The sequence below is a fragment of the Pristiophorus japonicus genome, chromosome 19, assembly GCF_044704955.1.
Source record: "Pristiophorus japonicus isolate sPriJap1 chromosome 19, sPriJap1.hap1, whole genome shotgun sequence".
Classification (NCBI taxonomy): Eukaryota; Metazoa; Chordata; class Chondrichthyes; family Pristiophoridae; genus Pristiophorus; species Pristiophorus japonicus.
Genome location: NC_091995.1, coordinates 5,703,738 through 5,775,826, shown reverse-complemented (window position 1 = coordinate 5,775,826; position 72,089 = coordinate 5,703,738). Strand labels below are relative to the sequence as shown.

Sequence of the window (72,089 nt, the reverse complement as noted above, 5' to 3'; positions counted from 1 at the left end):
GTGCCCCTCCCCTATCCCCCATTTACTGGTGCCCCTCCCATATCTCCCATTTACTGGTGCCCCTCCCCCAATCCCCCATTTACTGGTGCCCCTCCCATATCCCCCATTTACTGGTGCCCCTCCCATATCCCCCATTTACTGGTGCCCCTCCCATATCTCCCATTTACTGGTGCCCCTCCCCTATCCCCCATTTACTGGTGCCCCTCCCCCAATCCCCCATTTACTGGTGCCCCTCTCCACCCCACATTTACTGGTGCCCTTCTCCACCCCACATTTACTGGTGCTCCTCCCATATCCCCCATTTACTGGTGCCTCTCCCATATCCCCCATTTATTGGTGCCCTCCCATATCCCCCATTTACTGGTGCCCCTCCCCTATCCCCCATTTACTGGTGCCCCTCCCATATCTCCCATTTACTGGTGCCCCTCCCCCAATCCCCCATTTACTGGTGCCCCTCCCATATCCCCCATTTACTGGTGCCCCTCCCATATCCCCCATTTACTGGTGCCCCTCCCATATCCCCCATTTACTGGTGCCCCTCCCATATCTCCCATTTACTGGTGCCCCTCCCCTATCCCCCATTTACTGGTGCCCCTCCCCCAATCCCCCATTTACTGGTGCCCCTCCCCCAATTCCCCATTTACTGGTGCCCCTCCCCTATCCCCCATTTACTGGTGCCCCTCCCCCAATCCCCCATTTACTGGTGCCCCTCCCATATCTCCCATTTACTGGTGCCCCTCCCATATCTCCCATTTACTGGTGCCCCACCCCTATCTACCATTTACTGGTGCCCCTCCCATATCTCCCATTTACTGGTGCCCCTCCCCCAATCCCCCATTTACTGGTGCCCCTCCCCCAATCCCCCATTTACTGGTGCCCCTCCCATATCTCCCATTTACTGGTGCCCCTCCCACATCCCCCATTTACTGGTGCCCCTCCCATATCTCCCATTTACTGGTGCCCCTCCCCCAATCCCCCATTTACTGGTGCCCCTCCTCTATCACCCAACATTCCATTGACTCTGGATCAGTTCCTATCGACTGGAGGGTAGCCAATGTAACCCCACTTTTTAAAAAAGGAGGGAGAGAGAAAACAGGGAATTATAGACCGGTCAGCCTGACATCGGTGGTGGGTCAAATGATGGAATCAATTATTAAGGATGTCATAGCAGCACATTTGGAAAGAGGTGACATGATAGGTCCAAGTCAGCATGGATTTGTGAAAGGGAAATCATGCTTGACAAATCTTCTGGAATGTTTTGAGGATGTTTCCAGTAGAATGGACAAGGGAGAACCAGTTGATGTGGTATATTTGTACTTTCAGACTGCTTTCGACAAGGTTCCACACAAGAGATTAATGTGCAAAGTTAAAGCACATTGGATTGAGAACTGGTTGTCAGACAGGAAGCAAAGAGTAGAAGTAAATGGGTACTTTTCAGAATGGCAGGCAGTGACTAGTGGGGTACCGCAAGGTTCTGTGCTGGGGTCCCAGCTGTTTACATTCTACATTAATGATTTAGACGAGGGGATTAAATGTTGTATCTCCAAATTTGCGGATGACACTAAGTTGGGTGGCAGTGTGAGCTGCGAGGAGAATGCTATGAGGCTGGATAGGTTAGGTGAGTGGGCAAATGCATGGCAGATGAAGTATAATGTGGATAAATATGAGGTTATCCACTTTGGTGGTAAAAACAGAGAGACAGACTATTATCTGAATGGTGACAGATTAGGAAAAGGGAAGGTGCAACGAGACCTGGGTGTCATGGTACATCAGTCATTGAAGGTTGGCATGCAGGTACAGCAGGCGGTTAAGAAAGCAAATGGCATGTTGGCCTTCATAGCGAGGGGATTTGAGTACAGGGGCAGGGAGGTGTTGCTACAGTTGTACAGGGCCTTGGTGAGGCCACACCTGGAGTATTGTGTACAGTTTTGGTCTCCTAACTTGAGGGAGGACATTCTTGCTATTGAGGGAGTGCAGCGAAGGTTCACCAAACTGATTCCCAGGATGGCGGGACTGACCTATCAAGAAAGACATGGATCAACTGGGCTTGTATTCACTGGAGTTCAGAAGAATGAGAGGTGATCTCATAGAAATGTTTAAAATTCTGACGGGTTTAGACAGGTTAGATGCAGGAACATTGTTCCCAATGTTGGGGAAGTCCAGAACCAGAGGTCACAGTCTGAGGATAAGGGGTAAGCCATTTAGGACCGAGATGAGGAGAAACTTCTTCACCCAGAGAGTGGTGAACCTGTGGAATTCTCTACCACAGAAAGTTGTTGAGGCCAATTCACTAAATATATTCAAAAAGGAGTTAGATGTAGTCCTTACTACTCGGGGGATCAAGGGGTATGGTGAGAAAGCAGGAATGGGGTACTGAAGTTGCATGTTCAGCCATGAACTCATTGAATGGCGGTGCAGGCTCGAAGGGCCGAATGGTCTACTCCTGCACCTATTTTCTATGTTTCTATGTAGCATTGGAAATGCTTATTTATATTTAGAGCATGGCACACAATCATCATAAGCAGTTCCTCGGAATCGAGTAAGACTTGCTTCCACTCGTGAACTGAGTTCTTTGTTGGCTGAACAGTCGAATACAAGAGCCACAGTCCCTGTCACAGTTGGGACAGACAGTCGTTGAGGGTAAGTGTGGGTGGGACTGGTTTGCTGCATGATCTTTCTGCTGCCTGCACTTGATTTCTGCATGCTCTCGGCGATGAGACTCGAGGTGCTCGGCATCCTGCCTCTTCCTCCACTTAGGGCGGTCTTTGGCCAGGGACTCCCTGGTGTCAGTGGGGATGTTGCACTTTTTCAGGGAGGCTTTGAGGGTGCCCTTGTAACGTTTCCGCTGCCCACCTTTGGCTCGTTTGCCGTGAAGGAGCTCCGCTTCGAGCTCAGGGAGTCTCGTGTCAGGCATGCGGACAATGTGGCCTGCCCAGCGAAGCTGTTCGAGTGTGGTCAGTGCTTTGATGCTGGGGATGTTGGCCTGGATGACGACACACAATAGATAGCTGTTGAAGGGCGTGGAGACAGTAAATGTTCATAATGGCCCATGAAGTCAAACGCCCACTGGACCTTTTTATGGTCACATACCTACATCTGTTTCTGCAACCCTGCTGAGGGAGAGCTGGAGAGGCAAGGGACCTTGAATACAACTCTTCCTATGGCACCTTCAAATAACTACGGCCCGAATTTCTATACTTCAGCGGTCTTTCAAGCTGCCCCGAGGGTTTTGACAAGAGCGAACTAAGGGCATTGATGCATCATAATATTCATCATCATGGGCAGTCCCTCAGAATCGAGGAAGACTTGCTTCCACTCCTGAAGTGAGTTCTTTGATGGCTGAGCAGTCCAATACGAGAGCCACAGTCCCTGTCACAGGTGGGACAGACAGTGCTTGAGGGAAGGGGTGGGTGGGATTGGTTTGCCGCCCGCTCCTTCCGCTGCCTGCACTTGGTTTCTGCATGGTCCACGGTGTCCAGGGCCGCACCGTGGATCTTGATGACTGGGGGGCAGTGCTATGCAGCGAGGACAGGCTGGTGGAGAACCTTTGTCTAACGGATGTTTAGCGTAAGGCCCATGCTTCCGTGCACCTCAGTTTGATGAGAATGGTCAGGAGATCCAAGAGCTAATAGATCGCAAGCGCAGGGCATTTCTGAGCCTTAAACAACAACCCAACGCTGGAGCAGCAAAGCAGCATTACAGACAGCTCAAGGCTGAGGTCCAACAAAAAACCCGGGACCTAAAGACCAGGTGGTGGATGGAGAAAGCACAGGAAATACAGCAGCTGGCCGACAACCATGATGATAATATTAAATATCCGCGAAATCACATTATATCCACACGGGGACGAGTTGTAGCAACAGACATCGGGACAGAAAGCCACCTTCGATAGCGATAGCTCCCCAAGAATGTAGTGTCACATTTAGTGTCGCTTGGGGTCAGTGAGCAGCGCTCTCACCTCTGAGTTAGAAGATCATGGATTCAAGCCCCACTCCAGAGACTTAGAAACATAGAGACATAGAAAATATGTGCAGGAGTAGGCCATTCGGCCCTTCGAGCCTGCATCGCCATTCAATGAGTTCATGGGCTGAACATGCAACTTCAGTACCCCATTCTTGCTTCCAGTGCATTACTGAGGGAGTGCTCAACTATCAGAGGTGATGCCGTTCAGATCACAGATTCAACTGAGGCCTCATGTGCCCTCGCAGGTGGAGGTAAAAGTTCCAATGTCCAATGTCCTGGCAAATCTGTACCCCTTAACCAGCATCGCTGAAACAGGTTCTCTGGCCATTGCAGTTTGTGGCTGAACTGGCTGCCAAAATTCACCATATTACAAGAGTGACTACATTTCAACAGTGGTTACTTGGCTGTGAAGCATTTTGGGATGTACTGAGGTCGCGAGTGGCGCGATATGAATGCAATTTTCTTCCTTTCACGACAAGCCAAAGGTGGCACACAATGTAAGAGCGGGTGTAGTAGGTACAAGCAGTGGGATAAACCTCCTCATGCAATGCCTGCACCTCTGCAAAGAGTGCTTGACCAACTTCACTGAGCTATCCAAAAGGGAGAATGATCTGAAGTGCCACTGTTGGCACAGCTGTGGACCTAACCGCTTTGTTCAAGCTGCTGATGAGAATGATCAGACACTAAGTTCACATTTGGCAGAAAGTTGCCCACCATGTGCACTCGGTTTCTGCTGCTATACAATAAGGGTTGAATCTTTTTTTAATTCTTCATGCACTGTGGCGTCTTTCATTGTGAAGGCTTGTTTGAAACAGTTATAATACCAGCAACATGTTATGTGACGTAATGATGTTAGTCAACATAAGATCTCTTTCCAGGAATCACACTCAGTAACCCCTTTAGTTACCCCTCTTCCAACTGTCCACTCTAACTATAATTCTATACGCTGTAGTAATTATTTGCTAGTTAGCTACGAAGAAAAAGAAAGTAACTGGAGTGATCATCAGAAGAGGTGTATTATTTTATTTGCCATTTCTTTTAATTTTACGATTTTCAGAAATTCAATCTAAATTACTGCTATATACCAGGCAAAACATAGAAACGTAGAAACATAGAGAATAGGTGCAGGAGTAGGCCATTCGGCCCTTCGAGCCTGCACGCCATTCAATATGATCATGGCTGATCATGCAACTTCAGTACCCCATTCCTGCTTTCTCTCCATACCACCTGATCCCTTTAGCCACATCTCGCTCCTTTTTGAATATGTCTAACGAACTGGCCTCAACAACTTTCTGTGGTAGAGAATTCTACATGCTCACAACTCTTAGTGAAGAAATTTCTCCTCATCTCGGTCCTAAATGGCTTACCCCTTATCCTTAGACTGCGACCCCTGGTTCTGGACTTCTCCAGCATCATGAACATTCTTCCTGCATCTAACCTGTCCAATCCAGTCAGAATTTTATATGTTTCTATGAGATCCCCTCGCATTCTTCTAAATTCCATTGAATATAAGCCCAGTCGATCCAGTCTTTCTTCATATGTCAATCCTGTCATCCCGGGCATTAGTCTGGTGAACCTTCGCTGCACTCCCTCAATAGCAAGAATGTCCTTCCTCAGATTAGGAGACCAAAACTGAACACAATATTCCAGGTGAGGCCTCACCAAGGCCCTGTACAACTGCAGTAAGACCTCTCTGCTCCTATACTCAAATCCTCTCGCTATGAAGGCCAACATGCCATTTGCCTTCTTCACCGCCTGCTGTACCTGCATGCCAACCTTCAATGACTGATGTACCATGACACCCAGGTCTCGTTGCACCTCCCCTTTTCCTAATCTGTCACCATTCAGATAATAATCTTCCTTTGTGTTTTTACCACCAAAGTGGATAACCTCACATTTATCCACATTATACTGCATCTGCCATGTATTTGCCCACTCAACTAACCTGTCCAAGTCACCCTGCAGCCTCTTAGCCTCCTCCTCACAGCTCACACTGATAACAGCATAAATGTTTGCACAATACATTGTGGCACAATCATAAATGCATACAAGAAAGCGATGATAGAGAAACACATTATATGTATCGATATGCAAATCCCCAGGGAGGACAGGCGCACCAACATCAGTGTCCTCGTTCAGGCCAACATCCCCAGCATCGAAGCACTGACCACACTCGACCAGCTCCGCTGGGCGGGCCACATAGTTCGCATGCCAGACACGAGACTCCCAAAGCAAGCGCTCTATGTGGAGCTCCTTCACGGCAAACGAGCCAAAGGTGGCCAGCAGAAACGTTACAAGGACACCCTTCAAGCCTCCCTGGTAACGTGTGACATCACCACTGACACCTGGGCGTCCCTGGCCAAAGATCGCCCTAGGTGGAGAAAGTGCATCCGGGAGGGTGCTGAGCTCTCAACGGCAAGAGCGTGAAGAGATCAGGCGCGGGCAGCGGAAGGAGCGTGCGGCAACCCAGTCCCACCCACCCCTTCCCTCGACGAATGTCTGTCCCACCTGTGACAGAGTCTGTGGCTCTCATATTGAACTGTTCAGCCACCTAAGCACTTACTTCAGGAGTGGAAGCAAGTCTTCCTCGATTCCGAGGGACTGCCCATGATGATGATGATGATGATGTATCGATATATGAGGCGTACTCATGCAAATCATGTCAGTGAAGAAACAGCAGCCAGATTGATTGTGAAAATAGGCAGGGAAGAGCTTTTGCTGTATATCTAAACTGTTGAACTCTGCCTGGACCAAGGATAATAACCAACGTCCCGCGATATATTAAATTAAACGCTTAGATTAAACAGGTTTCCTGTTGTTCAATCTATAAATTATGTTCATTGAAGGATTGATTGAAGTTGCTTTATGTGCTTGCCCAGATATTGCATGAAGGTTAAATGACAAGGACAACTCATTCCTCGCATGGAACAATGAATTTTATTGCACAAAAAAGCAATTCTCAGCATAACAGTTTTAAAAAACACTCAGTTTTGCACATTTATTATCTTCACATTGACTGTACAACTTTGTTGCTGTACGCTTGAAACAAAGCATTCCACTCAGCTGTTCTGTTATCATTGAACCTTGAGGCCCAGAACATGATTCTAATTAAGAGGAAACACGTACAAGTCAACACATCCGTTTGATTCGCATCACAACATGCTGTGATCTCCGATTTGTGCTGACCATTGTATAACGTTTGGAAATTTCTTATTCAACTTCTGTCACATTTTACTTAAATCCATTGGCAACTGTGATCACCTTAGAGTTTAGCAAAGATGCTGTTATGGCTAATGAAAGGGACCTCCGACCATTTGCCGACAATCCTCCGATAATTCTGGCCTCCAACGCATCTCCAGTCTCCATCGCCCCACATGCTTTAAACCCTGGATCTCCCTCCCTAAATCTCTCCTTCTTTGTTCCTTTATGACGCTCCTTAAAACCTACCACTTTGAACAAATGTTTGGTCACCAGCCCTAACATCTTTACATAAGAACATAAGAAATAGGAGCAGGAGTAGGCCATCTGGCCCCTCGTGCCTGCTCCGCCATTTATTCCGATCATGATCCGATCACGGACTCAGGTCCACTTCCCTGCCCACTCCCCATAACCCCTTATTTTTTAAAGAAACTGTCTATTTCGATCTTAAATTTATTCAATGTCCCGGCTTCCACAGCTCTCTGAGGCAGCGAATTCCACAGATTTACAACCCTCTGAGAGAAGAAATTTCTCTTCATCTCAGTTTTAAATGGGCGACCCCTTATTCTAAGATTATGCCCCCTAGTTCTAGTCTCCCCCATCAGTGGAAACATCCTCTCTGAATCTACATTGTCAAGCCCCCTCATAATCTTATACATTTCGATAAGATCACTTCTCATTCTTCTGAATTCCAATGAGTAGATTTCCTCATAAATCAACCCCCTCATCTCCGGAATCAACCTACTGAACCTTCTCTGAACTGCCTCCAAAGCAAGTATATCCTTTCGTAAATATAGAAACCAAAACTGCACACAGTATTCCAGGTGTGGCCTCACCAATACCCTGTATAACTGTAGCAAGACTTCCCTGCTTTTATACTCCATCCCCTTTGCAATAAAGGCCAAGATTCCATTGACCTTCCTGATCACTTGCTGTGCCTGCATACTAACCTTTTGTGTTTCATGCACAAGTACCCCCAGGTCCTGCTGTACTGCGGCACTTTGCAATCTTTCTCCATTTAAATAATAACTTGCTCTTTGATTTTTTTCGGCCAAACTGCATGACCTCACACTTTCCAACATTATACTCCATCTGCCAAATTTTTGCCCACTCACTTAGCCTGTCCATGTCCTTTTGCAGATTTTTTGTGTCCTCCTCACACATTACTTTTCCTCCCATCTTTGTATCATCAGCAAACTTGGCGACGTTACACTCGGTCCCTTCCTCCAAGTCGTTAATATAGATTGTAAATAGTTGGGGTCCCAGCACTGATCCCTGCAGCACTAGTTACTGATTGCCAACTCAAGATTAAACCATTTATCCCGACTCTCTATTTTTTGTTAGTTTACGTGACTCCGTGTCAAATTTTGTTCGTTAACGCTCCAAATGAAGCGTCTTGGGTCATTTAACTGCATTAAAGGCACTATATACTTGCAACTTGTCGCTGTTACCTTTATTGGCAGGCATAGTTGTGTACTACGATGCCAAGGAGACAATTTGCATCCATGCCCGATATGTCAAGTTTCTGTCACTGCTAGACCCTGGTGTTCTGATTTGGTTTTGTCGATTACTGAGTCAACAACACTAAACACAGCCCTTTACAAACCCACATAATCCAAGGAGGGTAAATAATGAATAGAATAAAGAATAGGATTGTGCTGCCTCAACTGTATGGGTAAGGCTCAGAAACAGCGTGTGGCACAGGGTCTTCGTTTAGATTCCTTGGGTAATGACCTCTTCCTACACTTTGCATTGTCCTTTCAATCTCCGCAGGTCGCCATTTCTTAACAATAGTAATACTGAAGAAGAATATGTTCTCCGCTCTTTCTAACATCTTTACTTGCCCTTTGCTCTGGTTGAATGTTGCCTTTTGTTGAGCGTATGATGCATTTTTGAAAACTCGAGTGGAATTTGATTCCGCAGACTCTTTGACACCAAGGCAAAAAGGAGAGCATTAATAAAACATGGTTAGAAATTAATCTTAGGCGATATCGCAATGTGAGTGCTACTGGAAGCACGTCCATTACATGCCCTGCTACCTCAGTTCCATGGATAACAAACAACTGATTCGATGCTACCCATTCTGCACTATCACATGATGATTTTCTACACCACAGTGTTTAGCCACAGTTCTGAAAACATTTTTTGATATAATTCATAGAAACATAGAAAACAGGAGCAGTAGTAGGCCATTCGGTCATTCGAGCCTGCACCACCATTGAATATGACCATGGCTGATCCTCTACCTCAACACCATATTCCCGCTTTCTCCCCATACCCCTTGATGCCTTTTGTGTCCAGAAATCTATCTATCTCCCTCTTAAATATATTCAGTGACTTGGCCTCCACAGCCTTCTGTGGTAGAGAACTGAGGTTTCATGATCAGCCATGATCTTATTGAATGGTGGTGCAGGCTCGAAGGGCCGAATGGCCTACTCCTGCACCTATTTTCTATTTTTCTATGTTTCTATGTTCACCATCCTCTGAGTGAAAACATTTCTCCTCATCTCGGTCCTAAATTTCCTACCCTGTATCCTGAGACTGTGACCCCTTGTTCTAGACTTCCCAGCCCAGGATTAGCAGTTGTATCTGTATGCAAATCTATGGATGGGCCCATTGACCACTTTCCATAAACATCATCTCATCCAAAACTGTGCTGCCAGTATCTTAACTCACAGCATATCCCATTCACCCTTCACCTCTGTGCTCGATGACCTACATTGACTCCTGTTCCAAAACACTTCGTTGTTAAGATTCTCATCCTCGTGTTCAAATCCCTCCCTGGCCTCACCTGTCCCTATTGGTGAGGCCACACCTGGAATACTGCGTGCAGTTTTGGTTTCCATATTTACGAAAGGATATACTTGCTTTGGAGGGAGTTCAAAGAAGGTTCACTAGGTTGATTCCGGAGATGGAAAGGTTGAGGAGATTGGGCCTCTACTCATTGGAATTCAGGTGATCTTATCGAAACATATAAGATTATGAGGAGGCTTCACAAGGTGGGTGCAGAGAGGATGTTTCCACTGATGAGGGAGACTAGAACTATGGGGCATAATCTTAGACTAAGGGGCCGCCCATTTAAAACTGAGATGAGGAGGAATTTCTTCTCTCAGAGTGTTGTAAATCTGTGGAATTCACTGCCTCAGGGAACTGTGGAAGCCGGGACATTGAATAAATTTAAGACTGAGATAGACAGTTTCTTAACTGATAAGGGAATAAGGGGTTATGAGGAGCGGACAGGGAAGTGGACCTGAGTCCATCATCGGATCAGCCATGATCGTATTAAATGGCGGAGCAGGCTCGAGGGGCCGAATGGCCTACTCCTGCTCCTATTTCTTATGTTCTTATGCCCATATTTCTGCAACCTCCTCCAGCCCTACAACTATCATGAACTCTGCGTTCCTCTAACCCCGGCCGCTTATCCAGCCCCCACTTGATTTGCTCCACTATTAGACCTCTCCACCTCTCTATCCTTTTTGAAGATGCTCCTTAAAACCAAGATTTTAGTCACCTGTCTTCATGTCTCCTTATTTGACTCGGTGTCAAATGTTGTCTCATGACACTCCTGTGAAGCACCTCAGCACGTTTTACTGCGTAAAGGTGCTATATAAATTTAAGTTGCGGTTGTTGATTTCAGGTGGTTCTGGTATTAAAATTGATTTAAACAACAGAAAAACTATTTTCAAACAAGTAAGTTTCAATGATAAAACTTTTTAAAAAGAAACAAGGTAGAGGACATCAGATTCATATGAAAATGATTTTAACCCGCTCTCAATTAATTTTCTGATCCATGTCGTACATCCTATTCACGTCTACATGGCGCTCCCGGTGACAAAGTTTGCTGTCCTTGCCTTGTCAGATTCCCGCTTATATTAACATAGAAACATAGAAAATAGGTGCAGGAGCAGGCCATTCAGCCCTTCTAGCCTGCACCGCCATTCAATGAGTTCATGGCTTAACATGAAACTTCAGTACCCCCTTCCTGCTTTCTCGCCATAACCCTTGATCCCCCGAGTAGTAAGGACTTCATCTAACTCCCTTTTGAATATATTTAGTGAATTGGCCTCAACTACTTTCTGTGGTAGAGAATTCCACAGGTTCACCACTCTCTGGGTGAAGAAGTTTCTCCTCATCTCGGTCCTAAATGGCTTACCCCTTATCCTCAGACTGTGACCCCTAGTTCTGGACTTCCCCAACATTGGGAACATTCTTTCTGCATCTAACCTGTCTAAACCCGTCAGAATTTTAAACGTTTCTATGAGGTCCCCTCTCATTCTTCTGAATACAATCCCAATTGATCCAATCTTTCTTGATAGGTCAGTCCCGCCATCCCGGGAATCAGTCTGGTGAACCTTCGCTGCACTCCCTCAATAGCAAGAATGTCCTTCCTCAAGTTAGGAGACCAAAACTGTACACAATACTCCAGGTGTGGCCTCACCAAGGCCCTGTACAACTGTAGCAACACCTCCCTGCCCCTGTATTCAAATCCCCTCGCTATGAAGGCCAACATGCCATTTGCTTTCTTAACCGCCTGCTGTACCTGCATGCCAACCTTCAATGACTGATGTACCATGACACCCAGGTCTCGTTGCACCTTCCCTTTACCTAATCTGTCACCATTCAGATAATAGTCTGTCTCTCTGTTTTTACCACCAAAGTGGATAACCTCACATTTATCCACATTATACTTCATCTGCCATGCATTTGCCCACTCACCTAACCTATCCAAGTCACTCTGCAGCCTAATAGCATCCTCCTCGCAGCTCACACTGCCACCCAACTTAGTATCATCCGCAAATTTGGAGATACTGCATTTAATCCCCTCGTCTAAATCATTAATGTACAATGTAAACAGCTGGGGCCCCAGCACAGAACCTTGCGGCACTCCACTAGTCACTGCCTGCCATTCTGAAAAGTACCCGTTTACTCCTACTCTTTGCTTCCTGTCTGACAACCAGTTCTCAATCCACGTCAGCACACTACCCCCAATCCCATGTGCTTTAACTTTGCACATTAATCTCTTGTGTGGGACCTTGTCGAAAGCCTTCTGAAAGTCCAAATATACCACATCAACTGGTTCTCCCTTGTCCACTTTACTGGAAACATCCTAAAAAAATTCCAGAAGATTTGTCAAGCATGATTTCCCTTTCACAAATCCATGCTGACTTGGACCTATCATGTCACCATTTTCCAGATGCACTGCTATGACATCCTTAATAATTGATTCCATCACTTTACCCACTACTGAGGTCAGGCTGACCGGTCTATAATTCCCTGTTTTCTCTCTCCCTCCTTTTTTAAAAAGTGGGGTTACATTGGCTACCCTCCACTCCATAGGAACTGATCCAGAGTCAATGGAATGTTGGAAAATGACTGTCAATGCATCCGCTATTTCCAAGGCCACCTCCTTAAGTACTCTAGGATGCAGTCCATCAGGCCCTGGGGATTTATCGGCCTTCAATCCCATCAATTTCCCCAACACAATTTCCCGACTAATAAAGATTTCCCTCAGTTCCTCTTCCTTACTAGACCCTCTGACCCCTTTTATATCCGGAAGGTTGTTTGTATCCTCCTTAGTGAATACCGAACCAAAGTACTTGTTCAATTGATCCGCCATTTCTTTGTTCCCCGTTATGACTTCCCCTGATTCTGACTGCAGGGGACCTACGTTTGTCTTCACCAACCTTTTTCTCTTTACATACCTATAGAAACTTTTGCAATCCGCCTTAATGTTCCCTGCAAGCTTCTTCTCGTACTCCATTTTCCCTGTCCTAATCAAACCCTTTGTCCTCCTCTGCTGAGTTCTAAATTTCTCCCAGTCCCCAGGTTCGCTGCTATTTCTGGCCAATTTGTATGCCACTTCCTTGGCTTTAATACTATCCCTGATTTCCCTAGATAGCCACGGTTGAGCCACCTTCCCCTTTTTATTTTTACGCCAGACAGGAATGTACAATTGTTGTACTTCATCCATGCGGTCTCTAAATGTCTGCCATTGCCCATCCACAGTCAACCCCCTAAGTATCATTCGCCAATCTATCCTAGCCAATTCACGCCTCATACCTTCAAAGTTACCCTTCTTTAAGTTCTGGACCATGGTCTCTGAAATTACTGTTTCATTCTCCATCCTAATGCAGAATTCCACCATATTATGGTCACTCTTCCCCAAGGGGCCTCGCACAATGAGATTGCTAATTAATCCTCTCTCATTACACAACACCCAGTCTAAGATGGCCTCCCCCCTAGTTGGTTCCTCAACATATTGGTCTAGAAAACCATCCCTTATGCACTCCAGGAAATCCTCCTCCACCGTATTGCTTCCAGTTTGGCTCGCCCAATCTATGTGCATATTAAAGTCACCCATTATAACTGCTGCACCTTTATTGCATGCACCCCTAATTTCCTGTTTGATGCCCTCCCCAACATCCCTATTACTGTTTGGAGGTCTGTACACAACTCCTACTAACGTTTTTTGCCCTTTGGTGTTCTGCAGCTCTACCCATATAGATTCCACATCATCCAAGCTAATGTCTTTCCTAACTATTGCATTAATCTCCTCTTTAACCAGCAATGCTACCCCACCTCCTTTTCCTTTTATTCTATCCTTCCTGAATGTTGAATACCCCTGAATGTTGAGTTCCCAGCCCTGATCATCTTGGAGCCACGTCTCCGTAATCCCAATCACATCATATTTGTTAACATCTATTTGCACAATTAATTCATCCACCTTATTGCGGATACTCCTTGCATTAAGACACAAAGCCTTCAGGCTTGTTTTATTAACACCCTTTGTCCTTTTAGAATTTTGCTGTACAGTGGCCCTTTTTGTTCTTTGCCTTGGGTTTCTCTGCCCTCCACTTTTCCTCATCTCCTTTCTGTCTTTTGCTTTTGGCTCCTTTTTGTTTCCCTCTGTCTCCCTGCATTGGTTCCCATCCCCCTGCCATATTAGTTTAAATCCTCCCCAACAGCACTAGCAAACACTCCCCCTAGGACATTGGTTCCAGTCCTGCCCAGGTGCAGACCGTCCGGTTTGTACTGGTCCCACCTCCCCCAGAACCGGTCCCAATGCCCCAGGAATTTGAATCCCTCTCTGCTGCACCACTGCTCAAGCCACGTATTCATCTGCGCTATCCTGCGATTCCTACTCTGACTATCACGTGGCACTGGTAGCAATCCCGAGATTACTACTTTTGAGGTCCTACTTTTTAATTTAGCTCCTAGCTCCTTAAATTCGTTTCGTAGGACCTCATCCCTTTTTTTGCCTATGTCGTTGGTACCAATGTGCACCACGACAACTGGCTGTTCTCCCTCCCATTTCAGAATGTCCTGCACCCGCTCCGAGACATCCTTGACCCTTGCACCAGGGAGGCAACATACCATCCTGGAGTCTCGGTTGCGGCCGCAGAAACGCCTATCTATTCCCCTCACAATTGAATCCCCTATCACTATCGCTCTCCCACTCTTTTTCTTGCCCTCCTGTGCAGCAGAGCCAGCCACGGTGCCATGAACTTGGCTGCTGCTGCCCTCCCCTGATGAGTCTTTCTGGGACTTTCCCATAGGATTCTCTAGTCTTCCATTGACAACACTTTTCCCACCAGAAAATAAATTTACACTTCTGGTATGGAATAAATAGCTATAGAAAAACGTTAGCTACTGTAAGGACTTCTGAAAATCAATTTCAACAACAAAAATGACTATATTTATATAGCATCTTTAGTAAAACATCTCAGGGCCCTTCACAGGAGCATTATCAAACAACATAATGAGATATTAGGACAGACTTGATTAAAGAGGTAGGTTTTATGTAGCTTGTTAGAAAGGGAGGTAGATGGCTTGTCCTATAGGGAAAACTCTGCCAGTTAAATAGGGAGAATGAGAGGGCATCTCATAGAAACATATAAAATTCTGATGAGATTGGACAGGTTAGATGCAGGAAGAATGTTCCCAATGTTGGGGAAGTCCAGAACCAGGGGTCACAGTCTAAGGATAAGGGCTAAGCCATTTAGGACCGAGATGAGGAGAAACTTCTTCACTCAGAGAATTGTGAACCTCTGGAATTCTCTACCACAGAAAGTTGTTGAGGCCAATTCGTTAGATATATTCAAAAGGGAGTTAGATGTGGCCCTTACGGCTAAAGGGATCAAGGGGTATGGAGAGAAAGCAGGAATGGGGTACTGAAGTTGAATGATCAGCCATGATCATATTGAATGGCGGTGCAGGCTCGAAGGGCCGAATGGCCTACTCCTGCATTTCGATAAGATTACCTCTCATTCTTCTTAATTCCAATGAGTAGAGGCCCAACCTACTCAACCTTTCCTCATAAGTCAACCCCCTCATCTCTGGAATTTCTCCTGTTAAGCTTATAATATTGCCAGCATACCGAAAAATCACCTCACCCCTTACCTGTGATATAAGCGGCTAAATACTGATGGTGAAAGCTCCAATAAAAATATTTGAGGGTAAAATTGGTCTACAGCACTAGGTCAAGACGGGTGATGGCGAATTACAGCCCGTAGGGTAGAAATGTTTCTTGGACAGTAATGCAAAACAAGCAGTATTGCTTCGGCCAGTTAAACGCTCTGATCATATTGAGCTCCATTGAAGTCAATGGGCGAACAAATTAATCCCCCCGTGTTCCGCCACTGGCCAGTGCAAATTTCTACCCATGGCCTTCCTTGACATAAAATGGGAAAGAAAATGGCGAGGAGAATAAAACGGACTGCAATTCGCTCTTGCCTGTTTTCCGCTGTTGCCAAAAATCATTTTCACCGCTTAACACCTTGTACAATGTACAGGTAACTCTTGATTATCCGGATCCCTCGACGATTGGGCTATTCCGGGTAAACGATTTTGCCGCTAGGACGAGTGCACCTCTCAGGGCTGAAATTTATCGGTGATGGAACCAACCACAAAGACTTAGTTCGTGTTAACATAGCGTGAACGTAATAAAATACATGACAATGGATTCATATCGTCTCGAAATTATAAATTATTTTATTATGTTGAAAGAGTTAAAAGTGTTGAAACTGAGCTTGATGCTTAAAAATGCGATCTTAAATCTGCTTGTTTAAATAAATTAATTTTCTTCTTCATTAAAATGTTGTGGATGATATGAGTTTGCAGAACCTCGTGTGGTGAAATGAGAATTCTCCTTAGAGAAACGAGATTTTCACGTGTGTGACAGTTATTTAATGCCTGTGTCAGTTGCGAAGTAAGAAAGGAATGCACGCACGAGTCAATTTATGTGTGAGTTACACTTTGAGGTGATTGAGATATTCACGTGTGCGACAATTTTTTAAAAAGCCATTACAGCGGGTTCCCTGTTAGATCCCTGTACGGATAATCGAGAGTTGCCTGCAATTCATAACCAGCAAAAATGAAACTCGACAATCTTTTATCGGTAGGCTTTTTATTTTATACTTTTCTGTTACAAATTTCATAAATTGTACATTATTCAGTCACCAAGAAAATGCAAACATCAGTTTAAAAAGGCTGAATGTGCGACAGCGATGGGTATAATTGTACCACAGGCCATTCTCAGAAACATGCTGGCTGCAGGATCGGAAGGCTCGAAGATATACCATACAACAGTTTACTGATAGAAACTTGACTCGAGGAAGTATTCGCGACTTTCTCCGATGCCTCAGTGGATATGATGGGAAGTACTGCAGGGAATCGAATACGACCAGGGTGATCTCCTGGACTAGTATCGATCGCCTGGATGGGTGGGAGAGGAATTTTCCCAGATTTTTTTTCCTCCAATTGGCCTGGGTTTTTGCCTCTCCCAGGTGATCACATGGCTCCGGTTGGGGTGGAGTGTAGAATGGTTCGGTGCAAGGGGTGTCGCAGTTGTGTGGGGCGGACTGATTGGGCTGGGTGCTCTTTACCTTTCCGCCATTGTTCATCGGTTTATATGTAACCTTCAGGGCTGCTGACCGAGGGCCGGGAAGCTCTTTGTCGGCCGGTGTGGACACGATGGGCCGAAATGGCCTCCTTCTGCTCTGTAAATTTCTATGTTTCTACGTTATATGCACCAAATGTTGTGTTACTACACTATCCAGGCCAGCAATCACTCAATTTGTTCTGTACCCAGTAAGTTCATCTACAAATGCTCTCAATTTGGAACTAAAATTATTGCCCCGAGTTCAGGCTGATTCCTATCTAATGCCTTCCGCAAGAGTATAAGAACATAAGAAATAGGAGCAGGAGTAGGTCATTCGGCCCCTCGAGCCTGCTCCGCCATTCAATAAGATCATGGCTGATCTTGGCCTCAACTCCACTTTCCCGCCCGCTCCCCATAACCCTTCACTCCCTTATCGTTCAAAAGTCTGTCTATCTCCACCTTAAATATATTCAATGACCCAGCCTCCACAGCTCTCTGGGGCAGAGAATTCCAAAGATTCACGACCCTCTGAGAGAAGAAATTCCTCCTCATTTCCATTTTAAATGGGTGACCCCCTTATTCTAGATTCCTCGACAAGGGGAAACATCCTCACTGCATCTACCCTGTCGAGCCCCCCCAGAAACTTATACGTTTCAATAAGATCACCTCTCATTCTTCTAAACTCCAACGAGTATCGGCTCAACCTGCTCGCCCTTTCTCCATATGACAACCCCTTCATCTCAGAAATCAACCTCGAGGACCTGCTCTGAACAGCCTCCAATGCAAGTATATCACCCCCTGAAACATGGAGACCAAAACTGCACTCAGTACTCCAGGTGTGGTCTCACCAATACCCTGTAGAGGAATAAAATACATGTGTGAGGAGAGGATTGGGATTGGCTACAAAGCTTTCCAGTTCTAATAGCCTGCCAAAGACCGATAATGAATGGCCACGTGTGCGAGATACTCTGGGGGACATTTGCCCGGTTAGAGAGAAAATATAGAGATACCAGAACAGCTTTTGCTGGTCCTGCGCCTGGCCGATTTGGATCAATTGGACAGGAAAATCTGACGCACGCCCTTAAAGGAACCTGTTCGATTCCCTGTCTATTCATTTCGATAAAACGAAAATCGAACAGGTCGATTATCGGCTTGCACACCTTCCCGTCCGCTTTTCCTGCATTGTTGATGGTGCTGGATGAGTCCCAACGACACCCGGCGTAATAACAGAAAAATCTTGCCCCTCAGACTGGAATTTTATGACACCTGGTGGGGCCTCGCAAGCAGCGGGCTGTTTATCAGGAAATTCAAGCATGTTCTGTCCATTGTCATTAACAGCCGAAATTGCCACACAAGGTACCCGCGAAATTCATGTAATCTTCCCGCCGCGTTTGCGGCGCGGCCGGTGTTGGAAACTCCCGCCCGTTTTAATGTTGGGCATTGTGAAATCCACGACTGAGTTAATCCCGCATGGTCTAAGAGAGGGCTCCATTGGGCGTTCCAAGCATTCGCATCGGCCCTATTTCCAGAAAAACGATTGAGTATCATGAATGTTTGAACAATAGTTCAATCGCAGACAATGGAGATGGGGCATCAGAAGAGCTCCATGGTGCGTTGTGCAATTCCAACACCGTGTCCACATTTGGCCCATAAATAAGAAGCATCGGATACACATAAACATTCAATCAGTGGATTAGAATACGGAGCTTGGTGCAGTAACAATTCGATGATGTCTTGCTTGATGCTGTGCGGCAGTTAGGCACCGATTAGAAACCGACTTACAATTGGACATATTTGTTGCTCAGCCAAAAAAAAAACGAGTCGCAAAGATAACCTGACCCGAAAAAAGACAAATCTTGGAGAGAGAGAGAGAGAAAAAAACAGTGATTTTATTCTTCGTGACATTTGACCTGGAGGATTTGGAGTGGTTCAGAGTTTTCCCCGTCTTCGTTGATACCGGGACTGAAGTAAGGGAAGAGGCTCTCCGTGAAAGTGTCAATGAAAGTGTAGAGATGGGACATGTTCTCCGCGTTGTAAAACGACACCTGTCCGCCTTCATAGTCCAGGTACACCCCGATGGCTCTGGGTTTCAGAGTTACGTTCAGGCGGGTACGAGGCACGGTGGCGGCCTTGTATTCGTTCCCGTTTCTCAGCCACACAATCCAATATCCGGCCTCCGGCGTGGCGGTAGTGTGTCCTTTCCTGTTGATGGACTGCTTGACCATACCCAGGTCCCACTCAGTCTTGCTTCCTACTTGCACCTCCCAGTAGTGCTTGCCCGAGACCAGGGCCTCGGTGCCCAGCACGCAGACGCAGGTGTCAAACCTCTCGGGGTTGTCGGTGACATCTTGTTTGACGTCTCCGTATGTCACAACGGTCAGGTCCTCGGACAGGAGGAGTCGGGGGTGAGCTGTTTTGGCATTCAGAGTCAGAAAGGCTGGAGCTGACAAAAAAAAGACAACGATATCAGAAAGCGGTCCATGCAATGGGCTGTACTTTGATTAATTTTTAGGGCAGTGTTTTTCTCTCTCGTTGCAAGCGGCAAGTTAACTTTATAATTTGCTAACGGCTGTTGGAGGAACCTCGGCGCTCTAGAACTCCGAGGTACTGGAGTCAAAAACCCTCCAAGATATGTTCGACAAACTATATAGACCCTTGCTATCTATTCTATTACATTATATCATATCCATATTTAACTTATTACATTTTCTTTTATTTTCTTCGATGCTATATATAAAGGAGCGTTTCCTTGGCATCTCATCGCTCGCATCAGTTCGGGGAGCAGAGTTACTGGCTGGGTCGGTGCAGCCTGCATATTTATAATCTATAGAATAACGGAGCAAGAAAATAAAAATAATCATTTTGTTGCAAAGTATCATTCACGTTTCATCTTAATATAAGATTTGTGGGGTGCTGCAGGGATCAGTGCTGGGACCCCAACTATTTACAAGCTATATTAACGACTTGGAAGAAAGGACTGAGTGTAACGTAGCCAAGTTTTCTGATGATATAAAGCTGGGAGGAAAAGCAATGTGTGAGGAGGACACAAAAAATGTGCAAAAGGACATAGACAGGCTAAGTGAGTGGGCAAAAATTTAGCAGATGGGAGTATAATGTTGGAAAGTGTGAGGTCATGCACTTTGGCAGAAAAAAAAAATCACAGAGCAAATTATTATTTAAATGGAGAAAGATTGCAAAGTGCTGTAATACAGCGGGACCTGGGGGTACTTGTGCATGAAACACAAAAGGTTAGTATGCAGGTACAGCAAGTGATCAGGAAGGCCAATGGAATCTTGGCCTTTGTTGCAAAGGGGATGGAGTATAAAAGCAGGGAAGTCTTGCTACAATTATACAGGGTATTGTTGAGACCACTACATACTACATACAGTTTTTGTTTCCATATTTATGAAAGGGTATACTTGCTTTGTAGGCAGCTCAGAGAAGATTCACTAGGTTGATTCCGGAGATGAGGGGGTTGACTTATGAGGAATGGTTGAGTAGGTTGGGCCTCTACTCATTGGAATTCAGAAGAATGAGAGGTGATCTTATTGAAATGTATAAGATTATGAGGGGGTTTGACAAGGTGGATGCAGAGAGGATGTTTCCACTGATGGGGGAGACTAGAACTAGAGGGCATAAACTTAGAATAAGGGGCTGCCCATTTAAAACTGAAATGAAAAGAAATTTCTTCTCTCAGAGGCATGTAAATCTGTGGAATTCGCTGCCTCCGAGAGCTGTGGAAGCCGGGACATTGAATAAATTTAAGACAGAGATAGACAGTTTCTTAACCGATAAGAGATTAAGGGGTTATGGGGAGCGGGCAGGGAAGTGGAGCTGAGTCCATGATCGGATCAGCCATGATCGTATTAAATGGCAGAGCAGGCTCGAGGGGCCGTATGGCCTACTCCTGCTCCTACTTCTTATCTTCTTATGATTTCCTTTTTTCATGAACTGAGGTAAGCGAGTGCGCAGGTGTTTGTAAAGCGCACTAAAAGCAGTGGACCAGAGTTACACTGCCAAGTGCGCTTCCCCGAAGGAGCTGCGTGCTTTTGAACACATGCTCATAGCTCACTACCTGATGCGTGCTCATAACGCACTTCCTGGCGCAGGCTCAAAGCTCACAACCTGGCAGCTACTTTTTATTGCTAAATCATGAGCAGGAGTGCTAGTTTACTCGTGAAGTTTTTTTTTAAGATTGTAAAATTTTTATGATAGCCTGGGCTTGGAGTTATATTATATGGGGAACGTGAATGGAGAGTGGGATCAGCCTGCCTGCTGCAGGTTGTAACATCTCTCACTTTATTGTCCTGAGCCATTACATGATGGACCTGTCGAATTATACAGGTAAAGAAATGTAGATTGGAAATAAGGGTGTTGCGCATTATTTACAACCTTAGTGCAATTTCCTACGTGCGCAAGACTCCCCAGGGGTAGCACTGTTGGAAAATGACATTTCCAATGATGTCACACACGAGAAAGAAAGACTTGAATTTATATAGCCTTTGACGACCACCGGACATACCAAAGCATTTTACAGCCACTTTTTGTAGTGTAGTCACAGTCGTAATGTGGAAACCGCGGCAGCCAATTTGCGCACAGCAAGCTCCCACAAACAGCAATTTGATAATGACCAGAATATCAGTTTTAGTGATGTTGATTGAGGGATAAATATTGGCCCAGACACCGGGGAGAACTCTCCTGCTCTTCTTCGAAATAGTGACATGGATCATTTAACGTCGCATGATGGGGCCTCAGTTTAATATCTCACCCGAAAGACGGCACCTTCGACAGTGCAGCACTCCCTCAGTACTGCACTGGAGTGTCAGCCGAGAATTTCGTGCTCAAGCCTTAGGAGTGGGTCTTGAACTCACAACCTTCTGACTCAGGAGTTAGGGCGCCACAGACTGAACCATAGCTTGACACGAGGGCAAGGGGTTGGAGCAAAACTGAAGCCTTAGGCTATGTGTGTATTACTTAAAGTAGATGCATATACTTGGACAGGTTAGGTGAGTGGGCAAATACATGGCAGATGCGGTATAATGTGGATAAATGTGAGGTTATCCACTTTGGTGGTAAAAACAGAAAGGCAGATGATTATCTCAATGGTGACAGATTGGTAAAGTGGGAGGTGCAACGAGACCTGGGTGTCATGGTACATCAGTCATTGAAAGTAGGCATGCAGGTACAGCAGGCGGTGAAGAATGCAAATGGCATGTTGGCCTTCATAGCGAGAGGATTTGAGTACAAGGGCAGGGAGGTCTTACTGCAGTTGTACAGGGCCTTGGTGAGGCCACACCTGGAGTATTGTGTACAGTTTTGGTCTCCTAATCTGAGGAAGGACATTCTTGCTATTGAGGGAGTGCAGAGAAGGTTCATCAGACTGATTCCCGGGACTGACATATGAGGAGAGACTAGGCTTATGTTCAATGGAATTTAGAAGAATGAGAGGGGATCTCATAGAAACATGTGAAATTCTGATGGGATTGGACAGGTTAGATGCAGGAAGAATGTTCCCGATGTTGGGGAAGTCCAGAACCAGGGGTCACAGTCCAAGGATAAGGGGTAAGCCATTTAGGACCGAGATGAGGAGAAACTGCTTCACTCAGAGTGGTGAACCTGTGGAATTCCCTACCGCAGAAAGTTGTTGAGGCCAGTTCGTTAGATATATTCAAAAGGGAGTTAGATGTGGCCCTTACAGCTAAAGGCCAAGGGGTATGGAGAGAAAGCAGGAATGGGGTACTGAAGTGCATGATCAGCCATGATCTTATTGAATGGTGGTGCAGACTCGAAGGGCCGAATGGCCTACTCCTGCACCTATTTTCTATGTTTCTATGTTTCTAAAATTCTACAAAGGGTCGATCAATCTTACTGTGAAGAGGAGTGAGAGATATTTTAAGAGATAAACCATTGGTTCATATTCTTCATCATCATCATAGGCAGTCCCTCGAAGCAAGGATGACTTACTTCCACACCCAAAAGGGATAGGTTCACAGGTGGTTCAATGAAGGAGCTAATATTTCAGATCCTGAACTACATGTTGAAGGGTGGAAGATGCCTGTGCGTGGATTTATTTTAATGTGTGTTGGCCATTGCACACCAGCCACCACACGGGCTTGACGGAGCTAGGTCTTGGTCCAGTGGTAAGGGTTAACCAGGACTAACTGGAGACCAGCTCTGCTGCACGGACCGAGCGCGCACACACATCGCAGGGTGGGCTGGGCCCGTGCTGCCCCTGGGCCCTCGCCTCTTCTGGGCCCCAGAGTTATGCCTCTCCTGGGCCCCGGTCACTTCCCGCTATGGACTCTTGCCGCTCCTTCACCCCTCTTGCTGTACCTGCCCGCACCGCAATCAGCGACCTGGCTTCATAGCCGTCGCCCTCCTGCAGAAGCATGCATTGCTCCCTGCGGTGGTATACCACCGCATGCTGCTGCCTCCAATGGCCCCAGCCTGCTGATAGTCTTACAGGCCGGGACCATGCTGATTTCTGGGCCGAGCTGCCACACACTGCTCCCTCCAATGGCCCTGGCATGCTGATGGTCTTACAGGCCGGGACCATGCTGATTTCTGGGCCGGGCCTCCGCACTGCAGATTCAGGGTTTAATAACTTTCCAGAGGATGGGAAGGCAATGTAGAATGACACCCACCAAAGGTGCTGGAAGTCAAGTGTGTAAACATATTTTTGCACAGTTCTCATCCCTTCCTTTCAAAGGAATAGCTGATTTGACGGCTCTTCGGCCACTTGGGACTTCACCCAAGTTGCTATTCCTTACCCAGAAGCCCAAACCTAAGTGCATTCTGGTGCTCACACCACACAGGCGCGCTTCCAGTAGGGATCAGTGCAGCTGCAGGGAACCAGGCTGATTTTCCACCTCCGTAGTCCAGTGGGATCAATGATATTCGCAGCTTCCCCGAATGGGCTGACGGCGTGGATTCTGGGTGGCAGCCTGTCACTGCACGGCTTAATGTCACACAAGGACAACACAGTTGCTCACTGAGCCACCGAGAAATCTCTCGGGTGTTCAAATTGGAACCAGTTCGCTAATGCGTGCACAGATGACTAACAACAAAGGACGTAGAGCACAAGAAGGCTAGGCTCCAACACCAGCGGGGTTGGCAAACAGGTGCTTTCGGAGTGCCCAGGCCTTGACATCAACTGCAGTGGAATTGAAAATCGAGCGGGCAGCCGTTCCAATACCGCCAGCGTTCTGCGCCCGTCGGAAGTTTATCTCCAACGATCGTGAGCAGAATTTCCACCAGCACGCCAAATGGAAAGGAGTTAGAGTCACCAGCTGTCCCCACAGTGCCTTTTTGTGGTTACGTGGGGAGCAGTCCCGTGCAACAAATTTTTAAGCGGGTTCACGGGCTCCCAGGCCGCCTGCAATTTCTGCGGTCTGGAAGAGTCCGTGTTCCATGTTTTTATTGAATGCACGAGGTTGCAGCCCCTGTTTTATTATTTAAAGGGGCTGCTCCTGAAATTCTGGCTGCACTTCAGTCCCACACTCCTGATCTTTGGGCACCCTGTGCGGAGGGGAGCGGGTAGGTCCGAGGGCCTCCTCGTAGGACTGCTCCTGGGCACGGCCAAGGGGGCCATCAGCCGGTCCAGGCAGCGGGCGGTCAAGGGGGTCGTTCAGCCAGACTGCCTTCCTCTCTTCCGCGGTTACATCCGGGCCAGGGTGTCCCTGGAAATGGAGCACGCGGTGTCCACCGGTACGCTCGCGGCCTTCCGCCAGAGGTGGGCACTGGAGGGACTGGAGTGCATCATCACGCCCGGCAACCACATTTTAATTTGATTTTATATGTTTTAAAGTTTAATTTGTTTTAATTGCCGGTTTTAGTGTCCCCCTACCCTTTTATAGGGGGCACTTGTAAATTTATGGTTTTAGGACCCAAAAAAAATTTGCAGATGGCACTAAGTTGGGTGGCAGTGTGAGCTGGGAGGAGGATGACATGAGGCTGCAGAGTGACTTGGACAGGTTAGGTGAGTGGGCAAATGCATGGCAGATGAAGAATAATGTGGATAAATGTGAGGTTATCCACTTTGGTGGTAAAAACAGAGAGACAGACTATTATCTGAATGGTGACAGATTAGGAAAAGGGGAGGTGCAATGAGACCTGGGTGTCATGGTACCTCAGTCATTGAAGGTTGGCATGCAGGTACAGCAGGCGGTTAAGAAAGCAAATGGCATGTTGGCCTTCATAGCGATGGAGATTTGAGTACAGGGGCAGGAGGTGTTGCTACAGTTGTACAGGGCCTTGGTGAGGCCACACCTGGAGTATTGTGTACAATTTTGGTCTCCTAACTTGAGGAAGGACATTCTTGCTATTGAGGGAGTGCAGCGAAGGCTCACCAGACTGATTCCCGTGATGGCGGGACTGACATATCAAGAAAGACTGGATCAACTGGGCTTGTATTCACTGGAGTTCAGAAGAATGAGAGGGGATCTCATAGAAACGTTTAAAATTCTGACGGGTTTAGACAGGTTAGATGCAGTTCCCAATGTTGAGGAAGTCCAGAACCAGGGGTCACAGTCTAAGGATAAGGGGTAAGAACATAAGAACATAAGAACATAAGAATTAGGAACAGGAGTAGGCCATCTAGCCTCTCGGGCCTGCTCCGCCATTCAACAAGATCATGGCTGATCTGGCCGTGGACTCAGCTCCACTTACCCGCCCGCTCCCCGTAACCCTTAATTCCCTTATTAGTTAAAAATCTATCTATCTAGCCATTTAGGACCGAGATGAGGAGAAACTTCTTCACCCAGAGAGTGGTGAACCTGTGGAATTCTCTACCACAGAAAGTTGTTGAGGCCAATTCACTAAATAAATTCAAAAAGGAGTTAGATGTATTCCTTACTACTAGGGGGATCAAGGGGTATGGCGAGAAAGCAGGAATGGGGTACTGAAGTTGCATGTTCAGTCATGAACTCATTGAATGGTGGTGCAGGCTCGAAGGGGTGAATGGCCTACTCCTGCACCTATTTTCTATGTTTCTATGTTTCTTAGTCACTTCATACCATTCCTGCTCTACCTCGAAACCTTCAAAAAAATCACTGTCAACGATTCCTGCCTATCCCCTACATAAGGCAGTATTCTACAGTATCCTGCAATGGCAAGGCATTGCAAACACACACGGAAAAGCACTGATAACGCTCGGTGGTCAAGTCCTGTTGACTTAGAAAAACAACATTCATGCAGGAGGTAGAAACTCAACCATTCACCCTATCGACAACTACATCGTTAACAGCGGGTTGACCCCTTGTGCCACTTCAGTTGTTTGATCTCGCTCCTAGTCTACAACATCTCTGATGTGCTCCCTAAGTGAGATGAGCTTAGGTAGTGCGGGCGCCAGGATGGTTCCGTTGGAACCTTCAAAGTTTGAGGTGACTCTCTTCTCAGCGAAGGACTCGTCTCCAGGGAAGCAACTTCAGCAGACCTTTCTCTGGCAGTGTCACGGGTGCTGAATCCATGTCTGTAGCTCCTCTCGATGTAGGCTTAAAGAAAAAGCTTAATTGTCACTCTTTGGAGAGACTGGGTCTTCTGCATGTCGTGAAAAACCTTCTGCAATGCATATGGTGGACTCCTCCCACTTACCCATCATCTCATCCATACGCATGGCAACTGTCTCAACTTCTTCACTGCCTCGTATGAGATCTATGCTTCTTAATCATAGCTCTCTCGAAGACTGGTCTTTTGGGATCTGGGTCCTTAGGACTCTGGAGCCAAGGTCTATGTTTCATTTTTCCCTCTGCGGATGAAAATCAATCTGTTCCTCTTCCACATCAGTGCTTCACCAGTGAAAACCCCTCTGACTCACTAACTGCTTCCTCCCAAATTGGGGGTCCCAGTGCTGGTGCGTGCACAGTAAGATGCCATAGTGAAGTTTGTGATGAAGTGGCAGAGATGCTATATCTGGAAGTGTCACCATCATCATAGGCAGTCCCTCGGAATCGAGGAAGACCTGCTCCCACTCTGAAAATGAGTTCTTAGCTGGCTGAACAGTCCAATACGAGAGCCACAGTCTCTGTCACTAGGTGGGACAGATAGTGGTTGAGGGAAGGGGAGGGTGGGACTGGTTTGCCGCACGCTCCTTCCGCTGCCTGCGCTTGATTTCTGCATGCTCTCGGCGACGAGACTCGAGGTGCTCAGCGCCCTCCCGGATGCACTTCCTCCACTTGGGCCAGGGACTCCCAGGTGTCAGTGGGGATGTTGCACTCTATCAGGTAAAAGTAGCAAGCTGACACGAGTTTCGATGAGTCTTGTCCTGCCTTTACCTTCTGCTGCAACATCGCCTCCATTCTCAGAAAGCTCCCACAGCCTCTCTTGTCTCTCTGCCTATCATTTGCAGAACTTCCTGTTCAAGTGCAAGCCTGTTTTTTAGCATTGCCGCATCATTCTGGTTGCATTTCTCTCTTGGCCATTTCCTTTGTGGGCAAATAAGGCAATGATAAAAGAACATAACAAGCCCGGCCATTAGGTGTCAGCTTGCTACTTTTACGCAAAGTTCTGAAGTGTCCAACACTCGCCCGTCATGTTCTTCCAGATGAAATATGATAGTATGCACATCTAAACAAGCTCTTCTGCATTTCACATCACAGGGGGTGCCTTGAATGACGACCCAGTCAGTGCCAGAGCCACAGCTGCTGTTACGTCCAGATCCCCATGTTACAAATCCCCTGGGGGGACAGACGCATCAACGCTGGCGTCCTCGACCAGGCCCAACATCCCCAGCATCGAAGCACTGACCACACTCGATCAGCTCCGCTGGGCGGGCCACATTGTTCGCATGCCCGACACGAGACTCCCAAAGCAAGCGCTCTACTCGGAACTCCTTCACGGCAAACGAGCCAAAGGTGGGCAGAGGAAACGTTACAGGGACACCCTCAAAGCCTCCCTGATCAAATGCAACATCCCCACTGACACCTGACATCGCATGATGATGATCGGTGCATGTGCGTTGACGCTTTGAATGAAATGCTCCTGGTGACTGGTAGTCACCCTTCAGCGAAGGCTGCACGAGTTCAGGTAATGCTTGCATGTTTTCAGAAGTTGACTTTTGCATCAGTGAGTTTTTCTGACATCCAGGTTATGACAGTTGCAGAGTAGCAGAAGGCGGTAGGCAAGCTAAGCCTCTCTCAATGGCACAAGACCTGATTGGCATCGCAGTCTCACTTACATTGGCCATCACTTTGAGGTGGCTATTCCTCTGCCTGCACTCTATGGCACTTCTTGGACTGATGGCGGTTGCACTGAAAAGGGTAAATTTAATGTAACTGTGCCCCTCCACCCCACCCTCACCGCAAACCCCCCACCCCAAAATCGGTGGGAAATTGACGGAATCTGGTCGAATACCAGTTTTACACCCCGCCGGATTTTTCCTCTCTGTTCAAATCAATTATTAAACCGACGGTCAATCCGATATCGGCAGTTTATCGCCGGGAAGGTTGAGCTAAAATTACATCCATCAAAGTTCCCGTAACTTCCCTCCAAGCATCCACTCACAAGGCTTCCTGCCCGAGATCCCAAGCACTTCAACAGATACTTTTGACAATCTGGCACCCTTTCGAGCTGCTGACAATACTTGGCCCCTCCCCAAGGCCACCGTCCCTTCAATAGATTCTTGCAGTTGCACTTCCTGTGGGCCAGGAAGTGATCTGCCCCTTCAACTAGCGGCAGCCCTTTAAAAGGCAGCAGCAACAATCAGTGTATTTCCACCCCCTGCAGCCACGAGGGTGGAAATTGGCGTTGCTAATCATCCTGCAAGTTTAATGAGGGCCTTGGGATCAAAGTTCAGCCGGTTAGCGGTGGAGTTACGTGGCCGGTTGCTAGCCCCACCCAGCCCCTAACCTGCTACCGGGACGAGAATTCAGCCCATCGGGTCCTTCCGCGTCTGAAAAGAAAAAAGATAGGTTAATGTTTTGGTTAGAGATGGAAAGCTCGAAAGATAAGTGAACCCCTCTAAGACTGAGCAAATTTAACGGAGGAGGCAAGAACAACAGGTAATCGTCACGGATCACATTTCCTAGTTACAATGGTTAAGGGGACTCCTGGGTTTAATAGCCCGTGGCTATCAATAAGCTTCTGACAACACCTTCAAGCACTTCTGCCACGGGGTTTCCTCGCTGGGCTAGCCCAGTGGAGGGTGAAATACAACTTCGGCAAGGGTGCAAAATGGCTAGTAGTGCTTCGGCCGCTTGTTAAGCACACTGCCCAATTTCTCTGTCCATTCATTTAGTGTAGAACAGCGGGCCCGAGCTGTTATCACCCATCTTGCACCCCCACAGGAGTTGAATCTTACCCTTATGGCCTTCTTCGCTATTCCATGATCTCTGTCCCCCGGTTAATTCTGGCACTTTTTCAATGTCCAATCAGCTGTTCCCACACCATTATCGAGTAGCCAACAGCAACCTACGTTTACATCGCCCAGTCTAATATATATTCCCTTCGGTATATAGGTAATTATTGCGTATTGGAGGGGGTGGAGTATAAAAGCAGGGAAGTCTTGCTACAGTTATACAGGGTATTGGTGAGGCCACACCTGGAATACTGTGTGCAGTTTTGGTTTCCATATTTACGAAAGGATATACTTGCTTTGGAGGCAGTTCAGAGAAGGTTCACTCGGTTGATTCCAGAGATGAGAGGGTTGACTTATGAGGGAAGGTTGAGGAGGTTGGGCCTCTACACATTGGAATTCAGAAGAATGAGAGGTGATCTTATCGAAACATATAAAATTATGAGGGGGCTTGACAAGGTGGATGCAGAGAGGATGTTTCCACTGATGGGGGAGACTAGAACTAGGGGGCATAATCTTAGAATAAGGGGCCGCCCATTTAAAACTGAGATGAGGAGAAATTTCTTCTCTCAGAGGGTTGTAAATCTGTGGAATTCGCTGCCTCAGAGAGCTGTGGAAGCCGGGACATTGAATAAATTTCAGACAGAGATAGACAGTTTCTTAACCGATAAGGGAATAAGGGGTTATGGGGAGCGGGCGGGGAAGTGGAGCCGAGCCCATGATCGGATCAGCCATGATCGTATTAAATGGCGGAGCAGGCTCGAGGGGCCGAATGGCCTACTCCTGCTCCTATTTCTTATGCTCTTATAACCTCAATTTGGGTTAGCGGGAAACTGGGGCGGTGGACCGACCACCCCTGATGCATGCAAGCTCTTTTTCCTTTCAATTAAAGTCAATTGGGTCAATTTTCAACTTTCCACATGGTCGTAAACCTGGTTCCGCACAGCGCTGCCCCACACAGAAACCACTGCGTTTCCATTTCCAGTGGTTTCAAGTGAAATGAAGATCGGGCACCTTCTATAACAGGCAGTGGATTGGTAATGCCAGATTGAGGGCCCAGTGGGAAATTAAGGATGTATCTCAATGGAAAGGACATTCAGGCTGGATGAGTGACGTGCGGCGGATCAGAAAGCGTCAGGTTTACACTCCTGCTCAAACTGAAAATGGCCACTGAAGACATCCTGTGGAACCTATTAACTTTTCCTAACCAACCTCAATGCAAACTTTATGAACAGTTGTTCCCCAATGGCGCTGCACCGCTCTCTGATTCGAAACTTATCCGAACAAATTCGGAACTGAGTAGCTCCAATTTTCCTGCCTGTTTCTCCCGTGTCGGCTCCACTACATTTATCTTCCATTTTTGGAGCTGTTGTCGCGTCCTTTTCCCCTTCCCAGTGCCCCTCGCAGTCTGACTCAGACACCAAGCGTGAATTGGCCGTGGGCTATGGCGCAAGATGGGCGACAGAGACTGGAAGTCAATGGAAAAGAGAATTGGGCGGGGCGGAAAACGGCCGGCCGATTCACCATTGTCCATTTTCTGCTACCGCTGAAGGCCAATTTAACTCCTGAGTCGTGTTTTTTTTTTAAGCACTCTTTATATAACCTACTAACAGTTATGTTAGCCTCTTTGTGATAACTATTGGAAAGCTGACTATAGACTTTTACCTATTGTCCCCTCCAATGTTCATGTTGTTCAGTCCTGTGAAAGGGATGCTTATCTTCCACATTCCAGTTATGGAAAATTGTCTGCATCCAAAACACTGATCTATCATTTCGCTTTTCAAATACTGTCGTGCATTTGCAAGCATTTTTTCCATTTTAATTGCAAATTTCCAAGACTTACAACTTATTTTTGGTATATTGGTACCATTTTCCTGCTTAGTATAGTTTCCGATTGGTCTTTGCCATTTTTGCCAGTTTTCTTGGCAACTCTGCTAAAGCCAGGGATTGTCTGATCGCATTCGCTGCTTCACTGAAGAGGGCATTCTTCATGTGTCAACCAAGCCAGTGACTGTTGCCGAACTTGTCTGCCGTTTGCAACTAAGCAATCAAAGCCAGCATGGTCTATAAACTGGAGAGGTCAGTGGGTAATGGGTAGGAATAAGCAGGAATTCCGATTAATTCCCTTCTGCTCTCTCTCCCCAGACAAAGAACTAGAAATTCACCTTGGCCAGTAGTGTAAAACGAGCGGTGTTGCAATGGGGCCCGTTACACGCGTCGCCCGATATCCTGTTCCATTGACATCAGATACAGGGAAAGGGATAAAGTGGCAGTAACTACAGCTGACAGAGTTGGGAAAGTAGAGTTCAAACACAGAGCCCGAGAGAAAAAAATACATCGTGTTGAAGGGAAACTAGCAGGGTAACAGTCACAAGGGAGAGAAGGTTAACTGACCCACCCATCGGGAAACTGACGAGAACGGGTGCAGTATCTGTTGTACACCCCTCACGATTTTGCTCAACATTTGATTCAATTGAGACCAAAATCGGGCGGGGTGAAAAATCGGCATTGCACTTGGTCCTGTGGGTTTCCCGTCTGGTGTGAAACGGGCAATATCAAATTAAACGCCCATAGAAAGGGAATTTGGAGGTGGTGCCTCTTGGCACATAATTCGATAGCGCCTGATTGCTCCGTCGCCCAGATGTAAGAGTGGTCGAATGGATAAAACTGCTTAAACCTGCTGGTAATAAGTCATGTTAGGAGAGAGGATTGTTCTCACCGTTCTTTCTCTGTGTCTGTGAATAAAATGATCTGGAAGAGTGCAAGGATCCGGAACACCGAGAACACCGGCGTTATTTCGGCGTTAAAGTTGTTTCCACTTCCCTTGGTGTCTCTGGTTGAAGCAACTATTGTAACGAGGACAACCCCCTTGGAATTTCAAGGCCACAATGTCAAACTAGAAATAAGAAACTGATGGTTGGGGCTGTTATTTTTCATTATTTTTCCCCAATAATCAACTCATTACGGCAGAACAAATAGGCTGAAAAAGCCCACCACACAAATACGTTAATTAGTGCTGCATTTATGGCAGGGGGGGGGGGAAGAGGGGTGGGGAGCAGGGCCAGTGACAACCATCACATGTTGTGGCCAGTTGAGGTTTTATCTCAAGGGCCTCGTTTCCATATTCAGTGTCAGACTCCCGCCTGAGCTGGAACAGGAATCATTGCATGGACGGCAGGCAAAGGACATAGACAGGCTAAGTGAGTGGGAAAAAAATTGGCAGATGGAGTATAATGTTGGAAAGTGTGAGGTCATGAACTTTGGCAGAAAAAAAATCAAAGAGCAAGTTATTATTTAAATGGAGAAAGATTGCAAAGTGCTGCAGTACAGCGGGACCTGGAGGTACTTGTGCATGAAATACAAAAGATTAGTATGCAGCTCCAGCAAGTGATCAGGAAGGCCAATGGAATCTTGGCCTTTATTGCAAAGGGGAAGGAGTATAAAAGCAGGGGAGTCTTGCTATAGTTATACAGGGTATTGGTGAGGCCACACCTGGAATACTGCGTGCAGTTTTGGTTTCCATATTTACGAAAGGATATACTTGCTTTGGAGGCAGTTCAGAGAAGGTTCACTCGTTTGATTCCAGTGATGACGGGGTTGACTTATGAGGAAAGGTTGAGTAGGTTGGGCCTCTACTCATTGGAATTCAGAAGAATGAGAGGTGATCTTATCAAAACGTATAAGATTATGAGGGGGCTTGACAAGGTGGATGCAGAGAGGATGTTTCCACTGATGGGGGAGACTAGAACTAGGGGGCATAATCTTAGAATAAGGGGCCGCCCATTTAAAACTGAGATGAGGAGAAATTTCTTCTCTGAGGTTTGTAAATCTGTGGAATTTGCTGCCTCAGAGAGCTGTGGAAGCTGGGACATTGAATACATTTAAGACAGTTTCTTAACCGATAAGGGAATAAGGGGTTATGGGGAGCGGGCAGGGAAGTGGAGCTGAGTCCATGATCGGATCAGCCATGATCGTATGAAATGGTGGAGCAGGCTCGAGGGGCCGTATGGCCTACTCCTGCTCCTATTTCTTATGTTCTTATGTAAGAGTGGAAATTCAGGTGGCAGGGGAACAGGTGACCTGGTGCCCAGCACTCGGGCAAGTCTTGGCGAGGAGAATCTCCACCGAGGGAGGGGGAAACCCTGGGCAAAGGAGACCCAAGGCTTCCTTGTGGGCCCGGAGGATCATTCTTGCTTCACCAGGCCCTCAAGGAGACAGAATAAAATGAATATAAACTTAGCTTGCCGAGCCCTCTTCTGGCCCTCAACTTAGTTCTTGGCAGATGTTGCCTGGCAGAGAATCAATATCACCATCATAGGCAGTCGCTCGAAGCGAGGATGACTTGCTTCCACGCCGAAAAGGGAGGAGTTCACAGGTGTTTCAATGAAGGACCAAATATTCCAGATCCCAAAGGGTGGAAGATGCCTGTGCGTGGATTGTTTTAACGTGTGGTGACCGTTGAACACCAGCACCACACGGGCTTGACAGAGCTCGGTCTTGGTCCAGTGGCTAGGGTTGACTAATGGCCGGGGCCATTGGAGGGAGCAGCGTGCGACGGTATACCACGGCAGGGAGCAGCGCGTACTGCTGCAGGAGGGCGACGGCTGACTGCAGCGCGGGCAGGTACAGCAGGAGCGGCGAGGTCGGGGCGAAGGAGCGGCGAGAGATCGTAGAGCGACGTGATCGGGGGCCCAGGAGAGGCGAGGGCCCAGGGGCAGCACCGGCCCAGCCCACACTGCGATGTGTGTGTGCGCGCACTGGGTCCGTGCAGCAGAGCAGGTCTCCAGCCGTCTGGCAGAGAAAGCACCACTGCCGCTACTCTGCTCAGGCCTGAGGTTAAAATCGCAGATCGGGCCCGAGAACGTCATTGGAACCTGATCTGAATATTGGAGGAGCGCACCGCCAGTTTCGGGCAGGTGTCTTGGCATCTGCAATGCAAAATTGCAGTCGCTCCTCTTGGAGCGGAGATGACTGTGAGTAAGTCCCCCACTCTAATTTTAACTGCCCCGACATGCCCGATTTCCTCCAGGCCAGCGAGGCGGGGGAGGAGCGGAGGCTGTTAAAATTGCTACCTGTGGCACTCAAGTTTGAATTATAATTTCAGTGTGCTATCGGCCTGAGCGCCTGAGAAACCATCTCAGCAACTTCTCCACAAATCGCAGTTTACCGGCAGAACCTTTGCAGGAAATTTCAGGTGCACGGGGCTGAAATTGGAACTGACACCAAGCAAACGCCTGCATGTTATAATCCCACCTTCGCCAACTTGGCCTGGCGGAACGCCAGTGAGCATCTGTGCATTAACCATTCCAAACCTATAACATTTACCCTACAAGATAACGATTTTCACGCGCGTCTTTGTATCGAGAATCCGGGTCAAGGGTCAAGCTCAGAAGATTGTCAAGTTTGAAAAGAATAGGAGAGGGGGAACAGGTAATTCACAGAGTAGTTTTTTTTAATCCAATCTAGGAAGAAGAAGCATTTATTCTCATAGATGAGCCGACTGAACTTGTTTCGTTACAATTACTCCACCTACAGTTAGAATTACAGATGATCATAACCGCATCTGTTCTGCCAGTGTTCAACAATGTGATGAGAACGATGGGAAATCGCCCCACGATGATATTGTTAACAGAAGGCTTTCCTCCAAATGGTTTTCAAGGACAATTTCTTGCAATTTAAAAAAAATTCTGTCATGCATTATATGGTTTAAGCTGGCATTTTGAATTTTAAAAGACAGCGCTGCTTTAAGTAACTACCTCCAAGGCAATTGTCACCCTGGTCTTCACTGCAAAGTTAAGAAAATAAAGCTGCCCGGAACTGTGAAATGCACATTCAACCTTGAGGGCACGAAGCAACATCAACAGGACATTGTAGTCATTCCATTTATGTCAGTGTATCAAATGAATCTGCTTTCAATCGGCCACATTGGATGACAAATTCCCACACCCTCGATTTTATGCATTCTCTCGTCCGCCTTTCCCTTCCAGTGAGGGGTTTAAAAACTCAAGGTTGAGGCCGTCCAGCCATTACTCTTTTAATTTATCTCCACCTCTCTTACTCTTTACAATGGCTCTCTGCCCTACTGGTCGCGACCTTTCGTTTCGACGTGTGCCAGTTAAAAATAAACGGCCGAACATTCTGATCCAGCAATTCCACGGGGCTCGGTACGTGCCTCCCACCGTCGCGTCAGTGTCAGACTGGCATGAACCAGAGAGAAACGGCCGAAATTGCAGCTCTCCATGCTTTCCGCCGTTGGTCTGGGGGTTTCCGCTAGTTTCCCGCAGAAGTTAGGATGCTAGGTTGGCGGAATTGCAGAGCACGACACATATTGCTCAGATGGTTATACTGACTGGGGATAGTATGGGTATCAAAAGGCTTCCTTACCAGGGCTTATAACGTCAATTACTTGTTTCCAAATTCTGTACTGGACGGGTCCTTGGAATATTCCGACAGGCAGATTACCTTCTGTTATTGTTGGTTGATAATTGTCTTCACTAGTGACGTAAATATAAAGCAATTAGCATCATCATATGAAAAACAAGCGCTTAAATTCTGTGCAGAGTTTCTGTGAAGAAGGAGCCATACCTCTGGTCATCGAGCGGAGGGTCCTAAAAACAAAACAAAAAAATGGTAGATGGTTGTAAAGTTACATCAGACTAAAGAACACACAATCGAGTATCCAAGTCAGTAGAAAAATGGCAAATACTCTCTAACCTCAATTAAAAAGTCCAGATATTTTGAAAGATCCTAAGGTAAAAGACTTATTTATGTCCATACACGCTGGCGTAAACTCAGTCCCATTCATTCTCGCACCCACTTTACCTTACACACCCAGACAAAGAGTATGAAGTATAAAAACAGGGAAGTCTTGCTACAGTTGTACAGGCTATTGGTGAGGCCACACCTGGAATACTGCATGCAGTTTTGGTTTCCTTATTAACAAAAGGATATACTTGCTTTGGAGGCAGTTCAGAGAAGGTTCACTCGGTTGATTCCAGAGATGAGGGGGTTGACTTATGAGGAAAGGCTGAGTAGGTTGGGCCTCTACTCATTGGAATTCAGAAGAATGAGAGGTGATCTTATCGAAACGTATAAGATTATGAGGGGGCTTGACAAGGTGGATGCAGAGAGGATGTTTCCACTGATGGGGGAGACTAGAACCAGGCGGCAGAATCTTAGAATAAGGGGCCGCTCATTTAAAACTGAGATGAAGAGGAATTTCTTCTCTCAGAGGGTTGTAAATCTGTGGAATTCATGACATTGAATAAATTTAAGACAGAAATAGACAGTTTCTTAAACGATAAGGGGATAAAGGGTTAAAGGGAGCGGGCAGGGAAGTGGAGCTGAGTCCATGATCGGATCAGCCATGATTTCACTAAATGGCGGAGTAGGCTCGAGGGGCCTTATGGCCTACTCTTGCTCCTATCCCCCTTGTCAAACCCCCTCATAATCTTATACGTTTCGAAAAGATCAACTCTCATTCTTCTGAATTCCAATGAGTAGAGGCCCAACCTACTCAACCTTTCCTCATAAGTCAACCCCCTCATCCCCGGAATCAACCGAGTGAACCTTCTCTGAACTGCCTCCAAAGCAAGTATATCCTTTCTTAAATACGGAAACCAAAAACTGGATTAGGCTGGATAGCTCTTTCTCGATCTCCTTCCGTGCAGTAAATTTCAACGATTCGATGAGATTCTAAACATTTTAGACGCGAAATGCCTGCATATTCCCACGTGATTTGTAACTGTGTCTATGCATTGAGATATCCCGCATACGTTGGGACGAGATCGGACTTGTAACGAGTGATAGCATCATCCCCACAACCACAATAACCAAGAGAGCCATCGAGCAGAAAGTAAAACCGATGCAGACAACTATTTTGTGCAGGAACATTAATACAAGTGCCCCCTGATTAAAGGGGGGGTCACACTCTTGAAACGTTCAATCAATTGCCCCTTTTTTTTTGAGGGCAGCAAAAACACAAATTAACAATTCAACATAAAGGGAACCTATGTCAAATCAAATCAAATTAAGTCAAATTAAAATTCTGTTCCCGGTTGAAATGATGCACTCCAGTCCCGTGGCGCCCGCCTCTCGCGGAAAGCCGCGAGCGTACCAGTGGACAGCGCGCGCTCCATCTCCAGGGACACCCTGGCTCGGATGTTATTGGATGCCGACGACTATTTTTAGCTGTATCAGTAATCAAGTGCCCCCCTGATTAAACTTTTCAAGTGTCCCCTTGTTTTTTTTTTGAGGGCACTAAAACACAAATTATACAAGTGCCCCCCTGGCTAAAACGGTTGGGGGCCACTAAAACCGACAACTTAAACAAATTAAACTTCAGACATTAAAATCAAATTAAAATGTGGTTGCCGGGGGTGATGATGCACTCCAGTCCCTCTGGCGCCCACCTCTCGCGGAAGGCCGCGAGCGTTCCGGTGGACAGCGCGCTCCATCTCCAGACAACCCTCACAACTATGCAACAGATGTGGCGTATTGCCTTTTCCCAGTTTAGGCGTGTGGGTGGAACAGACTAACTTACAGCTCTCTTCCTAATCTATTGTGTAAGTGCAAAGTGGGGCTGCATTTGACACAGGCCAAGTGGAATCACACTTACCTACTGTTCTACCACCCTGAAATATGGACCGTTTGCTGTGTGTCCCTGTCCATCGCTACACAACCACCAGCCCCTCCGCCCCCAAAGATGTTCACGCTTTCTGATAAAATGCTATTTTTTTTTAATGTTAACTCACAGAACAGTCCCTAACATAGCAAATCCGGAAATAAACTGCTAAAATGCACAACTGGATTAGCAATACCTGAGAAAGTAAGGCGGGTGAGTCAGTACTGAGGGTCCCGTCCCATCCACAAACCCCCTCCGATTGTTTTTTTTTAAACCTTTAACTTATGTCCTCTCTGCATTCCCGTTCTGACTTCCAAAAGGAAAGAAGTTGGCCTGGAAATTCCGTCCCTCTCCCCCACCCCCTCCACCGAATACCTCCAGTTTCCCGAAGTTGCGGCGGTGTCCTTGGGGGCTTCTGGCGAACGAGTGCCCGGTGAGCTAGGCCGAGCAAATCTACTCACCTTCAATATGGAGTACACGTCTTGGTGCTGCAATCGGTTCTGCAAGTCCGCCAGCATTTTCTGAGTGCGACTTAAATTTTCTTGAATTTTCCGCAGGTTGGCAGCCATCCTGCTCAACACCTCGCTTTCTTGCGTCGTGAGGTCGGTGAATAAATTGTGCTGTTTTTCGTCCAGAATGCTGCGCATTTTGGAAAACTCGGACGTGATGTGGATCCGCAAGTTGTTGGACTGGTCCTGCAAACAGAATAATGATCAGTGCCACCCAACGCAAAAGGATCCCACCTTAGACCAAACCTATAAGATTATGAGAGAGGGCTTGACAAGGTGGATGCAGAGAGGATGTTTCCACTGATGGGGGAGACTAGAACTAGGGGGCACTTAGGATAAGGGGCCGCCCATTTAAAACTGAGATGAGGAGGAATTTCTTCTCTCTGAGGGTTGTAAATCTGTGGAATTCGCTGCCTCAGAGAGCTGTGGAAGCTGGGTCATTGAATAAATTTAAGACAGAAATAGATAGTTTCTTAATCGATAAGGGAATAAGGGGTTATGGGGAGCGGGCAGGGAAGTGGACCTGAGTCCATGATCGGATCAGACATGATCGTATTAAATGGCAGAGCAGGCTCGAGGGGCCGTATGGCCTACTCCTGCTCCTATTTCTTATGTTCTTATGTTCTAAACCCCCCCAGAGTCAAGCGACTCAACAAGTCCGAGATTACCTTGATTTCTGTGATTTTTTCCTGCTGTTTCAGTTCAAACCCCTCGTAATACGATTTCTTCTGCTTCAGAGAACCGAGGCTCATGTTCATCTTGTCCTGTAATTAAAAGTCGATATTCATAGCGTGATTATGTTTCAGTGATGCAAATTATAAACAAATCCCTTGTGATATGTTTCTATTGAGGGGAGATTGGGTCGACCAGACCTGTATTCACTAGTGTTTAGAAGAATGAGAGGGGATCTCATTGAAACATAGAAACATAGAAAATAGGCGCAGGAGTAGGCCATTCGGCCCTTCGAGCCTGCACCGCCATTCAATATGATCATGGCTGATCATGCAACTTCAGTACCCCACTCCCACCTTCTCTCCATACCCCTTAATCCCTTTAGCCACATCTAACTCCCTTTTGAATATATCCAACGAACTGGCCTCAACAACTTTCTGTGGTAGAGAATTCCACAGGTTCACAATTCTCTGAGTGAAGAAGTTTCTCCGCATCTCAGTCCTAGACGGCTTACCCCTTATCCTTAGACTGTGACCCCTGGTTCTGGACTTGCCCAACATTGGGAACATTCTTCCTGCATCTAACCTGTCCAATCCCATCAGAATTTTATATGTTTCTATGAGATCCTCTCTCATTCTTCTAAATTCCAGTGAGTCTCAGCCTAACCGATCCAGTCTTTCTTCATATGTCAGTCCTGCCATCCCGGGAATTAGTCTGGTGAACCTTCACTGCACTCTCTTAATAGCAAGCACATCCTTGAAACGCATAAAATTCTGACGGGGTTGGACAGACTGGATGCGGGGAGGATGTTTCCCCTGGGAAGTCTAAAACAAGGGGTCACAGTCTCAGGATACGGGAGTATGAAATTTAGGACCGAGATGAGGAGAAATGTTTTCACTCAGGATGGTGAACCAAAGACACCCTCAAAGCCTCCCTGGTGAAGTGCAACGTCACCACTGACACCTGGGAGACCCTGGCCGCAGACCGCCCGAGGTGGAGAAAGTGCTCTTCGTATCTCAACGCTGTGAGTGTGAAGAGGTCAGGCGCAGGCAGCGGAAGGAGCGTGTGGTAATTCGGTGCCAACCCCCCTTCCCTCAGTGAATATCTGTCCCACATGTGACTCTCTGTGGCTCTCCTGTTGGACTGTTCAGCCACCAAAGAACTCACTTTAGGAGTGGAAGCAAGTCTTCCTCGATTCCGAAGGACTGCCTATGATGATGACGATGAAGAACCTGTGGAATTCTCTACCACAGAAGGCTGTGGAGGCCAAGTCACTGAATATATTTAAGAGGGAGATAGATAGATTTCGAGACACACAAGGCATCAAGGGGTATGGGGAGAAAGCGGGAATATGGTGTTGAGATAGAGGATCAGCGAAGATCATATTGAATGGTGCTGCAGGCTCGAAAGGCCGTAGGATCTACTACTGATCCTGTTTTCTAAACGGAACTCCTTCATGGCAAATGAGCTAAAGGTGAGCAGAGGAAACGTTACAGGGATACCCTCAAAGCCTCCCTGGTAAAGTGCGACATCCCCACTGACAGCTGGGAGTCCCTGGCCAAAGACCGCCCTCAGTGGAGGAAGTGCATTCGGGAGGGCGCTGAGCACCTCGAGTGTCATGGCCGAGAGCGTGCAGAAACCAAGCGCAGGCAGCAGAAGGAGCGTGCGGCAAACCTGTCCCACCCTCCCCTTCCCTCAACGGCTATCTGTCCCACCTGTGACAGGGACTGTGGTTCTCGTATTGGTCTGTACAGCCACCTAAGGACTCATTATAAGAACGGAAGCAAGTCTTCCTCGATTCCAAGGGACTGCCTATGATGATGATGGTGGGGAACCTGTGGAATTCTCTGCCACAGAAGGCTGTGGAGGCCAAGTCACTGAATATATTTAAGAAGGAGATAGATACATAGAAACATAGAAAATAGGTGCAGGAGTTGGCCACTCGGCCCTTCGAGCCTGCTCCACCATTCAATAAGATCATGGCTGATGATTCACCTCAGTACCCCTTTCCTGCTTTCTCTCCATACCCCTTGATCCCCTTGGCTGTTAGGGCTGTATCTAACTCCCCCTTAAATATATCCAATGAACTGGCATCAACGACTCTCTGTGGTAGAGAATTACACAGGTTAACAACTCTCTGAGTGAAGAAGTTTCTCCTCATCTCGGTCCTAAATGGCTTACCCCTTATCCTTCGACTGTGTCCCCTGGTTCTGGACTTTCCCCAACATCGGGAACATTCTTCCTGCCTCTAACCTGTCCATAATTTTATCTGGTTCTATGATAGATTTCTGGACACAAAAGGCATCAAGGGGTATGGGGAGAAAGCGGGAATATGGGGTTGGGACAGAGGGTCAGCCATGATCATTTTGAATGGCGGTGCAGGCTCGAAGGGGCCGAATGTTACCCACTGTTCCAATTTTCCAAACAGTTCGCTTTGGCTGCCTCACCTTGTAGATCTCAACTGCTTCGTTCACCAGCATGAAGTTGTGGGCTTTGTGGCTGCGGCCGTCTCTCCTATCCAGACACATGACACAGATCAACTTCTTGTCGGTCTCGCAAAAGAGCTTGAGTTCTTCCTGGTGTTCGGCGCAGTAAGGGTTTTTCCCTCGCACTTTGAGGTTGAGCGAGATGTTGCGGCTCTTCTTGACCAGTTTGCCCAGCGCTCGGTTGGACTTTAAGTTCCTGTCCCGGAAGACCTGCCCACATTCGGGGCAGAGGGCTTTGGTCTCATTGTCCCAGTGCCGGGTGATGCACTCCCGGCAGAAATCGTGGCCGCAGTCCAGTATGACCGGATCGGAGAACAGCTGAAGGCAAATGGGGCAGTTCAGTTCGTCGACCAAGCTCAGGGTGGAATGCCCCGAAGCCATGGTCGGGTTCCTTGCTACCAGCCGCGACCACTGCCACCGGTACGGCGCATCTCTGCCTCCGGCGGATCCTCCGGGCGGTGGCGCAAGGTCGAACTGCTGGCGGAGGGCTTGTGGCGTTCAGTGTGAGTGTCAGGGCAAAAATTGCACTCTATTCGCGGGCGTGGGGTGGCAGGCGGCAGCTTGTTATTCCTGAACCAACCAGCGCCTTCCCTTCGGTCTCATAGGCAGTCCTTCGGAATGCAGGCAGACTCGCTTCCACTCCTGGAGTGAGTCCTGGAGTGAGTCCTTCGGTGGCTGAACAGTCCCGTCCTTTAGCTGCCTGAGCAGTCCCAATACCAGAGCCACAGACCCTGTCGCAGGCGGGGATGGGCAATCGTCGAAGGGGGGGTGGGGGAGAAGGGGAAGGGAAGGGTTGGGTGGGGAGTCTGGTTTGCCAAAGGGTTGGGTGGGGAGTCTGGTTTGCCAAAGGGTTGGGTGGGGAGTCTGGTTTGCCAAAGGGTTGGGTGGAGAGTCTGGTTTGCCGCACCGCTCCTGCGTTCGACCACTTCGCGCTCGCGGCGTTGAGATTCGAAGAGCTCAGCGCCCGTCCCGCATGCGCTTTCTGCACCTCGGGCGGTCTCCGGCCATGGAATCATAGAGATTTACAGCGCGGAAGGAGGCCATTCCGGCCCATCGTGTCCGTGCCGGCCGACCAACAGCTACCCAGCCTAATCCCACTTTCCAGCTCTCGGTCCGTAGCCCTGTAGGTTATGACACTTCAGGTGCACATCCAAGTGTTTTTTAAATGTGGTGAGGGTTTCTGCCTCTACCACCCTTTCAGGCCGTGAGTTCCAGACCCCCACCGCCCTCTGGGTGAAGAAATCTCCCCTCATATCGCCTCTATACACACCTCACCTCCCCCAGTTACTTTAAATCTATGCCTCCTGGTTGTTGACCCCTCTGCCAAGGGAAATGTGTCCTTCCCATCCACTCTATCCAGGCCCCTCATAATTTTATACACCTCAATCAGGTCTCCCCTCAGCCTCCCCTGTTCCAAAGAAAACAGACCCAGCATCGCCAGGGACTCCCAGGTGTCAGTGGGGATGTCACACTCAATCAGGGAGGCTTTGAGGGTGTCCTTGTAACATTTCCGCTGCACACCTTTGTCTCGTTTGCCATGAAGGAGCTCCGCGTAGAGCATTTGCTGAGGGAGTCTCGAGTCTGGCAGGTGAACAATGTGGCCTGCCCAGCGGAGCTGGTCGAGTGTGGTCAGTGCTTCGATGCTGGGGATGTTGGCCTGGTCGAGGACACTGACGTTGGTGCGTCTGTCCTCCCAGGGGATTTGCAGGATCTTGCGGATACACCGCTGGTGGTATTTCTCCAGCGACTTGAGGTGTCTACTGTACATGGTCCATGTCTCTGAGCCATACAGGAGGGCGGGTATTACTACAGCCCTGTAGACCATGAGCTTGGTGGCAGATTTGAGGGCCTGGTTTTCCTCAGGCGGCCGAAGGCTGCACTGGCGCACTGGAGGCCATGTTGGATCTCCACATCAATGTCTGCTTTTGTTGATAAGAGGCTCCCGAGATATGGGAACTGTCTATATATGGAATGAAAACAGTCCCTCCAGTATCGGGTGGAGTGATACTTATAGCCCATTGAATTATATCCGGTTCCTTTTTTCTCTTCTTGATGACTTTTCGTCCTCTAAAGCGAATTGTGGTTGTGGGGTGGAGGGTTATGTTAAATTGGTGAGTGTGGAAACACCAGCTCTGATTCCATGGCACAACCACCACCACCATCATCATCACAGAAATTTACAGCACAGAAGGAGGCCAATTCGGCCCATTGTGTCTGTGCCGGCCGACAAAGAGCCGCACGGCCCTCGGTCAGCAGCCCTGAAGGTTACATATAAATCTATGAACAATGACGGAAAGGCAAAGAGCACCCAGCCCAACCAGTCCGCCTCACACAACTGCGTCACTCCTTATACTGAAACATTCTACACTCCATCCCAACCGGAGCCATGTGATCTCCTGGGAGGGGCAAAAGCCAGATAACAACCCAGGCCAATTTAGGGAGAAAAAATCTGGGAAAATTCCTCTCCGACCCATCCAGCTCATCGAAACTAGTCCAGGAGATCACTCTGGCCATATTCTATTCCCTGCAGCATGTACCATTATATCTCTGCAGTCGCTCGAAATCGAGGAAGCCTGTTGAAGGAGGAGAGGCATCGACAGACATTTAAAGATCACATGGATGAACTACAACAATTGTACATCCCTGTGTGGCGTAAGAATAAAAAAGGGAAGGTGGCTCAACCATGGCTAATAAGGGAAATTAGGGAAAGTGTTAAATCCAAGGAAGAGGCATATAAATTGACCAGAAAAAGCAGCAAACCTGAGGACTGGGAGAAATTTAGAATTCAGCAGAGGAGGACAAAGGCTTTAATTAGGAGGGGGAAAATAGAGTATGAGAGTAAGCTTGCAGGGAACATAAAAACTGACTGCAAAAGCTTCTATAGATATGTGAAACTTAGAAACATAGAAAATAGGTGCAGGAGTAGGCCATTCAGCCCTTCGAGCCTGCACCGCCATTCAATAAGTTCATGGCTGATCATTCACCTCAGTGCCCCTTTCCTGCTTTCTCTCCATACCCCTTGATCCCTTTAGCTGCAAGGGCCATATCTAACTCCCTCTTGAATATATCCAATGAACTGGCATCAACAACTCTCTGCGTTAGCGAATTCCACAGGTTAACAACGCTCTGGTTGAAGAAGTTTCTCCTCATCTCGGTCCTAAATGGCTTACCCCTTATCCTTAGACTGTGTCCCCTGGTTCTGGACTTCCCCAACATCGGGAACATTCTTCATGCATCTAACCTGTCTAGTCCCGTCAGAATTTTATATGTTTCTATGAGATCCCCTCTCATCCTTCTAAAATCCAGTGAATACAGGCCCAGTCGATCCAGTCTCTCCTCATATGTCAGTCCTGCCATCCCTGGAATCAGTCTGGTGAACCTTCGCTGCACTCCCTCAATAGCAAGAACGTCCTTCCTCAGATTAGGAGACCAAAACTGAACACAATATTCCAGGTGAGGCCTCACTAAGGCCCTATACAACTGCAGTAAGACCTCTCTGCTCTTATACTCAAATCCCCTAGCTATGAAGGCCAACATACCATTTGCCTTCTTCACCACCTGCTGTATCTGCATGCCAACTTTCAATGACTGATGTACCATGACACCCAGATCTCGTTGCTTTTCCTAATCTGCCATTCAGATAATATTCTGCCTTCGTGTTTTTGTCCTCAAAGTGGATAACCTCACATTTATCCATATTATACTGCATCTGCCATGCATTTGCCCATTCACCGAACCTGTCCAAGTCACCCTACAGCCTCTTAGTATCCTCCTCACAACTCACACCACCACCCAGTTTAGTGTCATCTGCAAACTTGGAGATATTACACTCAATCCCTTCATCTAGATCATTAATGTATATTGTAAATAGCTGGGGACCCAACACTGAGCCCTGCGACACCCCACTAGTCACTGCCTGCCATTCTGAAAAGGACCCATTTATCCCGACTCTCTGCTTCCTGTCTGCCAACCAGTTCTCTATCCACATCAGTACATTAATCCCAATACCATGTGGTTTAATTTAAGAGAAAAAGATTAGTGAAGACTAATGTAGGTCCCTTGCAGTCAGAATCAGGGGAATTTATAATGGGGAACAAGGAAATGGCAGACCAATTGAACAAATACTTTGGTTCTGTCTTCACTAAGGAAGACACGAATAACCTCCCGAAAATACTAGGGGACCGAGGGTCTAGCGAGAAGGGGGAACTGAGTGAAATCCTTATTAGTCAGGAAATGGTGTTAGGGAAATTGAAGGACTGAAGGCCGATAAATCCCCAGGGCCTGATAGTCTGCATCCCAGAGTACTTAAGGAAGTGGCCCTAGAAATAGTAGATGCATTGGTGGTCATTTTTCAGCATTCCATGGACTCTGGATCAGTTCCTATGGATTGGAGGGTAGCTAATGTAACCTCACTTTTTAAAAAAGGAGGGAGAGGGAAAACAGGGAATTATCGACCGGTTAACTTGACATCAGTGGTGGGGAAAATGCTGGAATCAATTATTAAAGATGTAATAGCAGCGCATTTGGAAAGCAGTGACAGGATCGGTCCAAGTCAGCATGGATTTATGAAAGGGAAATCATGCTTGGCAAATTTTCTAGAGTTTTTTGAGGATGTAACTAGTGGAGTGGACAAGGGAGAACCAGTTGATGTGGTGTATTTGGACTTTCAAAAGGCTTTTGACAAGGTCCCACACAAGAGATTGGTGTGCAAAATTAAAGCACATGGTATTGGGGGTAATGTACTGATGTGGATAGAGAACTGGTTGGCAGACAGGAAGCAAAGAGTGGGAATAAACGGGTCCTTTTCAGAATGGCAGGCAGTGACTAGTGGAGTGCCGCAGGGTTCAGTGCTGGGACCCCAGCTATTTACAATATACATTAATGATTTAGACAAAGGAATTGAATGTAATATCTCCAAGTTTGCAGATGACACTAAGCTGGGTGGCAGTGTGAGCTATAAGGAGGATGCTAGGAGGCTGCAGGGAGACTTGGACAGGTTAGGTGAGTGGGCAAATGCATGGCAGATGCAGTATAATGTGGATAAGTGTAAGATTATCCACTTTGGTGGCAAAAACAGGAAGGCAGATTATTATCTGGATGGTAACAGATTAGCAAAAGGGGAGGTGCAACGAGACCTGGGTGTCATGGTACATCAGTCATTGAAGGTACACATGCAGGTACAGCAGACAGTTAAGAAAGCAAATGGCATGCTGGCCTTCCTAGTGACGAGATTTGAGTATAGGAGCAGGGAGGTCTTACTGCAGTTGTACAGGGTCTTGGTGAGACCACACCTTGAGTATTGTGTGTAGTTTTGGTCTCCTAATCTGAGGAATGGCATTCTTGCTACTGAAGGAGTGCAGCGAAGGTTCACCAGACTGATTCCCAGGATGGCAGGACTGACATATGAAGAAAGATTGGATCGACTAGGCTTATATTCAATGGAATTTAGAAGGATGAGAGGGGATCTCATAGAAACATATAAAATTCTGACAGGACTGAACAGGTTAGATGCAGGAAGAATGTTCCCAATGTTGGGGAAGTCCAGAACCAGGGGTCACAGTCTAAGAATAAGGGGTAAGCCATTTAGGACCGAGACGAGGAGAAACTTCTTCACTCAGAGAGTGGTGAACCTGTGGAATTCTCTACCACAGAGAGTTGTTGATGCCAGTTCGTTAGATATATTCAAAAGGGAGTTAGATGTGCCCCTTACAGCTAAAGGGATCAAGGGGTATGGAGAGAAAGCAGGAATGGGGTACTGAAGTTGCATGATCGGCCATGATCTTATTGAATGGTGGTCCTGGTTAAAGGACCGAATGGCTTACTCTTGCACCTACTTTCTATGTTCTATCGGCGCCCTCCCGGATGCACTTCCTCCACTTGGGGCGGTCTTTGGCCAGGGACTCCCAGGTGTCAGTGGGGATGTTGCACTTTATCAGGAAGGCTTTGAGGGTGACCCTGTAACGTTTCCTCTGCCCTCCTTGGGCTCGTTTGCCGTGAAGGAGATCCGAGTAGAGCGCTTGCTTTGGGAGTCTCGTGTCGACAATGCGGACAATGTGACCCGCCCAGCGGAGCTGATCATGTGTGGTCAGTGCTGGGGATGTTGGCCTGGTCGAGGACACTAACATTGGTGCATCTGTCCTCCCAGGGGATTTGTAGGATCTCGCGGAGGCATCGTTGGTGGTATTTCTCCAGCGACTTTTTGCATGTTACCATTAAATCTGCTTCTCCCGCCCTTTCAGGCAGTGCATTCCAAATTGCAATAACTGACTGCATTAAAAAAATCTCATCTCTCCTATGTTTTTTTTGTTGCCAATTACTTTAAATCTCCCTCTTGAATATATCCAATGAACTGGCCTCAACGACTCCACTTTGGGCGGTCTTTGGCCAGGGACTCCCAGGTGTCGGTGGGGATGTTGCACTTTATCGGGGAGGCTTTGAGGGTGTCCCTGTAACATTTCCTCTGCCCACCTTTAGCTCGTTTGCCGTGGACAAGTTCCGTTTAGAAAATAGGAGCAGTAGAAGGCCCTTCGACTCTTCGAGCCTGCACCGCCATTCAATATGATCAGGGCTGATCCTCTATCTCAACACCATATTCCTGCTTTCTCCCCATACCCCTTGATGCCTTTTGTGTCTAGAAATCTATCTATCTCCCTCTTAAATATATTCAGTGACTTGGCCTCCACAGCCTTCTGTGGTAGAGAATTCCACAGGTTCACCACCCTCTGAGTGAAAACATTTCTCCTCATCTCGGTCCTAAATTTCCTACCCCGTATCCTGAGACTGTGACCCCTTGTTCTCGACTTCCCAGCCAGGGAATACCGAAAACTGCACACAGTACTCTAGCTGTCTCGAACAAATGCCTCATAACTCTTTGTTCCTATATTGTACCTTTATATAAAACCTAAAATGATATTTCCTTTTTTAATGGTTTTATCCATCTGAATTCATACTTTCAACTAATTATGTACTGGAACCTTCTGGCCTCTTTATTTATAGACACATTTCTACATCTTGCATTCCTCGCTTCCCTTCACAAACTTCAACACTTGAACATCTCCCCATTAAATTACATCCATCAGATAAAGGTCCTCCACCAGCCTGTCTTCGCCGCACAGCACTACCCCCCAGATCCACGGGATCACCCTGGACAACGTGGACCATTTCCCATACCTCGGGAGCCTCTTATCAACAAGAGCATACATTGACGATGAGATCCAACAACGCCTCCAGTGCGCCAGTGCAGCCTTCGGCCGCCCGAGGAAAAGAGTGTTTGAAGACCAGACCCTTAAAACTGCCACCAAGCTCATGGTCTAGAGGGCTGTAGTAATACCCACCCTCCTATATGGCTCAGAGACATGGACCATGTACAGTAGACACCTCAAGTCGCTGGAGAAATGCCACCAAAGATGTCTCCGCAAGATCCTACAAATCCCCTGGGAGGACAGACGCACCAACGTTAGCGTCCTCTACCAGGCCAACATCCCCAGCATCGAAGCACTGACCACACTTGATCAGCTCCGCTGGGCAGACGCGAGACTCCCAAAGCAAGCGCTCTACTCGGAACTCCTTCACGGCAAACGAGCCAAAGGTATGCAAAAGAAATGTTACAGGGACACCCTCAAAGCCTCCCTGATAAAGTGCAACATCCCCACCGACACCTGGGAGTCCCTGGCCAAAGACCAGTCCGCCCTAAGTGGAGGAAGTGCATCCGGGAGGGCGCTGAGCACCTCGAGTCTCGTCGCCGAGAGCATGCAGAAACCAAGCGCAGGCAGCGGAAGGAGCGTGCGGCAAACCAGTCCCACCCTCCCCTTCCCTCAACTACTGTCTGTCCCACCTGTGACAGGGACGGTGAATTTCGTATTGGACTGCTCAGCCACCTAAGGACTCATTTTAAGAGTGGAAGCAAGTCTTCCTCGATTCCGTGGGACTGCCTATGATGATGATGATGAAATTACATCTGCCGCTTCTCTGTCTATCCCACTCATGGCCTGTGTCATCCTCAGGTTTTCTTTTTGACTCCCAGCTCCTCGCAGTTTTATTAACCCCTTTACTTGTGTGTGGTCAATTAATTGAGAAAAAGTTCGGCAATGGGATTAGGTTTCGATTGGTCTGGACAGGAACTGGAACGAATTGCCTCCTTCTGTGCTGTAAACATCTGAGGTAGTATTACACCCAAATCTCAATCATCTACATGCACCGAGAGCAAAAGTGGACACAGCCATGACTTTTACCCCTTCTCCAAATACAGCTCCACCCATTGGGACCAACCGGATATTCTGTACCCCTCAGCCACCTTTATACCGACGCTGCTACATCTCCACTTAAGCTATTGATTGATCGCTTCTGCAGGTCCAGTAACACTGCAAGGTTGTACACCCCAACGATTGGCCTGCCTCTGTACGCAAAATGCTGACACGTCTTCTGCGCATTTCCAATGTTCCTTGTTTTATTTGCAATTTCCAGCGTACGCTGTTTCTCTTTCTCTTTTTATTTGGCACATTGGCGGAGTTTGTTCGCAACTTGTTTCAACGCGATTTAAGATGTCCTTATTATATCAGGCTAATGTTTCAGGGAAAGTGACTACGTTGAAGGTTACTCAATTTTGAGGAAAACATGTTCAAACATCGCATTGAAGTTACTTAACAAGGAATCTATGGAACGCTCTGTGAATACCCGGAAGGTTAACGAACGTGTCCTGTACAATTCAAATTTACTTCTAAATCAGCCTTACATTTGTGGTTTCCGCTTGCTGACTGGGTGTTTTTTTCCCAACTCTATTGAAACATGGTTTCTAATCTGCGGAGGTCAAGAAAAAGTTGTCATTTCGCTTAACTGTCCTTGCGAACTTCTAAGTAACTGTTCCAGCACAAAATGGGAATCTGAAATATGCGACTCATGGTAACATTCTGCTACTTTATGTCGACCCTGAACTCTCTGGAGAAGTTAACTTGATCAATAAGCCAATTTATTTCAGAGTCAGGTCAGTTCCAAGACCACCCCAACCTCTGTCATCGAGCTACAGTCCGCAGACGACGCCTGCATCTTTGCATATACAGAGGCTGAACTCCAGGACATAGTCGACGTATTTACTGAAGTGTACGAAAGCATGGGCCTTACGCTAAACATCAGTAAGACAAAGCTCCTCCACCAGCCTGCCCTTGCCGCACAGCATTGCCCCCCAGTCATCAAGATCCACGGCGTGGCCCTGGACACCGTGGACCACTTCCCATATCTCGGGAGCCTCCTATCAACAAGAGCAGACATTGACGGTGAGATCCAACACCGCCTCCAGTGCGCTAGTGCAGCCTTCGGACACCTGAGGAAAAGAGTGTTTGAAGTTCACGCCCTCAAAACAGTCACCAAGCTCATGGTCTACAGGGCTGTAGTAATACCCGCCCTCCTGTATGGCTCAGAGACATGGACCATGTACAGTAGACACCTCAAGTCGCTGGAGAAATATCACCAACGATGTCTCCGCAAAATCCTACAAATCCCCTGGGAGGACAGACGCACCAACGTTAGCGTCCTCGACCAGGCCCAACATCCCCAGCATTGAAGCACTGACCACACTCGATCAGCTCCGCTGGGCAGGCCCACTTTGTCCGCATGCAAGACACGAGATTCGCAAAGCAAGCGCTCTACTCGGAACTCCTTCATGGCAAATGAGCCAAAGGTGGGCAGAGGAAACGTTACAGGGACATCCTTAAAGCCTCTCTGATAAAGTGCAACATCCCCACTGACACCTGGGAGTCCCTGGCCAAAGACCGCCCTAAGTGGAGGAATTGCATCCGGGAGGGCGCTGAGCACCTCGAGTCTCGTCGCCGAGAGCGTGCAGAAATCGAGCGCAGGCAGCGGAAGGAGCGTGCGGCAAACCTGTCCCACCCTCCCCTTCCCTCAACGACTGTCTGTTCCACCTGTGACATGGACTGTGGTTCTCGGATTGGACGGTTCAGTCACCTAAGGACTCTTGTTAAGAGTGGAAGCAAGTCTTCCTCGACTCCGAGGGACTGCCTATGGTGATGATGATGACATGTCTGTAGAGAGCTAAGCATGTGCCTTTTCAAACAACACTGAATTGGGGCTCTCCAGTGGCTAGGTTCATTAAAAGTGAAACTGCCCATATTGAGCAGAAAGGCCGAAGCAAGGTGGGTAGTGGGTGAAATTGGACAGACATAGGAACGCAAAACAGGCAGTTTCACATGGGTCGTCTGTTATAGGCTTCAATGGAGCTAACTATCGATCGTATTGTACAGCGCTCCACAGATGAGACTTTGCCTGTTTTGCAGGCCACCAATGGCCAATTTCTAGGCGTGGTCTGTGCTAGGTTAGTTGATCTCAAGTGAGGCAACAGTTAAGACTACAAATTGCTCCTGAGATCCTGCGATTGGAAGAGTATCCCACTTAAGAACATAAGAACATAAGAAATAGGAGCAGGAGTAAGCCATACGGCCCCTCGAGCCTGCTCCACCATTTAATACGATCATGGCTGATCCGATCATGGACCCGGGTCCACTTCCCTGCTCGCTCACCAGAACCCCTTAAACCCTTATCTGTTAATAAACTGTCTATCTCTGTCTTAAATTTATTCAATGTCCCGGCTTCCACAGCTCTCTGAGGCAGCGAATTCCACAGATCCACAACCCTCTGAGAGAAGAAATTCCTCCTCATCTCAGTTTTAAATGGGCGGCCCCTTATTCTAAGATTATGCCCCTATTTCTAATCTCCCTCATCAGCGGAAACATCCTCTCTGCATCCACCTTGTCAAGCCCCCTCATAATCTTATACGTTTTGATAAGATCACCTCTCATTCTTCTGAATTCCAATGAGTAGAGGCCCAACCTCCTCAACCTTTCCTAATAAGTCAACCCCCTCATCTCTGGAATCAACCGAGTGAACCTTCTCTGAACTGCCTCCAAAGCAAGTATATCCTTTCATAAGCCAAAACTGCACGCAGTATTCCAGGTGTGGCCTCACCAATACCCTGTATAATTGCAGCAAGACTTCCCTGTTTTTATACTCCATCCCCTTTGCAATAAAGGCCAAGATTCCATTGGCCTTCCTGATCACTTGCTGTACCTGCATACTAACCTTTTGTGTTTCATGCACAAGTATCCCCAGGACCCGCTGTACTGCAGCACTTTGCAATCTTTCTCCATTTAAATAATAACTTGCTCTTTAATTTTTTTCTGCCAAAGTGCATGACCTCATACTTTCCAACATTATACTCCATCCGTCAAATTTTTGCCCACTCACTGAGCCTGTCTATGACCTTTTGCGGAATTTTTGTGACCTCCTCACACATTGCTTTTCCTCCCATCTTTGTATCATCAGCAACTTGGCTACGTAACACTCGATCCTTTCTTCCAAGTCATTAATATAGATTGTAAATAGTTGGGGTCCCAGCACTGATCCCTGCGGCACCCCACTAGTTACTGGTTGACAACCCGAGAATGAACCATTTATCCCGACTCTCTGTTTTCTGTTATTTAGCCAATCCTCTATCCATGCTAATATAAAAACATAGAAACATAGAAAACAGGTGCAGGAGTAGGCTATTCGGCCCTTCGAGCCTGCACCACCAGTCAATAAGATTATGGCTGATCATTCACCTCAGTACCCCTTTCCTGCTTTCTCTCCATACCCCTTGATCCCTTTAGCCGTAAGGGCCATATCTAACTCCCTCTTGAATATATCTAATGAATTGACCTCAACAACTCTCTGCGATAGGGAATTCCACAGGTTCACCACTCTCTGAGTGAAGAAGTTTCTCCTCATCTCGGTCCTAAATGGCTTACCTCTTATCCTTAGATGTGACCCCTGGTTCTGGACTTCCCCAACATCGGGAATATTCTTCCTGCATCTAACCTGTCCTGTCCTCTCAGAATTTTATATGTTTCTATGAGATCCCCTCTCATTCTTCTAAACTCCAGTGAATGCAGGCCCATTCGTTCCAGTCTCTCCTCATATGTCAGTCCTGTCATTCCGGGAATCAGTCTGGTGAACCTTCGCTGCACTCCCTCAATAGCAAGAACGTCCTTCCTCAGATTAGGAGACCAAAACTGAACACAATACTCAAGGTGAGGCCTCACCAAGGCCCTGTGCAACTGCAGTAAGACCTCCCTGCTCCTATACTCAATTCCTCTTGCTATGATGGCCAAAATGCCATTTACCTTCTTCACCGCCTGCTGTACCTGCATGCCAACTTTCAATGACTGATGTACCATGACACCCAGGTCTCGTTGCACCTCCCCTTATCCGAATCTGTCACCATTCAGATAATATTCTGCCTTCATGGTTTTGGCACCAAAGTGGATAACCTCACATTTATCTATATTATACTGCATCTGCCATGCATTTGCCCACTCACCTAACCTGTCCAAGTCACCCTGCAGCCTCTTAGTATCCTCCTCACAGCTCACACTGCCACCCAGCTTAGTATATTACCCCTAAACCTGTAAACTTTTATCTTGCGCCTTCAGCAGAGGAGGAAAGGACTCAAGTAACTACACCGAGCAAACACAGAAGCTTCTTTCAACAGAATACAAATTCCATGTTGAAAATAATCCATAGGTTTCACGTGCACTTTCTAAAGAACGCAAACCTTTCAAGGAACTTTGCGCTCGGCTCATATATTTCTGCCACTGAAGTTGATATTTTGAACCGTCCATTAATGGCCATTGAGTGGAGGAGTGGAGGTGGTTGCTGAACACCTGGAGTCAGCAGAATGTTTCAGAGATTCCGGGCTGGGCTGCCGCAAGCTGCTCCCTCCAATGGCCCCGGCCTGCTGATGGTCTTATATTCGGGCGGCCCGGCCTGGAAATCGGTGTGGTCCCGGCCTGCAAGACCATCAGCAGGCCGGGGCCATTGGAGGGAGCAGGGTGTGGCGGTATACCACTGCAGGGAGCAGCGCGTACTGCTGCAGGAGGGCGACGGCTGCAAAGCCAGGTCGCTGATTGCAGTGCGGGCAGGAACAGCAGGAGGGGCGAAGGAGCGGCAAGAGTTTGTAGAGGGAAGTGACCGGGACCCAGGAGAGGCGTGACTCTGGGGCCCAGAAGAGGCACTGGGCCCAGGGGCAGCACGGGCCAGCCCTCCCTGCGATGTGTGTGTGTGCTCGGTCTGTTCAGCAAAGAGCTGGTCTCCAATTAGTCTTGGGTAACCCTTGTCACTGGACCAAGACCTCGCTCTGTCAAGCCCGTGTGGTGGCTGGTGTGCAACGGCCACCACACGTTAAAAATATCCACCCACAGGCATCTTCCACCGTTCACGATGTAGTACGGGATCCGGAATATTAGGTCCTTCATTGAAACATCTGTGAACTTATCACTTTCCGTTGTGGAAGCAAGTCACCCTCATTTCGAGGGACTGCCTATGATGATGTTATGTATGTCACTATGTAATACTTGCCACCAGAGGGCGCGACTGTTGGAGTCCTAATGGTCACCTGCACACACGTGCAGGGCCTGGATAAAAGGTTGGCTGCCATATTGTTTAAGCTCTCTGGAATTGTAATAAAGAAGACTAAGGTCACACTAAGTTTAGCTCTCAGTACTCAGCCTCGTGGAGTTCTTCTATACACAACAGATATGATGCTGACAGAGACTCCATTCAGCCAAATAATAAAATGAAATGGGAGTTCTTCTGTCACCATGACAATTTATAAATACACGGGGGTACATTTTCAGTTTGCATCATCTTAGATGACGAAGTTCAACACCGCCTCCAGTGCGCCAGTGCAGCCTTCGGCCGCCTGAGGAAAAGAGTGTTTGAAGACCAGGCCCTCAAATCTGCCACCAAGCTCATGGTCTACAGGGCTGTAGTGATACCCGCCCTCCTGTATGGCTCAGAGACATGGACCTTGTACAGTAGACACCTCAAGTCGCTGGAGAAATACCACCAACGATGTCTCTGCAAGACCCTGCAAATCCCCTGGGAGGACAGACGCACCAACATTAGCGTCCTCGACCAGGCCAACATCCCCAGCATCGAAGCACTGACCACACTCGATCAGCTCCGCTGGGCAGGCCACATTGTTAGCATTGCCAGACACGAGACTCCCAAAGCAAGCGCTCTACTGGGAACTCCTTCACGGCAAACGAGCCAAAGGTGGGCAGAGGAAACGTTACAAGGGACACCCTCAAAGCATCCCTGCTAAAGTGCAACATCCCCACCGACACCTGGGAGTCCCTGCAAGCCATTTGGGACCCCTGCCATAGTTTAGTACAAACACTTTGTCCCCTATCTCATTCCACCTCCCCCTCGAATTTCTGTCATGGTACTCAGTCAGCTTACGGCACTTTGCCTCAACGATTTTGTGCATGTCTGGGAGGATTAATGAGAGCATTGTTTTTAAAGTCCTTTTCATCAACAGTTGCGCGGGGGGGATCCCAGTCAGTGAGTGCGGACGAGATCTGTATGCCAGCAGCAGTCACGACAGGCGACCCTGCAGCATGGGACCTTGGATTTTAAGCATGCCTTGTTTAATGATTTGCACTGCTCTCTCCGCCTGGCCATTGGAGGCCGGCTTGAACGGTGCTGTCTTGACGTGATTTATGCCGTGGTCAATTATAAAGTCTTGTCACTGACCAATATGTCAGGGATTCTGTGCGTTGCAAACATGGTTGTGAGGCTCTCCACAGTGGTGGAGGTTGTGCTCGAGTTTAAAATGGTGCATTCGATCCACTTTGAAAATGCATCTACAACTACGAGGAATGTTTTGCCCATGAATGGGCCCGCATAGTCTACATGCACCCGCGACCATGGTTTGGTAGGCCAGGGCCAGGGGCTCAGGGGAGCCTCCCTGGGGGCATTGCTGAGTTGGGCACAAATGGTGCACCTTCGGACGCAGAGCTCCAAGTCCGCGTCAATACCAGGCCACCAGACGTGGGATCTGGCTACGGCCTTCATGAGAACGATCCCCGGGTGCTCGCGGTGGAGCTCCTGGACAAATGCCTCTCTGCCTCGCAGAGGCATGACTACTCGGCTGCCCCACATTAGGCAGTCTGCTTGTAGTGATAGCTCATGCATGCGCCTGTGAAAGAGTTTTAATTCCTTGGGCCAGGCATCGCGAGCCTCTGCCCAGTCACCGGTTAGGACACATCTTTTTATTAAGGATAATGTGGGGTCGCTGGCCGTCCAGGCTCTGATTTGGCGAGCCGTCATGGGCGAACCTGTGGACTCAAAGGCATTGATTGCCATGACTATCTCACAGTCCTGTTTTTCAGACCCTTCCATGGTCGCCAGGGATAGCCTGCTGAGCGCGTCGGCACAGTTGTCTGTGCCTGGTCTGTGCCTTATGGTGTAGTCGTAGGACGCCAGCATGAGTGCCCACCATTGAATTTGCGCCGAGGCGTTGGTGTTTATTGCCTTGCTCTCGGATAGGAGGGACGTGAGGGGTTTGTGGTCAGTTTCTAACACGAACTTGGCCCCGAAAAGGTATTGTGCATCTTTTTGACACCGTACACGCACGCGAGCGCCTCCTTCTCTACCATTCCGTACCCGCGCTCCGCCCGCGAAAGTGACCTGGAGGCATAAGCTATGGGTTGTAATTTGCCCGCAATATTGACATGTTGCAAAATGCACCCGACCCCATACGCTGACGCATCGCATGTGAGAACTAGCTTTTTACCTGGGTCAAAGAAAGTCAAAACACTGTTGGAACACAGAAGGTTGCTTGCCTTATTGAAGGCGCGTTCCTGGGCGTCCCCCCAAAACCAATCGTACCCCTTCCTGAGTAGCACGGTGAGAGGCTCCAGCAGCGTGCTTAAGTTCTACATAAATTTCCCAAAGTAATTGAGTAGCCCGAGTAAGGCGCGCAGTTCTGAGACATTCCGGGGCCTGGGTGCCAGGCGAATTGCTTCTGTTTTGGACTCTGTTGGGCGGATTCCATCAGCGGCAATCCTTCTGCCCAAAAATTCAACCACGGGTGCGAGAAACAGGCACTTGGATTTCTTGACTCGTAGGCTTACCCGAGCCAACCGCTTTAGTACTTCCTCCAAATTACGGAGATGGGCGTCGGTGTCCCTGCTCGTGATAAGTATGTCGTCTTGAAATACAACCGTCCCCGGGATGGACTTGAGCAGACTCTCCATGTTGCGCTGGAATATGGCAGCTGCCGACCTGATGCTGAATGGGCATCGATTGTACATGAAAAGGCCTCGATGTGTATTGATGGTGGTGAGTAGCTTAGACTCTTCGGTCAATTCTTGCGTCATATACGCAGATGTGAGGTCTAATTTTGAGAAAAGTTTACCTCCAGCCAATGTGGCAAATAAGTCCTCCGCTCTGGGCAGCGGGTACTGGTCCTTGTAGATTTGTAGTCCCCACAGATTCGTACGGATCCATCAGGCTTCATGACTGGGACGATGGGACTTGCCCAGTCGCTAAATTCCACAGGTGATATAATGCCTTCCCGCAGAAGCCTGTCTAGTTCGTGTTCAATCTTTTCCCTCATCACATAGGATACAGCTCTGGCCTTGTGATGGACCGGTCTAGCATCCTGTGTGATGTAGATTTTGACTTTGGCCCCTTTGAAAGTGTCTACACCTGGCTGAAAGAGATGTTCAAATTGCTTTATAACTATTAAGCAGGAGGTCCGTTCCTCTAATGACATGGCATGGACATCCTCCCATTTCCAGTTTAGTTTTGCCAGCCAGCTTCTCCCCAGCAGTGCTGGGGGGTCTCCGGGAACAATCCACAGGGGAAGTCGGTTCACTGTCCCTTTGTGTGTGACAGAGAGCATGGCGCTGCCGAGGACTGGTACGATTTCTTTGGTATAGGTCCTTAGTTTGGTGTTGACCCTTGTGAGTTTTGGTCTGTCTCTTTTATGTGGCCACAGTTGTTCAAATTGTTGAGCGCCCATGAGAGATTGACTCGCTCCTGTTTCCAGCTCCATGTTGACAGATGTCCCGTTGAGTAGGACCCTCATCATTATATGAGGCGTCCTGTTGTAGGAGCAGCGGGCATTGAACGTGTTGACCCGGTGTGCATCGGTGTCCCGGGTACTGTCCCTACCGTCTTCTGGTCCGCTTTCCGACCCATCCGATTCGTATACCAGCCGAGCTGCCATTTTTTTGCACATGCGGGCCAAATGCCCTGTATATTCACAATTTCTGCAAACAGCCTGCTGAAATCAACATCCCCTTGATGAGTGCCCACCCTCAAACCTCCAGCACAGACCTGTTCCATTGTTCAAAGTGTTTCCAAAGAATAAGCTGCGTCTGGCTGATCTCTCTTGAGCTTTTCTCAGTTTGTAGTTGATTGCTCGCATTGTGGGTTGATGAGGTGTGAACGGCCGTTCCTGTGACCCTTGATGGCTTCTGCATGCTGTCGAGAGCCTGTTCTCCCAGTTTTATCTGTGTGTGGGGGTAGCCGCTTGTTTAATGAACTTCTTGTTCCAATATTTCATTAGTTGTCGTACCTGCATTGTAAATCAACCTCGTTTCTTCTTCCCCTAACAAGAATGTCTGTGCAACCAGTGCTGCTGCCTCTAAGGTCAGGTTCTTGGTCTCTATGAGCTTTCGGAATATGCCTGCGTGGCCTATTCCTTCAATGAAAAAGTCTCTCAGCATTTCTCTCCTCAGTTCATCGGAGAACTCACATAAACTAGCCAACCTTCGAAGTTCCGCTACAAAGTCGGGTATGCTCTGGCCCACACAGCGTCTGTAGTTGTAGAACCTGTGTCTGGCCATGTATAGGCTGCTCGCTGGTTTCTCGGGTGCCAACAGATCCTTCATTAAAGCGTATGTTTTCGAGCCACAGCTGGTCAAGAGATGGGCTCTTCTCTTGTCTGCCTTATCGTCGCCTAACCAGTCTTTGGTTACAAAGCTTTGCTGGAGCCTTTCTATAAAGTCCTCCCAATTGTCTCCCGTATTGTACTTTTCATCTGATCCGTTGTTCGCCATTCTGTGGATTCTGTAATCCCGTAACTCGTCGCCACTGTAAAGTCCTGTCCCCTCAGTACAGATTCACACGAGGCATGTAGTGAAGTCAAGGTCACTCTGGACCTGCACCTTTATTTCACAGCTCTGGAATGCTGCACTTGCCTGAGACCTGTCCTTATATACCTGTCTCTTGCAAGTGCACCCCTGGTGGTAAGGTATGCTGGTGGTTATAGGTCATATCTTATTACAGTCATGTATAGCATGTTGGGATACAGTTATATAATAATGTAAGATACATGACAGACCCAATCTCTCCTCATACGACAGTCCTTCCATCCCAGGAATCAGTCTGGTGAACCTTCGCTTCACTCCCTCTATGACAAGTATACCCTTTCTTAGGTAAGGAGACCACAATACTCCAGGTGTGGTCTCACCCAGGCCCTGTATAACTGTAGTGAGACATCCTTGCTCCTGTACTCAAACCCTCTTGCAATGAAGGCCAATGTACCATTTGCCCCTAACTGCTTGCTGCACCTGCAGGTTTGCTTTCAATGACTGGTGTACAAGGACACCCAGGTCCCTCTGTACATCGACACTTCCCAAGCCATCACCACTTAAATAATACTTTGTCTTTATGTTTTTCCTGCCAAAGTGGATAACATCACATTTATCCACGTTATACTGCATCTGCCATGTGTTTGCCTACTCACTCAACCTATCTAAATCGCCTCGCAGCATCTCTGCATCCTCCTCAAAACTCATAATCCCAACATAACAAGTTCCTGCAGAGCTGTCTTGTATATGTGTATTGTAAAGAATATATCACTCTGGGAATAATGGGATCACAAGGAAAGCACCGATCGCTCAACGGAATCTCCGAGGATTACCTGTGATCAAGTGACCCCACAGGTCAATGATATTATGGGCAAAGGGGAGATTGTTATGCTGAAGGTAATTACTCTCAGCGGTGTAAAAGGTTAAACGATTACAATAATTTGTTTTGCAGAGCTGAAAGCCTGCCCTCTAGAGATCATTGCACGACTGTATCTCAATATCGGAGGAGCTTAATCTAACAAAATAAAGAAGAATTTATAGACCAGTTTATTATTTTGTGAATATCAAAAATTAAACTCTCGGAGCATAATTCAGTTTGTTTTTGTGAAATATATATCTTTGACTGAACTTCAGGATAGTAATCCAATTATACCCAACCCGACCTATTATTCAATATCTGTGTTATCCACGGCACAGCCCTGGACAACGTGGACCAGTTCCCATACCTCGGGAGCCTCTTATCAACAAGGGCAGACATCGACGGTGAGATTCAACACCGCCTCCAGTGCGCCAGTGCAGCCTTCGGCCGCCTGAGGAAAAGAACGTTTGAAGACCAGGCCCTCAAATCTACCACCAAGCTCATGGTTTACAGGGCTGTAGTGATGCCTGCCCTCCTGTATGGCTCAGAGACATGGACCATGTACAGTAGACACCTCAAGTCGCTGGAGAAGTATCACCAACGATGTCTCCGCAAGATCCTGCAAATCCCCTGGGAGGACAGATGCCCCAACGTTAGCGTCCTCGACCAGGCCAACATCCCCAGCATCGAAGCACTGACCGCACTCGACCAGCTCCGCTGGGCGGGGCCACATTGTCCGCATGTCCGACACGAGACTCCCAAAGCAAGCGCTCTACTCGGAACTCCTTCACGGCAAATGAGCCCCAGGTGGGCAGAGGAAACGTTACAAGGGACACCCTCAAAGCCTCCCTGATAAAATGCAACATCCCCACTGACACCTGGGAGTCCCTGGCCTTTCAAGCGCAGGCAACGGAAAGAGCGTGTGGCAAACCATTCCCACCCACCCTTCCCTCAAGGACTATCTGTCCCACCTGTGACAGGGACAGTGGCTCCTTTATTGGACTGTTCAGCCACCTAAGAACTCATGTTAAGAGTGGAAGCAAGTCTTCCTCGATTCTGAGGGACTGCCTATGATGATGATGATATAATGTATTTTAGTATGATGATAAGAAATAGGAGCAGGAGTAGGCCATACGGCCCCTCAAGCCTGCTCCGCCATTCAATACGATCATGGCTGATCTGATCATGGACTCAGGTCCACTTCCATGCCCGCTCCCCATAACCCCTTATTCCCTTGTAGTTTGGTCGGGTGCGCTATGTTTAGGGGATACATGGTGGTGGGGGGGGCGATGGTGATGGGGTAGACTCGTCCAATGATCGAGGGTCACAGAGATCGCAAAGACAGGAGGTAGATACCAACCGATTAAATGCGGGCTGCAACGGCTGCAAGTGCTGAAATTCCGCAGGTTTAGCGCTCAGAAGTCACGGCGGGATATCGCTCAAACCCAGGCGGGATTTTCAGGTCCTGGGACCCGCTTTACAATTGCGATCGTAACACGCGGAAATCAGGGAGCAAAGGGCATCCGAATGGACGTCTGAAGAAATAGAATGAAAACAGGGACTTCACAGTTAACGATCGTTAAGCGGCAGATTGTCAGTGGCTCCCCATCTCTTTCCCGGGACTGAAATAAGGGTCGTTCCTCCAGCACAACCTGCTCGAAGTGTGCGCTGATTTTGAGATGGGTGACTGGGTGACGTCATCAAAACCCTGGTCACCGTTTTGGAGTGTGGGCAGGAGCATCGGCGGGGCCCAGGTACAGAGGAGTGGGAAGGTCGGGGCGGATGGGCGGAGAGAGTTCGTGGCGTAGGATCGGTGAGAGATCGGGGCGGAGGAGCGGCGAGAGATCGGGGCGGAGGAACGGCGAGAGATCGTGGCGGAGATGCAATGACTGAGGGTACAGGGCCCAGAAGAGCCGAGGGCCCAGGGGCAGCACGGGTCAGCCCACACTGTGCGATATGTGAGCGCACTGGGTCCGTGCAGCAGAGCAGGTCTCCAGCCGTCCTGGTTAACCCTTGCCACTGGATAAAGGCCGAGCTCTGTCAAGCCCCGTGTGGTGGCTGATGTGTGACGGTCACCACACGTTAAAACAATCCAGGCTCAGGCATCTTCCACCCTTCAATTGGAGTTCAGGACTGGAATATCGGGCCCTCCATTGAAACATCTGTCAACCCATGTGGGAGCAAGTCCTCCTGGTTCCAGGGACCACCCATGATGATGATGAGTTTTTCGGTGAAGGTGTGGAGATGGGACATGTTGTCCACATTGTAAAATGACACTTGTCCGCCCTCATAGTCCAGGTACACCCTGATCGTCCTGATATTTAGGGCAAGATTTTCCGATCACTTTCGGCGATTTTCTCGGCGGTACAGCTGTTTTTCTGCCCACCGAAAGTTTCCCCTTAAGTTTTTTCATGCTATCGCCCACATCTGAAGTCGTCCGCCGGGACCAAACCGCTCACATACAACGCCCAGAACAACCACCAGGGCGTAAGTTTGGCCTTAACTGCCGATGTCCAGATCGCCCAGAGACCCACCCTGTAAACGCTGCTTAAACAGGGCGGTAAGGAGGGACCCTGGAGAGAGGTAAGTTAAAGACTCTTTAATTATTTTTTTTAAATTTTAAAATGGCGATTAGGGTTGAAACTGTCTTGGGAATGCTTTGTACATTTTTATTTAATTTATTGAAATTTTAAAAAAAAATTCCCCCCTCCCTAGGCCGAACCACAGCCTCGGACTAAATTTTAAATACTTACCGTCCATCATCATAGGCAGTCCCTCGGGATCGAGGAAGACTGGCTTCCACTCTTAAAATGAGTCCTTAGGTGGCTGAACAGCCCAATACGGGAACCACAGTCCCTGTCACAGGTGGGACAGACAGTGGTTGAGGGAAGGGGAGGGTGGGACTGGTTTGCCGCACGCTCCTTCCGCTGCCTGCGCTTGGTTTCTGCATGCTCTCGGCGACGAGACTCGAGGTGTTCAGTGCCCTCCCGGATGCACTTCCTCCACTTAGGGTGGTCTTTGGCCAGGGACTCCCAGGTGTCGGTGGGGATGTTGCACTTTATCAGGGAGGCTTTGAGGGTGGTCCCTGTAACGTTTCCTCTGCCCACCTTTGGCTCGTTTGCCATCCATTCTGGTAACAACCGCCCATGTTACTAAGTTTCCACTTAACAGCTGAGTAAACTGCCGACAATGAAGTTGCAATGCCCATTTTCTCGCCGGGCGACTAGTTTTAATTACTTTCAACATAAAAATGGAAATTCTCGCCAGTGTTACTCACCGAGTGTTAGCACTACTTCTCAGCGGGCAATCGTGCGTTGAGGGGCTCATAGGAAAGTCTAACCCTTAGTCTTGACGGGTAGCAGACGAGAGACCAGTGAGACACTCATTTCTGGTTGACATATCGCAGTGTGGGCTGGGCCCGTGCTGCCCCTGGCCCTGAACTCTCGCCCCTCCTGGGCCCCGATCACCTCCCTCTACAATCTCTCGCCGCTCCTTCGCCCCGACCTCGCCGCTCCTGCTGTACCTGCCCACGCTCCAATCACTGACCTGGACCTTGATGACATCACTCTTCGCTGCCGTCGCCCTCCTGCACCAGCTCGCGTTCTACCTTGCAGTGGCCTCCACACTGCTCCCAGGCCGCCGCTCGCAGATCGGGGTCTCCACAGGCCTGGTGTTGTCCATCGTGGGCCGCCCCGACCTGTGTGAGAACACCACCACAGGTCGGGGCTATAGACCTGGAGCGCCGGGCCCTGGAACATCGTGGGAGGAGGATCAGCGAGAGATCGGGGGGGGAGGAGCGGCCAGAAATCGGGGCGGAGGAGCGGCGAGAGATCGGGGCGGAGGAGCGGTGAGAGATCGGGGCGGAGGAGGAGCGGCCAGAGATCGGGGCGGAGGAGCGGCGAGGGATCGGGGCGGAGGAGCGGCGAGGGATCGGGGCGGAGGAGCGGCGAGAGATCGGGGCGGAGGAGCGGCGAGAGATCGGGGCGGAGGAGCGGCGAGAGATCGGGGCGGAGGAGCGGCGAGAGATCGGGGCCCAGGAGCGGCGAGAGATCGGGGCGGAGGAGCGGCGAGAGATCGGGGCGGAGGAGGGGAGAGAGATCGGGGCGGAGGAGGGGCGAGAGATCGGGGCGGAGGAGCGGCCAGAGATCGGGGCGGAGGAGCGGCGAGAGATCGGGGCGGAGGAGGGGAGAGAGATCGGGGCGGAGGAGCGGCGAGAGATCGGGGGCGGAGGAGCGGAGAGAGATCGGGGCGGAGGAGCGGCGAGAGATCGGGGCGGAGGAGGGGCGAGAGATCGGGGAGGAGGAGGGGCGAGAGATCGAGGGGCGGAGGAGCGGCGAGAGATCGGGGCGGCGAGAGATCGGGGCGGCGAGAGATCAGGGCGGAGGAGCAGAGAGAGATCGGGGCGGAGGGGCGGCGAGAGATCGGGGCGGAGGAGCGGTGAGGGATCGGGGCGGAGGAGTGGCGAGAGATCGGGGCGGAGGAGCGGCGAGAGATCGGGGCGGAGGAGCGGCGAGAGATCGGGGCGGAAGAGCGGTGAGAGATCGGGGCGGAGGAGGGGCGAGAGATCGGGGCGGAGGAGCGGCGAGAGATCGGGGCGGAGGAGCGGCCAGAGATCGGGGCGGAAGAGCGGCGAGAGATCGGGGCGGAGGAGCGGCGAGAGATCGGGGCGGAGGAGCGGCCAGAGATCGGGGCGGAAGAGCGGTGAGAGATCGGGGCGGAGGAGCGGCGAGAGATCGGGGCGGAGGAGCGGCGAGAGATCGGGGTGGAGGAGCGGCGAGAGATCGGGGCGGAGGAGCGGCGAGAGATCGGGGCGGAGGAGGGGCGAGAGATCGGGGCGGAGGAGCGGCGAGAGATCGGGGCGGAGGAGCGGCGAGAGATCGGGGCGGAGGAGCGGCGAGAGATCGGGGCGGAGGAGCGGCGAGAGATCGTGGCGGAGGAGCGGTGAGAGATCGTGGCGGAGGTGCGGTGAATGAGGATACGGGGTCCAGAAGAGCCGAGGGCCCAGGGGCAGCACGGGCCCAGCCCACACTGCGGTATGTGAGCGCACTGGGTCCGTGCAGCAGAGCAGGTCTCCAGCCGTCCTGGTTACCCCTTGCCACTGGATAAAGGCCGAGCTCTGTCAAGCCCGTGTGGTGGCTGATGTGTGACGGTCACCACACGTTAAAACAATCCAGGCTCAGGCATCTTCCACCCTTCAATTGGAGTTCAGGCCTGGAATATCGGGCCCTCCATTGGAACATCTGTGAACCCATGTGGGAGCAAGTTCTCCTGGTTCCAGGGACCGCCCATGATGATGATGTCGACTGTAAAGTCCCCTTGAAGATCGTCTACTTTCACTGCCGTAATATCACCCACCTCTGTCTCAGCTCATCAGCTGCTGAAACCCACAGCACTCTTGCTGTTCAGCTCATCCAACACGTTACAGGTATACTAACTCACACCACATCCTATACACCCATGTGCTCACTGACCCTGTGTCCAAATCCATCCATTGCCTCAGCCCTCCCTATCTCTGTAACCTCCAGCCCTACAACCCTCGCTATCTCTGTAACCTCCTCCAGCCCTACAACCTCCCTATCTGGGTGTTGTGTAATGAGAGAGGATTAATTAGCAATACCGTTGTGCGAGGCCCCTTGGGGAATAGTGACCATAATATGGTGGGATTCTGCATTAGGATGGAGAATGAAACAGTTAATTCAGAAACCATGGTCCAGAACTTAAAGAAGGGTAACTTTGAAGGTATGAGGCGTGAATTGGCTAGGATAGATTGGCGAATGATACTTAAGGGATTGACTGTGGATGGGCAATGGCAGACATTTAGAGACCGCATGGATGAACTAGAACAATTGTACATTCCTGTCTGTCGTAAAAATAAAAAAGGGAAGGTGGATCAACCGTGGCTATCAAGGGAAATCAGGGATTAAAGCCAAGGAAGTGGCATACAAATTGGCCAGAAATAGCAGTGAACCCGGAGACTGGGAGAAATTTAGAACTCAGCAGAGGAGGACAAAGGGTTTGATTCGGGCAGGAAAATGGAGTAGGAGAAGAAGCTTGCAGGGAACATTAAGACAGATTGCAAAAGTTTCTATAGCTATGTAAAGAGAAAAAGGTTAGTAAAGACAAACGTAGGTCCCCTGCAGTCAGAATCAGGGAATGTCATAACGGGGAACAAAGAAATGGTGGACCAATTGAACAAGTACTTTGGTTCAGTATTCACTAAGGAGGACACAAACAACCTTCCGGATATAAGAGGAGTCAGAGGAACTGAGGGAAATCCTTATTAGTCGGGAAATTGTGTTGGGGAAATTGATGGGATTGAAGGCCGATAAATCCCCAGGGCCTGATGGTCTGCATCCCAGAGTACTTAAGGAGGTGGCCTTGGAAATAGCGGATGCATTGACAGTCATTTTCCAACATTCCATTGACTCTGGATCAGTTCCTATCGAGTGGAGGGTAGCCAATGTAACCCCACTTTTTAAAAAAGAAGGGAGAGAGAAAACAGGGAGTTATAGACCAGTCAGCCTGACATCGGTAGTGGGTAAGATGATGGAATCAATTATTAAGGATGTCATAGCAGCGCATTTGGAAAGAGGTGACATGATAGGTCCAAGTCAGCATGGATTTGTGAAAGGGAAATCATGCTTGACAAATCTTCTGGAATTTTTTGAGGATGTTTCCAGTAGAGTGGACAAGGGAGAACCAGTTGATGTGGTATATTTGGACTTTCAGAAGGCTTTCGACAAGGTCCCACACAAGAGACTAATGTGCAAAGTTAAAGCACATGGGATTGGGGGTAGTGTGCTGACATGGATTGAGAACTGGTTGTCAGACAGGAAGCAAAGAGTAGGAGTAAAGGGGACTTTTCAGAATGGCAGGCAGTGACTAGTGGGGTACCGCAAGGTTTTGTGCTGGGGCCCCAGCTGTTTACACTGTACATTAATGATTTAGACGAGGCGATTAAATGTAGTATCTCCAAATTTGCGGATGGCACTAAGTTGGGTGGAAGTGTGAGCTGCGAGGAGGATGCTATGAGGCTGCAGAGCGACTTGGCAAATCCTAATAGATTATTCCCCGATTTATTGCTGTCATTCTATCCCGGGTACACGGATCAAATATTAGAGACAGACCAGTCAGGGGAACTCACAGCGCAGAGGGTTATCAGATTTCAGTGATGGAAAGTCACCAAGTTACATTCAAAAGAAAAATTAAAAACAAATAATTATCTTTAGAACCATAGAATCGTGTCGCCCAGAAAGATGCCATTCGGCCCATTGAGACAATGCTGGCTCCTGCAAAGAGCAATCCAGTTAGTCCCACTCCCCAGCTCTCTCCCTATATCCCGGCAATTTTTTCTCCTTCAACTATTTATCCAGTTCCCTTTTGAAGGCTAGTATTGAATCTGTTTGCACCATCCGAACAGGCAGTGCATTCCTAACCATTCATTGCATGGAGGAGTTTTCCCTCATGTTGCCTCTGGTTCCTTTGCCAATGAACTTCAATCTGTGCCCTCTGGTTATCGAAGCAACGGCCTTTGGAAAGAGTTCCTCTTTATTTACTCTATCTAAATCGTTTATGATTTTTAATACCCCTATTCTCTGCTCTAAGGAGAAGGACCCCAGTTTCTCCAGTCTATCCCTGGAACCCTAGTACATCTCTTCTTATCCCTCGCCAAAGCCTTCACGTCCTTCCGGAAGTGTTGCCCAGAATTAGACGTAACACTCCAGCTGAGCCGAATTAAGGTTTTATATATGTTCAACATAAATTCCTGGCTTTTGTACTCCTTGCCTTTATTTAGAAAGCTGAGGATCCCGTATACTTTATTAACTGCTTTGTTAACCTGTCCTGCCAACTTCAAATATTTATACACAAGCATCCCCGTTTGTTCACTTCCTTTAAAATAGCACCATTTAGCTTGTATTGTCTCTCCTCATTCTTCCCACCAAAATACATCATCTCACACTTTTCTGCGTTGAATTTAACCTGCCACATGTCCACCTGTCTCTGTCTTAATCAAGTCTATTATCTTTCTTACTGTTTACTGCACTTCCAAGTTTCATGTCAATAGCAAATTAAGAAATTGTGCTCTGTGTCCCCAAGCCCAAGTCATTAATGTATATCAAAACCAGCAGTGGTCCTCGTACCTGGGGAACAGCAAACATTCAGGATTAATGTGTGAACGGGCCACGGTAATTGATAGTAATGTTTATCATTTAAAATTTGACACGAATGGGGCTTTGTAATGAAATGATTTCATTTGATTTTTATTCACTCGTTCTATTTTCCTTGTATAATAAATATTCTCCCGACTCGGACCCAGGCAGGAGGGGGGAGAGATGCTCCGGGATCAGTGCTTGACACATTGGGCTGGGAAAGTGAACAGGAGCCGTCAAATATCAATGTTATATCCTCCAGATAAATACAGAGAATGTAACGGGTCTAGACACATAGACAATAGGAGCAGTAGTAGGCCATTCGGCCCTTCGAGCCTGCACCGCCATTCAATATGATCAGGGCTGATCCTCTATCTCAACACCATATTCCCGCTTTCTCCCCATACCCCTTGATGCCTTTTGTGTCCAGAAATCTATCTATCTCCCTCTTAAATATATTCAGTGACTTGGCCTCCACAGCCTTCTGTGGTAGAGAATTCCACAGGTTCACCACCCTCTGAGTGAAAACATTTCTCCTCATCTCGGTCCTAAATTTCCTACCCCGTATCCTGAGACTGTGACCCCTTGTTCTCGACTTCCCAGCCCCGGGGAAACATCCTCCCCGCATCCAGTCTGTCCAACCCCGTCAGAATTTTATACCTTTCAATGAGATCCCCTCTCATTCTCCTAAACTCTGGTGAATACAGGCCCAGTCGACCCAATCTCTCCTCATACCACAGTCCTGCCATCCCAGGAATCAGTCTGGTGAACCTTCGCTGCACTCCCTCTAAGGCAAGAATATCCTTTCTTAGGTAAGGAGACCAAAACTGCACACAATACTCCAGGTGTGGTCTCACCAAGGCCCTGTATAACTGTAGTGAGACATCCTTGCTCCTGTACTCAAACCCTCTTGCAATGAAGGCCAACATACCATTTGCCCCTAACTGCTTGCTGCACCTGCAGGTTTGCTTTTAATGACTGGTGTACAAGGACACCCAGGTCCCTCAGTACATCGACACTTCCCAAGCCATCACCATTTAAATAATACTTTGTTCTTGTGTTTTTCCTACCAAAGTGGATAACTTCACATTTATCCACCTTATACTGCATCTGCCATGTGTTTGCCCACTCACTCAACCTATCTAAATCGCCTTGCAGCATCTCTGCATCCTCCTCACAACTCACAATCCCACCTAGTTTTGTGTCATCAGCAAACTTGGAAATATTACATTTGGTTCCCACATCCTAATCATTTATATATATATAGTGAATAGCTGGGGCCCCAGCACTGATCCCTGTGGTACCCCACTAGTCACTGCCCGCCACCCCGAAAAAGCTCCGTTTATTCCTACTCTCTGTTTCCTGTCAGTTAATCAATTTTCAATCCATGCCAATACATTACCCCCAATCCTATGTGCTTTAATTTTGTGGGACTCTTATGTGGGACTTTATCAAAGGCCTTCTGAAAATCCAAATACGCTACATCCACTGGTTCTCCCTTATCTAGTCTATCAGTTACATCCTCAAAAAACTCCAGTAGGTTTGTCAAAATGATTTTCCTTTCATAAATCCATGTTGACTTTGTTTAATCCAGTTGATATTATCTAAGTGTGCCGTTATCACATCCTTTATAATAGACTCCAGCATTTTCCCTACTACTGTTGTTAGGCTAACCGGTCTGTAGTTCCCCGTTTTCTCTCTCCCTCCTTTTTTAAATAGTGAGGTTACATTTGCCACCCTCCAATCTGCAGGAACTGTTCCATAATCTATAGAATTTTGGAAGATAACAACCAATGCATCCACTATTTCCATGGCTACCTCATTTAGTACTCTGGGATGCAGATCATCAGGTCCTGGGGGATTTATCGGCATGCAGTCCCATTAGTTTCTCCAGCACTATTTTCTTACTAATTATCATTTCCTTTAATTCCTCTTGCTCACTTGACCCTTGGTTCCCTAGCATTTCTGGGACATTATTTGTGTCCTCTTCCGTGAAGACAGAACCGAAGTATTCATTCAATTGTTCTGCCATTTCCTTGTTCCCTATTATAAATTCTCTGTAAAAGTCTTACATTTGTCTTCACTAATCTTTTTCTTTTCACGTTCTTGTAGAACCTTTTGCAGTCGGTTTTTATGTTCCTTGCAAGTTTACTCTCATACTCTATTTTACCCCTCTTAATCAATCTCTTGGTCCTTTTTTGCTGAATCCTAAACTGCTCCCAATCCTCAGGCTTGCTACTTTTTCTGATAACTTTGTATAACTCCTCTTTGGATCTAATACTATCCTTAATTTCTTTTGTTAGCCATGGTTGGGCCACTTTTCCTTTTGTGTTTTTATGCCAGAAAGGAATGTATAACTGTTGCAATTCATACATTCGTTCCTTAAATATTAGCCATTGCCTATCCACCGTCATGCCTTTTAATGAATCTTCCCAATCTATCATAGCCAATTCATTCCTCATACCTTCGTAGTTTCCTTTGTTTAGATTTAGGACCCTTATTTCGGATTGGACTACTTCACTTTCCAGCTTAGTAAGAAATTCAATCATGTAATGGTCACTCTTCCCTAAAGGACCCCGCAAAACAAGACTGTTAATTAACCCCTTCTCATTACCATGTTCCCCCGTTCCTGCAGCCTCTTCCCTCTGACCCTCCAGTCCCAGTGCGGAGGGGGTCCCAGCCCGGAGCTGCACCCCATAAGCCACCATCAAATGATACAGCAGGGCGGGAGATTTAAAAACCGTCAGACTTTGAATCAATCGCAGCAAGAAACTCAATCACTGACTGTGTTATTTTAACTTTCCCCCAGTTCCAGCCTCTCTGACCCTCGATCCAAGAACAGCAAATGCCCAGCTCATCCTGTCTGAGGACCGGACCAGAGTGAAACTCGGAGACAAACAGCGGACGCTGCCCGAAAGCCCGGAGAGGTTTGATGTCTGGGCCTTTGTCCTGGGATCGGAGGGATTCACATCAGGGAGACACTACTGGGAGGTGGAGGTGGGGAACAAGACTGAGTGGGGTCTGGGAGTGACCCGAGAGTCTGCCAACAGGAAAGGGGAAATCGACCCGAAACCTGAGACCGGATACTGGACAGTGGGGCTGGGAACTGCAAGTGTCTATTTTGCCTTCACCTCCCCCTCATGGACCCCCCTCACCCCGAGTGTGAAGCCTCGGAAGATCGGGGTGTACCTGGACTATGAGGGCGGACAGGTGTCATTTTACAATGCGGACAACATGTCCCATCTCCACACTTTCACCCAGACTTTCACTGAGAGAATCTTTCCCATCTTCAGACCGGGATGGAATGTTGGCAAGCAAAACTCCGCACCGCTGACAATCCTCCGGGTTAAAGGTTACTAACAGTAAAGGGTCTGTTTCCATCATTTTATCCCTGCTGTCGGTATAAGCAACTTTCCCATTTACTGATTGTCTTTGCTGCCAAAGGTCCACAGTTTTTGATTCCCATAATCCCTGCTGTCTCTGAGGAACGAGTTCCTGATTCTCTTTGCTAACCTGGTGTCTGATTA

At 48.1% G+C, this 72,089-nt stretch overlaps 1 protein-coding gene across 1 annotated transcript; it reads right to left on the bottom strand.

Moving 5' to 3' along the window:
* Positions 1-18,845: 18,845 nt before the first annotated feature.
* On the bottom strand, positions 18,846-42,001 carry LOC139230642 (zinc-binding protein A33-like). Its single transcript, XM_070862454.1, has 6 exons — positions 41,582-42,001; positions 39,131-39,226; positions 38,415-38,648; positions 35,916-35,938; positions 35,715-35,824; positions 18,846-19,484 (listed from the first exon to the last, which is right to left on the bottom strand). The coding sequence occupies exons 1-6, from the start codon at positions 41,999-42,001 to the stop codon at positions 18,931-18,933; spliced, it is 1,437 nt and encodes a 478-aa protein (XP_070718555.1). The 3' UTR covers positions 18,846-18,930.
* Between the last annotated feature and the right edge of the window lie 30,088 nt (positions 42,002-72,089).

Bases quoted from the DNA above. Each gene is read 5' to 3' on its own strand.
- LOC139230642 (XM_070862454.1), bottom strand. From the start codon at position 42,001: ATGGCTTCGGGGCATTCCACCCTGAGCTTGGTCGACGAACTGAACTGC. The intron at 39,227-41,581 runs GTGAGGCAGCCA...TTTTAATTACAG, and splicing joins AAGCAGTTGAGATCTACAAG to GACAAGATGAACATGAGCCT. The intron at 38,649-39,130 runs GTAATCTCGGAC...TTCTGTTTGCAG, and splicing joins AAAAAATCACAGAAATCAAG to GACCAGTCCAACAACTTGCG.